Here is a 72,089-nt window from a genome sequence, read left to right on the forward strand (position 1 = left end):
CCCTGTCCTGACCTGCTGGCTCCCTGTTCACCTTGTGAACTCCAGCAGTGTGAGGATAAGAAGGCATGGGAAAGTGCCTTGTTCCTGGGAACTGCTGCGGTTCTCAAGGGACACAATTCATACCCCTCTGCCTCACATAGGTTAATGTTCCCTTTGGACACAAATTGTACCAAATGGTCCCCATTGTCTGTAAAATCATGTGAGGAGGTGGGATGGCTCCCCTGGCTGTCACTTTTCAGCATGGGGAAGTGGGAACAGTTTCATTCTGGTCACACAGTGTACACTACAAGATTTTCAGGGTGCACACACACACACACACATTGGGTATGTTGAAAATCTTCTGTTCTCTTACTGTAAGAATGAGCCAGTGCCTCCCTGCCTAGTTCTTGTACAGTTGCTGTTCAGCATGTCTGGATGTTGCAGCTCAAAACCTACTGTGGGATTAGAACTCAAGCTCCTTCCACACCAGCCTGTGCTCCCTCCTTCTATACCCATCCCCATGTGAGCACCGTAACAAGTATCCAGGCAGAAGAGCATGCTTTATGGTTTTTATTTATTTATTTATTTATTTATTTATTTATTTATTTATATATATATTTATTTATCTATCTATCTATCTATCTATCTATCAATTTGAGAAAGGTTGCACTATATTACACTGATTGTCCTAAAGTTCACTTCACAACCCACATGGCCTGAAACATCACACAGTCCTTCTACATAGGCCCGAGAATAAAAGGGTGTGCAACTGCTCCCTGACCCAGGAAAACAGGTCCCCAGTCCTTTCATTGGTGTTTTAAACCAATAACCCATCATCAGTGGTGATTCCTGCAATGCCCTTTTCAAACACCAGGGGGAAGGAAAGACATGAGGATTTTTAGCCAGGCTCTCTGGCTTGGTAGAGAGAAGAACCCTTCCTATGAGTAAAGATGAGATGTGACTCTTACTTCCAGGGGAGCCTGAAGGCATTACTGAGCTCCTGCTATAAACACACTTCTGTGGAGGTATGCATTTCTGAGGATGAACAGGACACTACACCAAGGAGTTTTTATACTCTGAGCAGCCCTTACCATTGGAGAATGTGTTGTTGTCAGTTAAATATTGTTTTAACATCATAACTTGGTAAATTTGCATAAGGGTAAGAGATAAGCAACAAGCCACTTCAAGGATGAGAATAATTATTTCATTGGAAAATTCAGCTTTTGATCCTGAGTGATCCTGAGTGACCACCTGAGTGATCTAATTTAACTACTCTCAAGTCCTTGTGAACATCTCAAACACAGTTTTTTGAGAGCAGTATTTTCTTTTCAATGGGCTACAGACCTCAGCGCAGAATTGCTGAATCTTTTAACATCTGTGTGTGTAACTTTTAATGCAAATGCCAAACTGTCTTCCATGACTGTATTTTTGCATCTCCTCCAGACAATTGTGAGGGTGCCAGTGTCTTCCTATCTTTTTGACCACTTGGCATTATGGCTCCTAAGGCTGATTGTATTGAATGGGTGTGAAGGATCATCTCATTGCAGATGTTTCAATGAAAATTGAGCCTCTGTTCCCCGCTTCCACTTGCTCCTGTTCACTCCATACTTCCTTCCATAGAAAGGCACCTCGGCATCTTTATTTCACATATCTGCTATGGCCTTGGAAATTACCAGCAGAGGGTCTCTGAATGAAGGTGCAGTGAATGACAAAGCACGTGGGTTCCACCCCTCCCCCAGCTGTCTTACTTATTGTTCTAGTGCTGTGAAGAGACACCATGACTAAGACATCTTGTGGTAGAAATCATTTAATTGGGAGCTTCCTTACAGTTTTCAAAGGATGAGTCCATGGGTCACGATCCTGGTGAGCAGCAAGGCAGCAGGCAGGCATGGTGCTGTGGGCTCTTGCTGCAGCGGAGAGATTGCACCCTGATCCACCACACCAGCAGGAGCCAGAGAGTTAGACTGGGCCTGGCGTGGGTTTTTGAAACCATATACCCCATCCACTTTGAAATACCTTCTCCAATAAGACCATGCCTCCCAAAGAGTCCACCACCTGGGAACCAACACTCAAATATATGAATGAGTCTATAGGGGTCATTGGCATACTAACCAGCACACCAGGTAAACTGTGAAAAAGTCTTCTATCAAGAAGCGGCAACAGGAAGCCCAGGATACATGGAGAAACGACTGAGGGTAGGGAGGGAGAACAGCTGCCCTTAATGGCTGGGACAAGAGACTGGACAGGAATGCATTGGAGCCGCTACAGTGCAACAGTAGGAAGTTTGAATTATTAGAGGAGCCTGGGAAAGGCATGGCTGTGTCATGCTAGGAAGCACATAAAAGAACTAAGGAGGGCGTGCCCGCCACTGAACAGGCTCTGGGTGTACGTGTGTGGAACGAAATCCGTGAGTCTGTGGAGAAAGACCTTGCCTGGAGGGCCCGAGAGCCGCACTCACCATGCCGAAGATTGCCAGGGCTGGCCGATTCCCCACGCTTCCCACCGCTTGCAGCCCAGGCACTCGGGGAGCAGCTGCACAGCACTTGCCCGTCCAAACTAGAACCCTCCGGGGTCCGCCAGCCACACCGTGGACCAACTAACTGGACGGCCAGCAAATGCCTGAGCTGGACTAGAAGTCAGAGGAGAAAACTTTTCTTCCCACGGCCAGCCATGACCCCGCCCACAGCTTGGTTCCGATTGGCGTTCTCAACCGCCTCGCCACGCCCACCGCGGGCTCCTGACATGCTTCCACCATCTCTGAGACCAGTCGTGCTTAGTCCAGGGAGAGGCTTGGGCGCCGCCATTTCCAGTTCCAAGCTGGTGGCCTGCAGGTCTTAGAAGGGTTTCCTCCGCCTCTGCACGTCTGTTTTTTAAAACCCCGAGGTGACCTATTGAAGAAGCCCACGGAAATAGAATCGAAAGCGTTCTAAGATGGCGAACCGTACGGTCAAGGATGCCCACAGCATCCATGGCACCAACCCTCAGTATCTGGTGGAGAAGATCATTCGCACGCGCATCTATGAATCAAAGTACTGGAAAGAAGAGTGCTTTGGCCTTACAGCTGAACTTGTAGTCGACAAAGCCATGGAGTTAAGGTTTGTGGGTGGTGTCTACGGTGGAAACATAAAGCCAACTCCTTTTCTGTGTTTAACCTTGAAGATGCTTCAGATTCAACCTGAGAAGGATATCATTGTTGAGTTCATAAAAAATGAAGATTTCAAGTACGTCCGGATGTTGGGGGCACTTTACATGAGGCTCACAGGAACTGCAATTGATTGCTACAAGTACCTGGAGCCTTTGTACAATGAGTATCGAAAAATCAAGAGCCAGAACCGGAATGGGGAGTTTGAACTGATGCACGTAGATGAGTTCATTGATGAACTTCTCCACAGTGAGAGAGTCTGTGATATCATTTTGCCCCGGCTACAGAAACGCTATGTGCTGGAGGAAGCTGAACAACTGGAGCCCCGAGTTAGTGCTCTGGAGGAGGACATGGATGATGTGGAATCCAGCGAGGAGGAGGAGGAGGAAGAAGAAGAGGAGAAGCTGGAAAAAGTCCCATCACCTGACCATCGCCGAAGAAGCTACCGAGACCTGGACAAGCCACGACGTTCTCCTGCACTGCGCTCCAGGAGGAGTCGGAGTCGGTCTCCCAGGAGGCGAAGTAGATCCCCCAAAAGAAGAAGCCCTTCTCAGCCCTGAGAAAGGCACAGGAGCAAGAGTCTACGACGCCATCGAAGCAGGTCCCGAGACAGACGACACAGATCCCGCTCTAAATCCCCAGGGCACCACCGTAGTCACAGACACAGGAGTCACTCCAAGTCTCCTGAAAGGTCTAATAAGAAAAGCCACAAGAAGAGCCGGAGAGGAAATGAGTAATGGATTCCTTTTGACTTTGGTCCTCCTGTGGATGGCCTCCTGTGGATAGGAGAAGAATATGCTTAGTGAAAGGATCAAGATCTCCTCTTCAGGCAGCTATGCGTATTTTGGTTTTTTTAAAAAATAAAGTCGTTTGGTTGGTTTCTGTTTTGTTTTTATTTTAATATTACAGAGGTGCTAAGGTTTCTATCTCTTTCAGTTATAATCAACATCTTTGAAGGATGTTTATGACCCAATCAAGGTCAGGTTTTGACTTAATCAACTATGGTTATTCATCCTTAAAAAGGGTCAAGAGGATCTGGGAGTTGGGGAGATTCATGAGAATGAAGAGATGTAGGTAGCCACGTGGTGATCCTTTTCTTATTTGGAATTAAACCAGACACAGTTGTCATTTTTCTTTAGTTTCTGCTTTCTCTATGAAAACCTGGGAGTTCTGTGGTTGATACTGCTGCGAGGCAGCTAGGAAAGCATAGTGATTCCTAACTTCTCATTCCCTACACACAGCAGTAGTACATTAAACGTACAAAGTTACCAGTTAGCAGTTTTGTAAGAACAAAATACGTTCAAACGTAAAGGTTTCCCTGGATTTCATTTTAATTCAGTTTCATGAAACAATTCAACATGATTGCACTTAACATGCTTTATACAAGCCAGGTAAGGTGGTTCACACCTGTAAGTAATCTCAACACAGGCTGAAGCCGAATACGGTTTGTAGTTTTGACCTAAGTTGCTAGGTAACATTAGAGACTGCTTTTAGAGGGCATGGGAGTGAGAGTGCTGTGCTAATGAAGTGACAATTCCAGCTTAGCAAGTTGAAGACATCCCAGGGTATTTCTATGGGGATGGAAATAGGGACTAGTGGGGCTCAGCATAGTGATCTAGGCCAGGGCTAAGAAATGTCAAAGATGTTTAGAGGCCCAAGGGAGTGTGAATCAATGTAAGGTCAAACAGAAGCACCACAGGCAATGCCCACCTTTGGGACTAGTAAGACAGTTCACCTAGTCAATACTGGAATGAGCCATTCACAAAGGTAGAAGGATCAGTAAGTCAAGGATCCCGAAGGGTCTGAAGATATCAAAGGAAAGTAAAAGCTTTACTACGTCCGTAGGCTCTGACACTAGAGACTATTACAAACTTAGCTAAAACAGTTCCTTTTGCCTGCACTGGTACCTTTCCTCCTTTCAGCGCATAGAAATGATTTACTTCTTTTAACTCTAATCCTAAGAAGAATTGTAAAGACCAGCTGCCTTATAGGAACCAGCTTCTCAGGAAGTAGTATCTGGTCCTAAAATAAACATTTTTATTGTTTGCTGTTTCCTGGCGGATTGTTGTAGCAATATTAAAAGTAGTTTTTATCAAAAAAAAAAAAAAAAAAAAAAAAAAACAACTAACGAGGACATTCTACAGTGCTAGGCCATGGTCCAGAGATTATTGGGGTCTGGAAAGCCAGAAGGAAGGCAAATATAGGGGTGGATTGAATAGGGGATGTGGCTTAAAAAGTGCTTGAGTTGCGGTGGTTAATGAAATAGGCAGCACCTATAGGGAAGATTCCACATAGAACCTATGGTCACGTTAATGGTCACATTTTTAGCTCTCTCAGAATATGTTTGTGACACCCCATCAAAAAAAGCCACTCCAGTGTAAAGAGATCTGAAGAGTACAGAACCTGCAGATTAGTGGAAAGAGAACAAAAGAAACATTTCCTTCCTCTGGGAGTAAATGTAGCTGCTACAGAACTCTGGATAATAATGAAGATAGTACATTCATGCTGCCAAGTTGCTCTGAGCACATCTCCTTGTGGACCAGAGACATGCACAGACACCACTAAAAAGGGGCATGGATGTAAGCAACATTCCTGGCTTTGGGGAATAAAGAAACTCCAACCCTAGACAAGCAGTGGATGTAAAAACCTTTAATCCCAGCAGTTGGGAGGCAGAGGTAGGAGGATCTCTGTGAGTTCCAGGCCAGCCTGGTCTCGAGAGTGAGTTCCAGGACATCCATGGATACATAAAGAAATCCTGTCTGGAAAAACAAACATGGGGGGGGAGAGATGTAGGGAAAGGGGGCCAGCTAAAGAAACCCTCCATGTCCCTGGAGTCCAGGACCAGTGAAAGAAAGAGCACTTCTCGCACCTCAAGACATAGCCCGACTCGCTAAGCAGTCAGGATACCTTTCCCTCCAGAATCAAACTGTACCATTGCAGCTCAGAGCCACCAGAGCTGTCCTAACACGACAAGGTATAACATGACCAGACTTGCCTTGAACTCACAGAGATCCGCCTGCCTCTGCCTCCCCAGGGCTGGGATTAAAGGCGTGTGCCACCACCACCTCTGTGTCCTCATCCCAATGGCTCTCAGCTGAACTGTGCTTCTCCAAAGCCTGAACGCTTAGCCAGCCAAATGCTTAACCAGCGAAATGCTCCTAGTTTCTAGTCTCCAAGCCTGACATATCTTTCTGTTTTTGCCATCACTCCCTGGGATTAAAGACTCACTTCTTGGGATTAAAGGGGTGTGTCACCATGCCTGGCTGTTACCAATGTGGCCTTCAACTCACAGAGATCCCAGATGGATTTCTCCCTCTGGAATGCTAGGATTAAAGGCGGCGATGAGTGCTACTATTTTCTGGCCTCTGTATCTAGTGGCTGTCTGTTGTCTGACCCCAGATAAATTTAGTAGGGTGCACAATATTTTGGAGAACACAATACCACCACAGCTGTCTAAAGAGTGAATAGCATCCAAGGCAATCCCAGTCTGAGACAGAGAAGAGTTAGCATATTCCTCATGTCCATCATCCACCCTCACTCAAATCAGAAGAACTTGGACAACCTAGGTTTATTACGGTCATTAGATGAAATAGTCGATTCTTGCATGTTCTACCCTGGACACCATGGGGTAGACAGGATACAGCACAGCCCGACTGAGGTGCTGGGACAGGGAAGAGCAATTCCTGTGAGTGCAGGAGAATGGCTGCCTGATGCTTCCACTGCAGTCTGAAGGCATTAGTGAGCTCCTTTTGCAAACACCCCTGTGTGTGCTTAGAGGGCTCATAGGACACTTTAGCATTTCAATAGCCATGTTATTTTTGAAGAGCTTCATTATAAAATGATCCGTAGATGATCAAATCCAGCCATTTATATGAATACCTTTGTCGTTTTGAGCAAATGTATGAGACATTGTAACCATATCCAATTGAAGTGTTTGGATGTTTCTGTCACTCAAAACAGTTCCTTCCCACCCCTTTACACTGGCTAGTGTCCTGAACCATGTTCCCCAACAACCACCTAGCTGCTTTCTGGTTCTGGGGTAAGACAAGGACCACAATTTAGAAATTTCAAATCTCTGTGTATGCTATCACACAAATGGAATTATTTGCCTGTGCCACAAGTGTGCTTGATATGTCACGTCGCCTGTGTCTCCAAGACTCTTCCACTGTGACCTAAGGTAGTTTGGAAAGAATCAGATGCCCGTTCTCATCTCCATCTTCCCTGAAACTGTCTGCACAGTGAGTGCCCTCTCACCCTGTCCTGACCTGCTGGCTCCCTGTTCACCTTGTGAACTCCAGCAGTGTGAGGATAAGAAGGCATGGGAAAGTGCCTTGTTCCTGGGAACTGCTGCGGTTCTCAAGGGACACAATTCATACCCCTCTGCCTCACATAGGTTAATGTTCCCTTTGGACGCAAATTGTGCCAAATGGTCCCCATTGTCTGTAAAATCATGTGAGGAGATGGGATGGCTCCCCTGGCTGTCACTTTTCAGCATGGGGAAATGGGAACAGTTTCATTCTGGTCACACAGTGTACACTAAAGATTGTCAGGGTGCACACACTCATTGAGGATGTTGAAAATCTTCTGTTCTCCTACTGGAAGAATGAGCCAGTGCCTCCCTGCTTAGTTCTTGTACAGTTGCTGTTCAGCATGTCTGGATGTTGCAGCTCAAAACCTACTGTGGGATTAGAACTCAAGCTCCTTCCACACCAGCCTGTGCTCCCTCCATTCTTACCCATCTCCACATGAACCCAATAACAAGTATCCAGGCAGAAGAGCATGCTTTATGTATGTATGTATGTATGTATGTATGTATGTATGTATGTATGTATTTCTCTAATTTGAGAAAGGTTGCACTCACAATATTATACTGATTGTCCTAAAGTTCACTTCACAACGGGAATGGCCTGAAAAATCACACAGTCCTTCTACCTAGGCCTGAGATTAAAAGGGTGTGCAACTACTCCCTGACCCACGAAAACAGGTCCCCAGTCCTTTCACTGGTGTTTTAAACCAATAACCCATCATCAGTGATGATTCCTGCAGTGTTCTTTTCAAACACCAGGGGGCAGGAGAGACATGAGGATTTTTAGCCTGGCTCTCTGGCTTGGTAGACAGATGAGACCCTCTTTCTATAAGTAAAGATGAGATGTGACTCTTACATCCAGGGGAGCCTGAAGGCATTACTGAGCTCCTGCTATAAGCACACTTCTGTGGAGGTATGCATTTCTGAGGATGAACAGGACAGTACACCATGCAGTTTTTACCCTCTGAGTAGCCCTTACCATTGGGAAATTTGTTGTTGTCAGTTAAATATTCTTTTATCCTCTTAACTTGGTAAATTTGCATGAGGGTAAGAGATAAGCAACAAGCCACTTCAAGGGTGAGAATAATTATTTCATTGGAAAATTCGGCTTTTGATCCTTTATGTCTCTGGTCTCTGTTCCCTACAACCACTTTCTGATGGAACAGTTTGGAAACTCCACAGAATTTAAAAACATCAGAGCCCTGGTCCTCCTATCACAGAAAAGGAATCATTTGTATCTCATCCTACTATTAGGTAGGAGCTATTCAAGCCTGTTGTCTCCTGTTTGACAGTGTCATTCCTGATATGCAGGCAACACATTTTACCCACTACCCAGTTCAGGACCACCTGAGTGATCTAATTTAACTACTCTCTCTCTCAAGTCCTTGTGAACATCTCAAACACAGGTTTTTGAGAGCAGTATTTTCTTTTCAATGGGTAAAGACATCAGCGAAGAACTGTTGCTGGAGAGCTTCTCTCCAGGTTCCCCAAGCCCCGCAGTCCCACAATCAACTTATAAAATAATCACTCAGATGCTTATATCACTTATAAACTGTATGGCCGTGGCAGGCTTCTTGCTAACTGTTCTTTTATCTTAAATTAGTCCATTTTTATAAATCTATACCTTGCCACGTGGCTGGTAGCTTACTGGCGTCTTCACATGCTGCTTCTCCTGGCGGTGGCTGCAGTGTCTCCTCAGCCTTCCGCTTCCCAGAATTCTCCTCTCTCCTTGTCCCACCTACTTCCTGCCTGGCAACCTATTTCTTGCCTGGTCACTGGCCATCAGTGTTTTATTTATATAGAGCAATATCCACAGCACTTCCCCTTTTTTTTCTTTTTTTAAAAAGTAAGGTTTTAACTTTTACATGGTAAAATTACATATAACAAAACAATTATCGAGCAAGAATTACAGTTACAATATTAAAGAAGATGTCCTATCTATCTTATATTTGTGAGCTTAAGGTTTTATATCTAACTAATCTTTTATCATAACTGAGGAAATTACAACTATATAGTTTTCAACCACATCAAAGACCTGAGAAGGAACATAATGGTACCTGAAAAATGGTAGATGGATGCAAGCAACTTCCGGGAATCTTGCAAAAGTAGACCAAAACAACTGGCAGCCTGGACAGTCACCTAATGTTTTTCAGCATTGTTGGTGCATTTAAATTGGCTACAGGCCTAGAGTATCTGACAGACCATTTTTAGAAGCAGGAATTCTGAGAGACCATCTTACCCTGTCTTGGCAGAGTACAGTGGTCGCTTTCCTTGTGTCCCGCTTGTCCAGAAAGGACAACAATGCATTTGTACTGTCAGCCATCAAGCCAAGGGCAGTTCTTTGCCCAGTAAGCCATTTTGTGCCAAAAAGACAAACTTCCAAATGGAAATGTCTTAGAAGCCCAACATTCTCTCGGGATCAATTGGTGCATCCAGGAGCCATTGTGTCTCACATCAACAGAATTTTAAGTTATTTAAATACCATATTCTCTAGGTCTATGAAGTGTTTGAAGATTACCTGTCTATCTGAAATATATCTATGTATACCTAGAAGACTTAACTAACATGGCTACAAATATGATTACCATAGATGACTAATTATTAAACTATTTTTAATTATCCATTACAATTTTAAATGAGTTACATAAACAATACCTCAAACAAGAATAGAAATATATATATATACAGTATAACAAAATTAACTTCAAGTTTGTATCAATAAACTAAAATTTATACCAATGTAAAACATTTTAAACATAAACTAAAATCTATATCAATGTAAAACATTTTAAACAAGTTGTTCTTTAAAAGTAGGTTCATTAATCTACCCTTTTATCTTATCATCTCTATATCCTCCTATATATCTATATCATATCCCCCCCTTTTTTTAGAAAGAGATCACATTTATAATCAACCTGTTTTAAATAAAAATATTGGTTTTTCCTTGTCCCATACCAGAGAGCTCTTCTGATTTGGGACACAAGAATCTCTTAACCATTTTTTTTAAAGCAATATGTCTGGGTTTAGAGGGGGAGTGAGCCAATTCCACCTCTAAAGCCAGCTTGGTATATTTGGGAATTTGGATGTAGCATCTCTTACTACTTCCTGCTGGAGGGGGGGGGCGCTGTATCTTATGGGGACGCAAAGAAAATTTTAGGCCTATGGGGTAGTCCGTGAGGCTGTATTGTGTGAACCAGTTGCCTTGAAACCGCTCTGGATGTTGGATCATCTGGGCCAAGGTGTCATCTGAGACCTTTCAGGGGGTCTTGGCTGGTGAAACCTGATGTATCTTAATCTGGAACAAATCCACAGCCTCCGGCTTTCTGTAGAAACAAAAGCAGAATCTCTTTTCCAAAGCAACATATCCTTAAATCAAAATTTTGAAGTGAAGGTACCTTTAAAATATACATTTTGGCACAATTCAACAGCTTTTGTAATCAAATGTTTTTCTTCAGTTACGAATATCAAAGAGAACATAATCCAGATTCCCTGTGTGGTAGCCATCTTTACGTGGCTTATTTTTTATATTACCTCGAGCCTATTGCTTTAAGCTGCACCATTCTAAGACTAAAAGAGCTCTGTGGCTGCTGGCTCCGCCCATTCAGCTTCCCAAAATGGCGGTGGTACATTTTCCGCCAGCTGGAGGAGCCATCAATTCTCAGAAATAGTAGGTCTAAGCTTTTATGAAACTACTACAGCGTGTAGTCCAGAAACCTCTCTTTTTTTGGCCATCAGTGTTTTATTAATATAGAGCAATATCCACAGCAAAGAACGGCTGACTCTTATAACATATGCTTGTTTCACTTTTATTGCAAATGCCAAACTGTCTTCCATGACTGTCCTTTTGCATCTCCTCCAGACAAATGTGAGGGTGCCAGTGTCTTCCTATCTTTTCGACCACTTGGCATTTTGCCTCCTAAGGCTGATTGTATTGAATGGGTGTGAAGGAGCGTCTCATTGCATATGTTTCAATGAAAATTGGGCCTCTGTTCCCCGCTTCCACTTGCTCCTGTTCACTCCATACTTCCTTCCATAGAAAGGCACCTCGGCATCTTTATTTCACATATCTGCTATGGCCTTGGAAATTACCAGCAGAGGGTCTCTGAATGAAGGTGCAGTGAATGACAAAGAACATGGGTTCCACCCCTCTCCCAGCTGCCTTAGTTATTGTTCTAGTGCTGTGAAGAGACACCATGACCAAGACATCTTGTAGTAGAAATCATTTAATTGGGAGCTTCCTTACAGTTTTCAAAGGATGAGTCCATGGGTCACGATCCTGGTGAGCAGCATGGCAGCAGGCAGGCATGGTGCTGTGGGCTCTTGCTGCAGCGGAGAGATTGCGCCCTGATCCACCACACCAGCAGGAGCCAGAGAGTTAGACTGGGCCTGGCGTGGGTTTTTGAAACCTTAAGCCCCATCCACAGGGAAATACCTTCTCCAATAAGACCATGCCTCCTAAAGAGTCCACCACCTGGGAACCAAACACTCAAATATATGAGTCTATAGGGGTCATTCAAATTCTAACCAGCACACCAGCTGAGCTGTGAAAAAGTCTTCTATCCAGAAGCGGCAACAGGAAGCCCAGGATACATGGAGAAACGACTGAGGGTAGGGAGAACAGCTGCCCTTAATGGCTGGGACAAGAGACTGGACAGGAATGCATTGGAGCCGCTACAGTGCAACAGTAGGAAGTTTGAATTATTAGAGGAGGCTGGGAAAGGCATGGCTGTGTCATGCTAGGAAGCACACAAAAGAACTAAGGAGGGCGTGCCCGCCACTGAACAGGCTCTGCTCTGGGTGTAAGTGTGTGGAACGAAAGCCATGAGTCTGTGGAGAAAGACCGCGACCAGCGGGCCGGGAGCCTCACTCACCACACGTGTGCAAACATTGCCAGGGCTGGCCGATTCCCCGTGCTTCCCACGCTTCCAGCCCAGGCCCACATCACAGGGGAGAACTTTTCTTCCCTTCACCAGCCATGACCCCGCCCACAGCTTGGTTCTGATTGGCGTTCTCCACACCCTCGCCACGCCCACCGCTGGCTCCTGAAGTGCTTCCGCCATCTCTGAGACTAGTCTTGCTTAGTCCCGGGAAAGGGTGCGGCGCCGCCATTCCTGTTCCAAGCTGGTGGCCTGCAGGTCTTAGAAGGGTTTCCTCTGCCTCTGCACGTCTGTTTTTTAAAACCCCGAGGTGACCTATTGAAGAAGCCCACGGAAACAGAATCGAAAGCGTTCTAAGATGGCGAACCGTACGGTCAAGGATGCTCACAGCATCCATGGCACCAACCCTCAGTATCTGGTGGAGAAAATCATTCGCACGCGCATCTATGAATCAAGGTACTGGAAAGAAGAGTGCTTTGGCCTTACGGCTGAACTTGTAGTCGACAAAGCCATGGAGTTAAGGTTTGTGGGTGGTGTCTACGGTGGAAACATAAAGCCAACTCCTTTTCTGTGTTTAACCTTGAAGATGCTTCAGATTCAGCCTCAGAAGGATATCATTGTTGAGTTCATAAAAAATGAAGATTTCAAGTTCATAAAAAATGAAGATTTCAAGTTCATAAAAAATGAAGATTTCAAGGATATCATTGTTCATAAAAATGAACATTGTTCATAAAAAATGAAGATTTCAAGTACGTCCGGATGTTGGGGGCACTTTACATGAGGCTCACAGGAACTGCAATTGATTGCTACAAGTACCTGGAGCCTTTGTACAACGACTATCGAAAAATCAAGAGCCAGAACCAGAATGGGGAGTTTGAACTGATGCACGTAGATGAGTTCATTGATGAACTTCTGCACAGTGAGAGAGTCTGTGATATCATTTTGCCCCGGCTACAGAAACGCTATGTGCTGGAGGAAGCTGAACAACTGGAGCCCCGAGTTAGTGCTCTGGAGGAGGACATGGATGATGTGGAATCCAGCGAGGAGGAGGAGGAGGAAGAAGAAGAGGAGAAGCTGGAAAGAGTCCCATCACCTGACCATCGCCGAAGAAGCTACTGAGACCTGGACAAGCCACGACGTTCTCCTGCACTGCGCTCCAGGAGGAGTCGGAGTCCGTCTCCCAGGAGGCGAAGTAGATCCCCCAAAAGAAGAAGCCCTTCTCCGAGCCGAGAAAGGCATAGGAGCAAGAGTCCACAACGCCATCGAAGCAGGTCCCGAGACAGACGACATAGATCCCGCTCTAAATCTCCAGGGCACCACTGTAGTCACTCAGGAGTCACTCCAAATCTCCTGAAAGGTCTAATAAGAAAAGCCACAAGAAGAGCCGGAGAGGAAATGAGTAATGGATTCCTTTTGACTTTGGTCCTCCTGTGGATGGCCTCCTGTGGATAGGAGAAGAATATGTTTAGTGAAAGCATCAAGATCTCCTCTTCAGGCCGATATGCATATTTTGGATTTTTAAAAAATAAAGTCCTGGCCTTGCGTATTTTGGGTTTTTAAAAAATAAAGACGTGGGTGGGCAGTGGTGGCGCACGCCTTTAATCCCAGCACTCGGGAGGCAGAGGCAGGTGGATCCCTGTGAGTTTCGAGGCCAACCTGGGCTACCAAGTGAGTTCCAGGAGAGGCGCAAAACTACACAAGAGAAAACCTGTCTCGAAAAAACAAAATAAAAAAATAAAGTCGTTTGGTTGGTTTCTGTCTTGTTTTTATTTTAATATTACAGAGGTGCTAAGGTTTGTATCTCTTTCAATTATAATCAACATCTTTGAAGTATGTTTTTGACCAAATCAAGGTCAGGTTTTGACCTAACCAGCTATGGTTATTCATCCTTAAAAAGGGTCAAGAGGATCTGGGAGTTGGGGAGATTCATGAGAATGAAGAGATGTAGCCTCGTGGTGATCCTTTTTATATTTGTAACTAAATCGGTCATAGTTGTCATTTTTCTTTAGTTTCTGCTTTCTCTATGAAAACCTGGGAGTTCTGTGGTTGATACTGCTGTGACCCAGCTAGGAAAGCACAGTAATTCCTAACTTTTCATTCACTAAACACAGCAGTAGTACATTAAACATGCAAAGTTACCAGTTATCAGTTTTGTAAGAACAAAATACATTCAAATGTAAAGGTTTCCCTGGATTTCATTTTAATTCAGTTTCATGAAACAATTCAACATGATTGCACATAACATCCTTTATACAAGCCAGGTAAGGTGGTTCACACCTGTAAGTAATCTCAACACAGGCTGAAGCAGAATACGGTTTGTAGTTTTGACCTAAGTTGCTAGGTAACATTAGAGACTGCTTTTAGATGGGATGGGAGTGAGAGGGCTGTGCTAATGAAGGGACACATCCAGTTTAGCAAGCTGAAGACATCCCAGGGTATTTCTATGGGGATGGAAATAGGGACTAGTGGGGCTCAGCCTAGTGATCTGGGCCAGGGCTAAGAATTGTCAAAGATGGTTAGAGGCCCAAGGGAGTGTGAATCGATGTAAGGTCAAACAGAAGCACCACAGGCAATGCTCACCTTTGGGACTAGTAAGACAGGTCACCTAGTAAATACTGGAATGAGCCATTCACAAAGGTAGAAGGATCAGTAAGTCAAGAACACTAAAGGGTCTGAAGATATCAAAGCAAAGTAAAAGTTTTACTATGTCCGAAGGCTCTGACACTAGAGACTATTACAAACTTAGCTAAAACAGTTCCTTTTGCCTGCACTTACCTTTTCTCCTTTGAGGGGGTAGAAATGATTGTCTTCTTGGATCTCTAATCCTAAGAAGAATTGTAAAGACCAGCTGCCTTACAGGAACCATCTTCTCAGGAAGCAATATCTGGTCCTAGAATAAACATTTCTATTGTTTGCTGTTGTTTTAGCAATATTAAAAGCAGTTTTTACCAAAAAAAGAAAAGAATAGAAAAGACCAAAGGAGGAAGTTCTACAGTGCTAGGCCATGGTCCAGAGAATATTGGGGTCTTGAAAATGTCATAATGAAACCCATTATTATGTATCATTAGTATATACTAAGAGAAAACTTTGAGAAAAAAAAGAATTCCAAAACAATAATATCTTTGCAGATTATCTACACCAAGACAACATTACTTTTGTAGCGAGATGTGTTTAAAAAGGAGTATTAAATGATCTTCTATTGTGCTTCAGGCATTGGCATATTCAGCTTTATTCCTACAAGGCTCTAGGAACCTCACTAGGAAGACAGTGAACCTTTTTACATTCCTGGTGGACTTCTATCCAGTGCACATCAGCAACCACACATGATCCCATTCACCAATAGAGAATGGGTTCTGTGCATGTAACACCAGATGCCTCCCAAACCAGATGCATGGCAACTGTAAAGGGAAGACTCCTTGCTTGAGTGTGTCTTGTCCTCTCCTTGGGTGCCTCCCTTTAACACTGTGCTAAAACATCTGTTCTTTCAAATGCCAAATCTGAAAGTGGACTGCTGGAAAGAGGAGACTCTTGGATCTATTGAGCTATGTGAAAACCACACATAGATCTCTTGGCATTCAGCACTTCTGAGTCATTACTCAGGTTGGGGTTGACTTTGGGATTTCCATGCTGATGTAAGCAACATCTGTTACTCTCACAACACACCCCAATAAACTCATTGGTCACCCAAGAAATGAAAAAGATTGCCAGCTCTGCTTCAAAAAAAAAAAAACGAAAAAAAAATCAAAAAGGGGATAAATATGTGCACAAATCTTTGGTTTTCACGTATTGGACACAATCTAACCCCTTCTTGGGCAAGGCTTATCCACTCTCAGACTGAGAGGACACCATTACACTAAATGTCATCTCAGAGACAGCTGCTCTTTGTGAATGAAATGTCATGATTGTGTTATGCCCCAAGTAGGGCCATATCTTCAAGTTTTATCTAAAGCTGTATCAGTGCCAGACATCAATGCTGGATTCAGTGAGCTTCATAGTCTGAGAATCCATGTGGCAAGGTGTGTCATGTAAGCAGTAATTCACTGAGGATAGAGGGTTGAGCTTTTGACCTTGGAAAGATGTAGGCAAAATCCTCTGATGAATGCATATGGCGCTACTCTGGCCTTTTTCACATCAGTTGTCACAAAAGGTGCTTACCCACATGGATCAGATGGGGGAAGAACTCTCAGAAACACCATGCTGATATGAAACTTAGGTCTGTCAAATTCTCCAGTGTCCAAACATGATGCTCTGTGAGGTGAGGTGCCAGGGAGATGGGAGCTTGTGGACATGACAAACCCAGAAGAGCCAGAAGGGCTTAGCTGGACACTTCCCTGCACCTTTGGTCATGGAAAGAATCAGGGCTGTCTGTAACATTAATCTTAAAAGTTCTTATTAATAAAATCAAACCCGAGGCCAGTTATTGGGGTCAGTGCTGGTAGATCAGAGAGACAGAACAAGTCACAGCTATCTCACCTCACCTCACCGGATCCTCAGCTGGTCTTGTCTCCTCAAACTGGAAGCCTCTGTGTCCTCATCCCAATGGCTCTCAGCTGAACTGTGCTTCTCCAAAGCCAGAATTAAAAATATCAGAGCCCTGGTTCTCCTATCACAGAAATGGAATCATTTGTATCTCATCCCACTATTAGATAGGAGCTATTCAAGCCTGTTGTCTCTTGTTTTACAGTGTCATTCCTGATAAGCAGGTAACACATATTACCCACTACCCAGTTCAGGACCACCTGAGTGATCTAATTTAACTACTCTCTTGTGGGAGCCCGTTCTTGGGTTCCTCGTGGCTTTACCCAGCAGGTCCAAATAGAGGGTGATCAGGACCACAGGCCTGAGTGCAGGTGTCTGAGATGGTCTGCACTTGGCTGTGCTGGGGGAGGAGGTCTTTTGCTCCACCCCTTGGCGTCTCTATAAAAACCCTGGGCCACAGACAGTTGGGGCCCTTTGGAATAGGTTCCAGGCCCTCTTGAGGCTATCCTTTATTTTCTATCTGTTTATCTCCACAAGATTCTCTGCTATAAATCCTTCTATCTAATATTTCCTGCTGCTCGCACTCAAGAAAACTCTGGGAAGCTGTGGGGGTGGTGGGTAAACGCCCCACAGATTGGTGCCCGAACAGGGACTAAAGAAAAAAGAAAAAAGGGACTGAAGAAAAAGGGGGAACAAAAAAGGGGGGACTAAAGACAAATGAACAGGGACTTAAGACAAAGTAATAAGGACTAAAGATAAAGGAAAATAATAGTTTTATTACAGAGTTTTTGGTGAAAGTGCTGAGTCAGCCCTGCCAGTGGAAAGGCATGCCGGTATTATGAAAAAATAAGTATTTTTTATATATATTTTTGGGGAAGGCAGGGGTTTTTATCCTCGAGAGAAAAGTAAAGCAGACTGGAAGGATGTCTGATGCTGCAGCGAAATTCTCTTCTGTCAAAATTTTCTATATGCTATCCCTTTCTCAAATTCTATCTGTGAAAAATAAGTAAGGTATAGGGTAGTAATATAGTGTAGGAAAAACTTAGAAGTGTAAGATTGTGTAGGAAAAAATAAGTAAGGCAACTAGACAGAAAAACTCTTCAATTTTCTAACTTTACGGGCTATGAAAGCAAACTGGGGAAAAAAATCTTTCTTTGGGCTTTATGGGAAGTAAAAAAAGCTCTTCTTTGAGCTTATGGGGAAGAAAAAGTTCCTATGGAAGCTTTTGACCTGGGGACAGCTGAAATGCTAAGTCCAAGCAGCAGGAGAAAGTTTTCTCCCTGAAGCAAAAATGGGGGTGTAAGAAGTCAAAGTTTAAAGTTGGGAAGTTTTGGGGAAAGTTGGTCTTTCTCCTGGGGGGGGGTGAATCTTTCTCTTAAGCTATAAAGCTTTTCTTGGAAAATTTGGGGGGAAAAAATCTTTCTAAAAAGCCTTAATCTTTCTCAAAAGCTCTCTTAAACTTAAAAACTAAATTTGTCCTAAGAGGACAAAAATTAGAATCACCTGAAGATATTAGTATGTAGACCACCTGTGATTAGCTCTAAGGGAAAACAACAAACCTCTTAAGACAGAAAAACCTCTAAGTTCTCTTTCAAGCTTTAAAAATCATCCCTGCAATGCAGGAGGCAAGGACAAGTTTCTAAAAACCCCTTCTAAGCTCTGTCTCTTCAAGCTAGTAAAAGACAGTGGGTCAGAGTACCCTGAGGGAAACGCTTGGGGAGAGTGTGGGTGAAGAGCTACAGAGAGCCCAAAAGGGCAGCAAACTTTACCTGAGAAAAGCAAAAAAGCCAAGCTTTTCAGTTACAGAGGAGCTGAGGCAGCAAAGGTTTTGAGTGAGCATTTCAGAATGAAAAGGTGCTCCTAATAGTCCTATGTAAAGATTCCCTGAAACTGTTAGCATTGTATCCTTGCTTCTGACCAAAAACCCAGAGGCCACTGGCCAGCGTCTCTGAGTTGGAGTACATTCCGGGGGTACTAGGGTTCCTGCCTTTGTAAACTTCCTGGAGCACAGAGCTGAGGCAGGAAGGTGCAGGACCCAGGGGAAAATTGCTACTGAACAAATGAAGCTAAAGCCGGTGGGAACAGCACAGTTGCACGCTTTCCTACAAGTCCCGGGTTGATAGGTCCACAGCTGCAAAAAGAAATCTGAGAAAAAGCTTTCCTGTCAGAGAAAGGACCTTTCTGGGAAAACAGTAAAACTGAACTGTGTCTGAAGCAGTTGCGCTGCCGAGTCAGAACGCTGTCTGGGGAAAGAGCCCAGCCAGGGCAGAACAGAACTATCCAGGAGTAAAGCTTTCTTTTCTGTCAGAGAAAGCACCTCTTTGAGAAAAGCTTTGTCTCAACTGACTCCCGATGAGATGAGGGAGTGTAGCCCTGAGGGGTGATTGCCTCTGACATAAGCTCTGTCCTTGAGCACCCAGACAAGCAAATGCAACCCATTGGGGGACTGGGCCAGGTGAAGGCCTGATGAGGCAAAACACCCGTCCTAATGGGAGTTTAGAAATGGCAAAAACCTCCCTTGTTAGATTATTAGTCTGTTCGCAAACCATGGAGACCCCGAAAACAGAAACGGACTAAAGCCCCTACCTTCAGTAGCAGGGAAAGCCGCCACTGTAGTGTCGGAAACTGTTTCTGGGGTAGAGGGGATAAACTGAGACCAAACTGGATACTGTCTGGGAGAAAGACTCTGAAGAAACAGAGGGGACAGATTCCTCCCCAGAAAATGCATGACCTGACAAAGCTGCTAGAGTTTGAGGCAGATTCGGGGGGTGGGGGGGAGTCCCTACCTCCAAAGGCAGCTAGCAGAGGTACAGAGCCACAGACAGATACCTGAAGCTCTGCATCTGGGGGAGGGGGACGAACAAGCAAAATGAGAATAAGATCAGTGGGAGAAAATCTCTGAAGGAGCTATGGAAAAGCTCTGTTGCAAATGATTTTGTTTTTCACTGGCTGGCTAAGGCAAGCACAAGCCCCAAGCAAAGTTGTTATCCGAAATGCCAGCCTCAATGCCAGCTAACAAGGCAGGTGTGGTTCTGATTCGGGGGCCAGTGTCTGATGAAGTTGAAACACCTGTTAAAGCCAGCTGAGAATAGAAACCTCCCAATGTGCCATAGCTGAAAATGTAAAATGCTTGTTCAAATCTCCCATTGCAAAAGCAAAAATCATTGCTCAAACCTCCCGGGCAAGAATTTGTAAGCAAGTCTAGTAAGACAACCAGTTGACTCTCAAACCCGATAAGAAATATGGGAAATGATATAAGGGACTGATATAAGGGACTGATATAAGGGACTGATATAAGGGACTGATATAAGGGACTGATATAAGGGACTGATATAAGGGACTGATATAAGGGACTGATATAAGGGACTGATATAAGGGACTGATATAAGGGACTGATATAAGGGACTGATATAAGGGACTGATATTATGGACTGATATTATGGACTGATATGGGACTGATATGGGACTGATATTATGGACTGATATGGGACTGATATTATGGACTGATATAAAGGAAATGCATTCTGGGAAAGATAGTTTTTCTGCTAAAGATGGTGACATTGCCCTGAAACACTTTTGTCAGCTCGAAAATACGTTCATGGTAAACTTAAAGTACAGCCTTTAAAAAGAATAAGGAGGGAAATCGTCTAAGGGTTTAAGTGTCAGTTCCACTGAAAAATTGAAAGGATACGGAACTAGGTGCTTCGCGGTTTGGGGCTCCATTGGTAAAATGCCTTATTTATCCTAATAGCTGTGCAAATTTTTACGGTATTTGGACAAGAAAGCTACCTATAAGAGCAAACAAGCCACTTTAAAATCCTTAAAACAAGGGAAAACAGTTTATACAATGAACATTGTCTTAGATATGAAGAAACTTATGTTGAAATTAAAAAAGTTTTTGCCTTTTGAACGAACAGCCTGCAATGAGTAATTCCTTTGCAAATCTAATAAGGAGACAAGGAAACGGGCATTCAAAAAAGAAATGACTGCTTTATAGATGGGAAACAAACTTCAGAAAATCTAGCTGTCTCAAAAAATAGTTGCTTCACCTGAAAGTTCCTTATAAGAAACCAATGCTAAATATCACCGCTGCTAATAACATCAGGAGTTAAAGCTAATGAAGTGAAAATACTAAATCCTGAAACTCAAACGAAATGGAAAGATCCCTGCTCGGAATTATGGAAGGGTCCCGATCCTGTGTTAATATGGGGTGGAGGACATGTTGGTGTTTTTTCACAAGAGGAGAATGAAGCTTGGTGGTTACCAGAGCGTTTGATGTAAGGAGTGTGGAACTAAGAAAAGTCAGCTCCAATGACGTTCCTATAAAGGAACCAGAATGAAAGTGGCTCGATTAGTGCTTCTGAGGTTTTGTCACTGGTTTAATGCAAACAGTGAGGAATAAGAGTTCGGAGCTGTGCTGCTTTTGGCTTTACAAACTTCTTTAGAAAAATACCTTATATCACCTAATAGCTGTGCAGTATTGGCGAAGAGCTTTACAGCAGCTAAATATGATAATTTCACCCTCAGCTTAAAGTTTTTCAGTAGAACAAATCAAAAGTACTGCTGTGATAGAAACATTTGTTTGAGTTGAAGTTCGTAGGGGAGCTATTATGAATTTGGGTGAAGGGACAGCCTCTAGTTAAAAACCGTTTACCGCTGACAGTGCATCTCTGCCGGTTCAAAAAGGCCCACTCACAACTTTGGGGTGTGGCTTTGTCCTGAGAATGTTACAATCCCCTAGCAACAAGTATCACAAGTCTATAATGACAACACTCACTAAATCCCAGTGCTTTATAACAAAGCTAACTATAAACTGTAAACTTTAGAAATGATGTACGCACTTCCTGTCTAGTTAAGAGAATCTTTCTGATAGATGGTGATAATAATTAAGAGTAAGAAGTAGAAAGACGAATATAAGATATGTGGGTTTGTAAAAATTCTGTCTTGTTAGATCTGTTAAGAAATCTTTAGGTGTTTGCTAAGTTAGATATATGCTAATGGTAGCCTATATAAGTTTGTAAAATAGATCTATAGAGTTCCTTTAAGAATATAAGCTTGTAAGAAGTATCTAAGGTAGTCTTAAGACATGTAGTAATAAGCTTGTAAGATGCTAGTTGTAAATGTAAGTTTAAATAAGAAATAAGATGGCATGAATATAAGTATATGAGAATTAATAAGAAATATATTTGCTAAAGTAGTTCTATAGTTTCCTTAAAATATAAATAAGTAGATGTTAATGTGAGTTTGTAAAAATGTGTAATGTTGAGTGAGTTTATGCTTAAGCACATGTTATGTGAGTTTGTGAAAAAGTGTAAATGTTAAGTGTGAGTCTATTAATGTATATGGTGAAAACACCTGAGACACAGGAGATAGTGTCCTAGTAGACTGCAAGGTAGGCAGTCTGAATGGTTTCAAAAGCTCCAGAAGCAGCTAAGAAGCTAAGAATTTCGGAGGCCAGAACCAGCACAAGGCATCCACGACTGAGATCCATGGAATATCAACACAGCACAGAAAAACCTGACCTAACAGCAAAAATGGTGCGGTTTAAAATATTACTATACTAAAAAGGTCTGTCTTTGAGAACAAAATTTGCAGAGACGCTTGTTTGAACAAAATTTAACTGCAAAAAGTTTTGGTTGAAAAACGTCTCGTCATATTTGGAAGTGAAAGCCTGATACCAGAATTTATTTCTTGTTTGAACTTTTTGAACTTAAAATGAGATAAAATTACAAAAACATTTTGGTTATGGATTTCTTCAAATTTGGAAGGCTAGTACCAATATTTATCATTTGAATTTTGGTACTTAAGTGAAATGAACAATAGAGATTTCATTGCAATGGGACAATATTGAGCTTACTTATAGTAATGACCTAGGAACAGTTTTCTGGAATTGGGTTAAAAATGGAACTGTTTAAATGAAGAAATGTATTTCTACTTAGAATCAAGATGCAATTTTGTGTATGCATATATGCTTTATTAATTGGAAATTTATGAATTGTTTTGTGGAACTGTTTATGTAAAAATGGAATTACTTATGGAACTGGTTTTGTGTTACAAATGGAACTGTTTAAACAGAAAAGTTTGGGTTTTCTAACTAGGCTTTGAGGTTTTGCTTAAAAATTATAAAGAAAAGGAGGAGATATGAGATTGAATTATGTTCGCAGAAACGTATTGATATTAATGCACCCTGGCTTTGTGGAATTGAGGAAATGTTTAAGTTTGATGTGAATACATCGAAGTTTTTCCTATGTTCTGTTAACAAGAAAATTCAAATGACTGAGTTAAAGTTGTAAGACGGAGAAAATTGTTAATTATATATAGCACCATATATGCTAATTCTAATGGTTCTGTTAAGAGTTTGTTTTGAGTTGTAAGATGGAGAGAATTGTGACTATGTATAGCGATATTTATGTTAACATGTTAATGGTAATGATGAAGCTAAGGGATTCTTTAAGTTTGTAGTCGCCTTAAGAGTTTTGGTTTAGAAAGGGCTTGAGGCAGCTAAGACTGCTGTGGTCACCTTGGACTTAATTCAAAAGAGAAATGCCATTTATATCATCCTCTACTCCCATACTGGGAAGTGTAACAGCTATGGAGATTGCTGTAAGCCATTAATAGTTATTTTTTTATATATTAAGAAGGGGGGGGGCCTGTGGGAGCCCGTTCTGGGGTTCCTCGTGGCTTTACCCAGCAGGTCCGAATAGAGGATGATCAGGACCACGGGCCTGAGTGCAGGTGTCTGAGATGGTCTGCACTTGGCTGTGCTGGGGGAGGAGGTCTTTTGCTCCACCCCTTGGCGTCTCTATAAAAACCCTGTCAAGAGACAGTCGGGGCCCGTTGGAATAGGTTCCAGACCCTCTCGAGGCTATCCTTTATTTTCTATCTGTTTATCTCCGCAAGACTCTCCGCTATAAATCCTTCTATCTAATATTTCCTGCTGCTCGCACTCAAGAAAACTCTGGGAAGCTGTGGGGGTGGTGGGTAAACGGCCCACAGGGAAACGCTTGGGAGAGTGTGGGTGAAGAGCTACAGAGAGCCCAAAAGGGCAGCAAACTTTACCTGAGAAAAGCAAAAAGGCCAAGCTTTTCAGTTACAGCTGAGCTGAGGCAGCAAAGGTTGAGTGAGCGTTTCAGAATGAAAAGGTGCTCCTAATGTCCTATGCAAAGATTCCCTGAAACTGTTAGCATTGTATCCTCGCTTCTGACCAAAAACCCAGGGGCGACTGGCCAGCGTCTCTGAGTTGGAGTGCATTTCGGGGATACTGGGGTTCCTGCAGTTGTAAACTTCCTGGAGCACAGAGCTGAGGCAGGAAGGTGCAGGACCCAGGGGAAGATTGCTAATGAACAAACAAAGCTAAAGCCAGTGGGAACGGCACAGTTGTCCACTTTCCTACAAGTCCCGGGTTGATAGGTCCACAACTGCAAAAAGAAATCTAAGAAAACCTTTCCTATCAGAGAAAGGACCTTTCTGGGAAAACAGTAAAGCTGAACTGTGTCTGAAGCAGTTGTGCTGCTGAGTCAGAATGCTGTCTGGGGAAAGAGCCCAGCCAGGGCAGAACAGAACTATCCAGGAGTAAAGCTTTCTTTTCTGTCAGAGAAAGCACCTCTTTGAGAAAAGCTTTGTTTCAACTGACTCCCTGAGATGAGGGAGTGTGGCCCTGAGAGGTGATTGCCTCTGACATAAGCTCTGTCCTTGAGCACCCAGACAAGCAAACCCAACCTACTGAGGGACTGGGCCAGGTGAAGGCCTGATGAGGCAAAACACCTGTCCTAATGGGAGTTTAGAGATGGCGAAAACCTCCCTTGCTAAGCTTGATTTATGAAACAAACCTCAGACCCCGAAAAATAGAAACAGACAAAAAAGTCCCTACCTTCAGTAGCAGGAAAAGCCGACATTGTGTTGTCGGAAACAGTTTCTGGGGTAGAGGGGATAAACTGAGACCAAACTGGGAACTGTCATGGAGAAAGTCTCTGAAGAAACAGAGGGGACAGATTCCTCCCCAGAAAATGCATGACCTGACAAAGCTGCTAGAGTTTTAGGCAGATTCAGGGGGGAAAAAAAAGCCCCTACCTCCAAAGGCAGCTAGCAGAGGTACAGAGCTACAGATACCTGAAGCTCTGCATCTGCGGGGGAAGTAACAAGCAAAATGAGATCAGTGGGAGAAAATCTCTCTGAAAGAGCTATGGAAAAGTGGTTGTACATGATCTTGTTTTTCACTGACTGGTTAAAACAAACACAAGCCCCGAGGAAAGTTGCTATCAGAAATGACAGCCTCAATGCGCGCTAACGAGGCAGGTGCAGTTCTGATTTGGGGGCCAGTGTCTGATGAAGGAGAAATACCTGTTAAAGCCAGTTGAGAGAATAGGAATCTCCCAATGTGCCATAGCTGAAAATGTAAAGTGCTTGTTCAAATCTCCCATTGCAAAGGCAAGAGACTTTGTTCAAACCTCCCAGGCAAGTCTAGTAAAAGAGTACCAGTTGACTCTCAGACCTGAAAAGAACTATGGGAAATCAATGATATAAGGGACTGATATAAGGGAAATGCATTCTGGGAAAGGTAGTTTTTCCACTAAAGATGGCGACATTGCCCTGAAACACTTTTGTCAGCTCTAAAATTAAAATACAGCTTTTAAAAGAATAAGAAGGAAAATCGTCTGTTTAAGTGTCAGTTCCAATGAAAAATTGAAAGGATATGGAACTAGGTGCTTCGTGGTTTGGGGCTCCATTGGTAAAATGCCTTATTTACCCTAATAGCTGTACAAAGTTTTTACGGTAGTTGGATGACAAAAAGCTACCTTTAAGAGCAAACAAGCCACTTTAAAATCCTTAAAACAAGGGAAAACAGTTTATACACTGAACGTTGTCTTAGATATGAAGAAACTTATGTTGAAATTTAAAAAGTTCTTTGCCTTTTGAACGAACAGCCTGCAATGAGTAATTCCTTTGCAAATCTAATAAGGAGACAAGGAAATAGGCATTCAAAAAAGAAATGACCGCTTTATAGATGGGAAACAAACTTCAGAAAATCTAGCTGTCTTACAAAAGACTTGCTTCACCTGAAAGTTCCTTATAAGAAATCAATGTTAAATATCACAGCTGCTAATAACATCAGGAGTTAAAGCTAATGAAGTGAAAATACTAAATCCTGAAAATGCTTTTTCTCAAAGTAAGCTAATGAAGGATATGTTTCATGAAAGAACATCTACGTTCTTGGCTCCTTTTGAATAGTAACAGTTTTGGTGAAAATATTGGAACTAACAACAATCAAGTCAAAATGTTTCAACAAATTCAAGATGCTATTCCACAAAAGAAAGCTGACATGCTTTGTGGACCATAATAGAGCTCAGTCCAATCTTACTGGTCCTTTAGCTGAGGGTAATGCAATGGCTGATAAGTTAACAAAGATAGTAGCATTATCCCAAGTGGAAATGGCTCAACAGTCATATGCTCTTCATCAAAATAGCAAAAGCTTAAGAAATCAATTCAATCTTACCAAAGAAGTAGTTCATCAAATAGTTAAATGATGTGGGGTATGTCCAAACATTTTCCTATCCATCACTTAGGGGAAAACCCTCGTGGTCTTCTTCCAATCATATATGGCAAATGGATGTTACACATATTGCAGAATTTGGCAAATTAAGATATGTACATGTGACCATTGACACTTATTCAGGGTTTTTAACGGCCAGTATACAACCTGGGGAAGCTACAAAACATGTCATTATGCACTGCTTGAAGTGTTTTTCATATATGGGTTTACCAAAAATTAAAACTGATAATGGTTCTGGATATAGTAGTAAGGCATTTCTACAATTTTGTACCCAATGGGAAATCGTACATAAAAGAGGTATTCCTTATAATCCTCAGGGACAAGGTATTGTGGAAAGCGCTCATAGCAGTCTTAAAATACAACTTCAAATAATAAAAGGAAGAAATTTACCCTCAATCGCCACATAATGCATTAAATCATGCTTTTTATTCTGAACTTTTTGAATATGGATGTCTATGAACAGTCTGCCGCAGATAGATTTTGGCGCAGTGGCACCCAAGCGACTTTTGCTCAAGTGAAATGGAAAGATCCCTGCTCGGGATTATGAAAGGGTCTTGATCCCATTTTAATATGGAGTCAAGGACATGTTTGTGTTTTTTCACAAGAGGAGAATGAAGCTCGGTGGTTACTGGAGCATTTGTAAGGAGCGTTGAACTAAGAAAAGTCAGCTCCAATGACGTTCCTATAAAGGAACCAGAATGAAAGTGGCTCGATTAGTGTTTCTGAGGTTTTGTCACTGGTTAATGCAAATAGTGAGGAAATCGAGTTTGGAGCTGTGCCGCTTTTGGCTTTACTAGCTCTTTTAGAAAAATACTTTATATCACCTAATAGCTGTGTAGTATTTGGCGAAGAGCTTTACAGCAGCTAAATATGGCAATTTCACCCTGAGCGTGAAGTGAAGTTTTTCAGTAGAACAAACCAAAAGTACTGCTGTAATAGAAACGTTTGTCTAATTGAAGCACTTAAGGGAACTATTAAGAATTTGGGTGAAGGGACAGCCTCTAGTTAAAAACTGTCTACGGCTGACAGTACATCTCTGCCAGTTCGGAAAGGCCGAGAGAACTCGGCAACTTTGGGGTGTGGCTTTGTCCAGAGAATATTTACAGTCCCCTAGCAACAAGTATCACAACTCTATAATGACAACACTCACTAAATCCCAGTGTTGTATAGAAAAGCTGACTATAAACTCTAAACTTTAGAAATGATGTACGTACTTCCTGTCTAGTTAAGAGAATCTTTCTAATAGAGATAGTGATAATAATTAAGAGTAAGAAGTAGAAAAAGATGAAAATATGATATGAGTTTGTAGTAATTATTCTGTCTTGTTAGATCTGTGTTAAGAAATCTTTAGGTGTTTGCTAAGTTAGATATATGCTAATGGTAGCCTATATAAGTTTGTAAAATAGATCTATAGAGTTCCTTTAAGAATATAAGCTTGTAAGAAGTATCTAAGGTAGTCTTAAGACATGTAGTAATAAGCTTGTAAGATGCTAGTTGTAAATGTAAGTTTAAATAAGAAATAAAATGGAATGAATATTAGTATATAAGAATTAATAAGAAATATATTTGCTAAAGTAGTTCTATAGTTCCCTTAAAGTATAAATAAGTAGATGTTTATGTTATATATGAGTTTGTAAAAATGTGTAAATGTTGAGTGAGTTTATGCTTAAACACATGTTATGTGAGTTTGTAAAAAAAAAGTGTAAATGTTAAGTGTGTCTATTCTTGATGTATATGGTGAAAAACCACGAGACACAGAAGGTTAGTGTCCCAGTAGACTGCAATATAGGCAGTCTGAATGGCTTCAAAAGCTCCAGAAGCAGCTAAGAAGCTAAGAATGGCGGTCGCCAGAACCAGCATAACAAGGCATCCACAGCTGAGATCCATGGAAAATCGACACAACACAGAAAAACCTGAGCTAACATCAAAAACAGTGCAGTTTAGAATACTACTGTACCTAAAAAGGTCTTTGGCTTGAGAATAAAAGTTCAGAGACACTTGTTTGAACAAAAATTGTTAAAAAAAAAAGTCTCTTCATATTTGGAAGTGAAAGCCTGATACCAGAATTTATTTCTTGTTTGAACTTTTTGAACTTAAAATGAGATAAAACTACAAAAAGATTTTGGTTATGGATTTCTCCAAATTTGAAAGGCTTTATTATTTGAATTTTAAGACTTAAATGAAATAAACAATAGAGATTTCATTGCAATGGGACAATTTTGAGTTTATTCATAGTAATGACCTAGGAACTGTTTGCTGGAATTGCGTTAAAAATGGAACTGTTTAAATGAAGAAATATATTTCTACCTACAATCAAGATGCAGTTTTGTGTATGCATATATGCTTTATTAACTGGTGATTCATGAATTGTTTTGTGGAATTGTTTATGTAAAAAATGGAATTACTTATGGAACTGTTTTTTGTGTTACAAATGGAACTGTTAAACAGAAAAGTTTGGGTTTTCAACTCGGCTTGAGATTTTGTTCGCAGAAACCTATTGATATTAATGCACCCTGGTTTTGTGGAGTTGAGGAAATATTTAAGTTTGATGAGAATACATCGAAGTTTTTCCTATGTTAACAAGAAAATTCAAATGATTGAGTTAAATTTGTAAGATGGAGAAAATTGTTAGTTATATATAGCACCATATGTGCTAATTCAAATGGTTCTATTAAGAGTTTGCTTTGTGTTGTAAGACTGGGAGAATTGTGACTATGTATAGTGATATTTATGTTAACATGTTAATGGTAATGATGAAGCTAAGGGATTGTTTAAGTTTGTAGTCGCCTTAAGAGTTTTTAGTTTAAAAAGGGCTTGAGGCAGCTAAGACTGCTGTAGTCACCTTGGACCTAATTCAAAGAGAAATGCCATCTATATCATCCTCTACTCCCATACTGGTAGGTGTAACAGCTATGGAGATTGCTATAAGCCACTAATAGTTATTTTTATATATATTAAGAAGGGGGGACCTGTGGGAGCCCGTTCTTGGAATTTTTGTGGCTTTACCCAGCAGGTCCGAATAGAGGATGATCAGGACCACGGGCCTGAGTGCAGGTGTCTGAGATGGTCTGCACTTGGCTGTGCTGGGGGAGGAGGTCTTTTGCTCCACCCCTCCGCGTCTCTATAAAAACCCTGGGGCAGAGACAGTCAGGGCCCATTGGAAGAGGTTCCAGGCCCTCTCAAGGCTATCCTTTATTTTCTATCTGTTTATCTCCGCGATATTCTCCACAATACATCCTTCTACCTAATATTTCCTGCTGCTCACACTCAAGAAAACTCTGGGGAGCTGTGGGTTTGGTGGGTAAACGACCCACAACTCACCACACCAAAGATTGCCAGGGCTGGGCAATTCCCCGCACTTCCCACTGCTTCTAGCCAAAGTACTCAAAGAGCAGCTGCACAGCCCTCCCATGTCCCAGTTAGACCCCTCCCGGGTACGCCTGCCAACAGCAAACAAGAAGGGTGGCAAAAACCCTGGCAAGCAGGACTAGAAGTCAGAGGAGAAAACTTTTCTTCCGGCCACCAGCGGTGACCCCGCCCACAGTGTGTTTTGCAGTCAGGATTTCTTTATGTACCCACGGATGTCCTGGAACTCACTCTCGAGACCAGGCTGGCCCGGAACTCACAGAGATCCTCCTACCTCTGCCTCCCAACTGCTGGGAAAAAAGGTATATACACACACTGCCTGTCTAGTTTTGGAGTTTCTTTATTCCCCGAAGCCAGGAATGTTGCTTACATACCCACCCCTTTTGAGTGGTGCCTGTGCTTTTCTCTGGCCCACAAGAAGATATGCTCAGAGCCACTTGGCAGCATGAATGTACTATCTTCATTTTTATCCAGAGTTCTGTAGTAGCTACAGTCACACCCAGAGGAAGGAAATATCCCCTTTGTTCTCTTTCCTCTAATCTGCAGGTTCTGTACTCTTCAGACCTCTTTACACTGGAGTGGCCCTTTTGTTTATGGGGTGTCACAAACATATTCTGAGAGAGCTAAAAATGTGACCATTAAGGTGACCATAGGATCTACGTGGACCCTTCCCGATAGGTGCTGCCTATTTCATTTAAACACCCCAACTCAAGCACTTCTTAAGCCACGTCCCCTATTCATTCTCTGGACCATGACTTGCACTGTAGAACTTCCTCCTTAGTTTTTTTTTTTTTTGATGAAAATTGCTTTTAATATTGCTACAACAGTCCCCCAGGCAACAGCAAACAATAGAAATGTTTATTCTAGGACCACATACTACTTTCTGAGAAGCTGGTTCCTATATGGCAGCTGGTCTTTACAATTGTTCTTAGTATTAGAGTTACAAGAAGTCAATCATTTCTACCCTCTGAAAGGAGGAAAGGTAAGTGCAGGCAAAAGGAACTGTTTTAGCTAAGTTTGTAATACTCTCTAGTGTCAGAGCCTACGGACATAGTAAAGCTTTTGCTTTGCTTTGATATCTTCAGACCCTTCGGTGTGGTGGTATTGTGTTCCCCAAAATATTGTGTACCTTAATAAACTTATCTGGGGTCAGAGAGACAGAACAAGCCACAGCTATCTCACCTCGCCGGATCCTCGGCTGGTCTTGTCTCCTCAGACTGGAGGCCTCTGAGTCCTCATCCGGAATGGGTCTCAGCTGAACTGCTGCTCGAAAGCCTGAAGCTTAGCCAGCCACATGCTTAACCAGCCAAATGCTTCTAGTTTCTGGTCCTCACGCCTTATATATCATTCTGCTTTCTACCACCACTCTCTAGGATTAAAGGCTGGCCTTCTGGGATTAAAGGTGTGTGTCACCATGCTTGGCTTTTTCCAATGTGGCCTTGAACTCACAGATTTCCAGAGGGATTTCTATCTCTGGAATGCTAGGATTAAAGGTGTGTGCTATCACTGCCTAACTAGTGGCTTTTCTGTTCTCTGACCACAGATAAATTTATTAGAGTACACAATATTTTGGGGAAAACAATACCACCACATTTCCTCTCTTTTTGTCTAAAATTTAAAAAGCTTATAACTAATATAAGAAAATCTATCTTCAATAAGTCTATGCAATATACAGTCAAGATTACATTAACAATGTCCCCCAGATAAGTTTATTAAGGTACACAATATTTTGGGGAACACAATACCACCACACTTTGGTATCCTTGACTTACTGATCCTTCTGCCTTTGTGAACGGCTCATTCCAGTATTTACTAGGTGACCTGTCTTACTAGTTCCAAAGGTGGGCATTGCCTGTGGTGCTTCTGTTTGACCTTACATCGATTCACACTCCCTTGGGCCTCTAAACATCTTTGACATTTCTTAGCCCTGGCCTAGATCACTATGCTGAGCCCCACTAGTCCCTATTTCCATCCCCATAGAAATACCCTGGGATGTCTTCAACTTGCTAAGCTGGAATTGTCACTTCATTAGCACAGCACTCTCACTCCCATGCCCTCTAAAAGCAGTCTCTAATGTTACCTAGCAACTTAGGTCAAAACTACAAACCATATTCGGCTTCAGCCTGTGTTGAGATTACTTACAGGTGTGAACCACCTTACCTGGCTTGTATAAAGCATGTTAAGTGCAATCATGTTGAATTGTTTCATGAAACTGAATTAAAATGAAATCCAGGTAAACCTTTACGTTTGAACATATTTTGTTCTTACAAAACTGCTAACTGGTAATTTTGCACGTTTAATGTACTACTGCTGTGTGTAGGGAATGAGAAGTTAGGAATCACTATGCTTTCCTAGCTGCCTCGCAGCAGTATCAACCACAGAACTCCCAGGTTTTCATAGAGAAAGCAGAAACTAAAGAAAAATGACAACTGTGTCTGGTTTAATTCCAAATAAGAAAAGGATCACCACGTGGCTACCTACATCTCTTCATTCTCATGAATCTCCCCAACTCCCAGATCCTCTTGACCCTTTTTAAGGATGAATAACCATAGTTGATTAAGTCAAAACCTGACCTTGATTGGGTCATAAACATCCTTCAAAGATGTTGATTATAACTGAAAGAGATAGAAACCTTAGCACCTCTGTAATATTAAAATAAAAACAAAACAGAAACCAACCAAACGACTTTATTTTTTAAAAAAACCCAAAATACGCATAGCTGCCTGAAGAGGAGATCTTGATCCTTTCACTAAGCATATTCTTCTCCTATCCACAGGAGGCCATCCACAGGAGGACCAAAGTCAAAAGGAATCCATTACTCATTTCCTCTCCGGCTCTTCTTGTGGCTTTTCTTATTAGACCTTTCAGGAGACTTGGAGTGACTCCTGTGTCTGTGACTACGGTGGTGCCCTGGGGATTTAGAGCGGGATCTGTGTCGTCTGTCTCGGGACCTGCTTCGATGGCGTCGTAGACTCTTGCTCCTGTGCCTTTCTCAGGGCTGAGAAGGGCTTCTTCTTTTGGGGGATCTACTTCGCCTCCTGGGAGACCGACTCCGACTCCTCCTGGAGCGCAGTGCAGGAGAACGTCGTGGCTTGTCCAGGTCTCGGTAGCTTCTTCGGCGATGGTCAGGTGATGGGACTCTTTCCAGCTTCTCCTCTTCTTCTTCCTCCTCCTCCTCCTCGCTGGATTCCACATCATCCATGTCCTCCTCCAGAGCACTAACTCGGGGCTCCAGTTGTTCAGCTTCCTCCAGCACATAGCGTTTCTGTAGCCGGGGCAAAATGATATCACAGACTCTCTCACTGTGCAGAAGTTCATCAATGAACTCATCTACGTGCATCAGTTCAAACTCCCCATTCCGGTTCTGGCTCTTGATTTTTCGATAGTCGTTGTACAAAGGCTCCAGGTACTTGTAGCAATCAATTGCAGTTCCTGTGAGCCTCATGTAAAGTGCCCCCAACATCCGGACGTACTTGAAATCTTCATTTTTTATGAACTCAACAATGATATCCTTCTCAGGCTGAATCTGAAGCATCTTCAAGGTCAAACACAGAAAAGGAGTTGGCTTTATGTTTCCACCGTAGACACCACCCACAAACCTTAACTCCATGGCTTTGTCGACTACAAGTTCAGCGGTAAGGCCAAAGCACTCTTCTTTCCAGTACTTTGATTCATAGATGCGCGTGCGAATGATCTTCTCCACCAGATACTGAGGGTTGGTGCCATGGATGCTGTGGGCATCCTTGACCGTACGGTTCGCCATCTTAGAACGCTTTCGATTCTATTTCCGTGGGCTTCTTCAATAGGTCACCTCGGGGTTTTAAAAAACAGACGTGCAGAGGCGGAGGAAACCCTTCTAAGACCTGCAGGCCACCAGCTTGGAACTGGAAATGGCGGCGCCGCACCCTTTCCCGGGACTAAGCAAGACTGGTCTCAGAGATGGCAGAAGCACGTCAGGAGCCCGCGGTGGGCGTGGCGAGGCGGTTGAGAACGCCAATCGGAACCAAGCTGTGGGCGGGGTCACGGCTGGCCGTGGGAAGAAAAGTTTTCTCCTCTGACTTCTAGTCCAGCTCAGGCATTTGCTGGCCGTCCAGTTAGTTGGTCCGCAGTGTGGCTGGCGGACCCCGGAGGGTTCTAGTTTGGACGGGCAAGTGCTGTGCAGCTGCTCCCCGAGTGCCTGGGCTGCAAGCGGTGGGAAGCGTGGGGAATCGGCCAGCCCTGGCAATCTTCGGCGTGGTGAGTGCGGCTCCCGGCCCCTCCAGGCAAGGTCTTTCTCCACAGACTCACGGATTTCGTTCCACACACGTACACCCAGAGCCTGTTCAGTGGCGGGCACGCCCTCCTTAGTTCTTTTGTGTGCTTCCTAGCATGACACAGCCATGCCTTTCCCAGGCTCCTCTAATAATTCAAACTTCCTACTGTTGCACTGTAGCGGCTCCAATGCATTCCTGTCCAGTCTCTTGTCCCAGCCATTAAGGGCAGCTGTTCTCCCTCCCTACCCTCAGTCGTTTCTCCATGTATCCTGGGCTCCCTGTTGCCGCTTCTGGATAGAAGACTTTTTCACAGCTCAGCTGGTGTGCTGGTTAGAATTTGAATGACCCCTATAGACTCATATATTTGAGTGTTCGGTTCCCAGGTGGTGGACTCTTTAGGAGGCATGGTCTTGTTGGAGTAGGTATTTCCATGTGGATGGGGTTTATGGTTTCAAAAACCCACGCCAGGCCCAGTCTAACTCTCTGGCTCCTGCTGGTGTGGTGGATCAGGGCGCAATCTCTCCGCTGCAGCAAGAGCCCACAGCACCATGCCTGCCTGCTGCCATGCTGCTCACCAGGATCGTGACCCATGGACTCATCCTTTGAAAACTGTAAGGAAGCTCCCAATTAAATGATTTCTACCACAAGATGTCTTAGTCATGGTGTCTCTTCACAGCACTAGAACAATGAGTAAGACAGCTGGGGGAGGGGTGGAATCCACGTGCTTTGTCATTCACTGCACCTTCATTCAGAGACCCTCTGCTGGTAATTACCAAGGCCAGAGCAGATATGTGAAATAAAGATGCCGAGGTGCATTTCTATGGAAGGAAGTATGAAGTGAACAGGAGCAAGTGGAAGCGGGGAACAGAGGCTCAATTTTCATTGAAACATCTGCAATGAGACGCTCCTTCACACCCATTCAATACAATCAGCCTTAGGAGCTGGTCGAAAAGATAGGAAGACACTGGCACCCTCACATTTGTCTGGAGGAGATGCAAAATGACAGTCATGGAAGACAGTTTGGCATTTGCATTAAAAGTTAAACACGCATATGTTGAAAGATTCAGCAGTTCTCCCCTGAAGTCTGTAGCCCATTGAAAAGAAAATACTGCTCTCAAAAAACTGTGTGTGAGATGTTCACAAGGACTTGAGAGAGAGAGTAGTTAAATTAGATCACTCAGGTGGTCCTGAACTGGGTAGTGGGTAAAATGTGTTGCCTGCATATCAGGAATGACACTGTCAAACAGGAGACAACAGGCTTGAATAGCTCCTACCTAACAGTAGGATGAGATACAAATGATTCCTTTTCTGTGATAGGAGGACCAGGGCTCTGATGTTTTTAAATTCTGTGGAGTTTCCAAACTCTTCCATCAGAAAGTAGTCATGTGGTTGTAGGGAGCAGAGACCAGAGACATAAAGGATCAAAAGCTGAATTTTCCAATGAAATAATTATTCTCATCCTTGAAGAGGCTTGTTGCTTATCTCTTACCCTCATGCAAATTTACCAAGTTATGAGGTTAAAAGAATTTTTAACTGACAACAACAAATTTTCCAATGGTAAGGGCTAATCAGAGTATAAAAACTCCTTGGTGAAGTGTCCTGTCCGTCCTCAGAAATGCATACCTCCACAGAAGTGTGTTTAAAGCAGGATCTCAGTAGTGCCTTCAGGCTCCCCTGGAAGTAACAGTCACATTCATCTTTACTCATAGAAAGAAGTTCTCTTCTCTCTACCAAGCCAGAGAGCCTGGCTAAAAATCCTCATGTCTCTCCTGCCTCCTGGTGTTTGAAAAGGGCACTGCAGGAGTCTCCACTGATGATGGGTTATTGGTTTCAAACACCAATGAAAGGACTGGGGACCTGTTTTCCTGGGTCAGGGAGTACTTGCAACCCTTTTAATCTCAGGCCTAGGTAGAAGGACTGTGTGATGTATCAGGCCATGCGGGTTGTGAAGTGAACTTTAGGACAATCAGTATAATATAGTGCAACCTTTATCAAATTAGATAAATAAATAAATAAATAAATAAATAAATAAATAAATAAATAAATAAAAGTAAATAAAGAATGAATAAATAAACAAACATAAAGCATGCTCTTCTGCCTGGATGCTTTTTACTGTGCTCACATGAGGATGGGTATAGAAGGAGGGAGCACAGGCTGGTGTGGAAGGAGCTTGAGTTCTAATCCTACAGTAGGTTTTGAGCTGCAACATCCAGACATGCTGAACAGCAACTGTACAAGAACTAGGCAGGGAGGCACTGGCTCATTCTTACAGTAAGAGAACAAAAGATTTTCAACATCCCCAATGTGTGTGTGTGTGTGTGTGTGTGTGCACCCTGAAAATCTTGTAGTGTACACTGTGTGACCAGAATGAAACTGTTCCCACTTCCCCATGCTGAAAAGTGACAGCCAGAGGAGCCATCCCACCTCCTCACATGATTTTACAGACAATGGGGACCACGAGGTACAATTTGTGTCCAAAAGGAACATTAACCTATGTGAGGCAGAGGGGTATGAATTGTGTCCCCTGAGAACCTCAGCAGTTCCCAGGAACAAGGCACTTACCCATGCCTTCTTATCCTCACACTGCTGGAGTTCACAAGGTGAACAGGGAGCCAGCAGGTCAGGACAGGGTGAGAGGGCACTCACTGTGCAGACAGTTTCAGGGAAGATGGAGATGAGAACGGGCATCTGATTCTTCCCACACTACCTTAGGTCACAGTGGAAGAGTCTTGGAGACACAGGCGACGTGACATGTCAAGCACACTTGTGGCACAGGCAAATAATTCCATTTGTGTGATAGCATACACAGAGATTTGAAATTTCTAAATTGTGGTCCTTTTCTTACCCCAGAACCAGAAAGAGGCTAGGTGTTTGCCGGGAAACATGGTTCAGGACACTAGCCAGTGTAAAGGGGTGGGAAGGAACTGTTTTGAGTGACAGAAACATCCTCACACTTCAATTGGACATGGTGACAATGTCTCTTACATTTGCTCAAAACTACAAAGGTATTCATGTAAATGGCTGGATTTGATCATCTATGGATCATTTTATAATAAAGCTCTGCAAAAATAATATGGCTATTGAAATTCTAAAGTGTCCTGTGAGCCCCCTAAGCACACACGGGGGTGTTTGCAAAGGGAGCTCACTAATGCCTTCAGACTGCAGTGGAAGCATCAGGCAGCCATCCTCCTGCACTCACAGGAAGTGCTCTTCCCTCTCCCAGCACCTCAGTCGGGCTGTGCTGTATCCCGTCTACCCCATGGTGTCCAGGGTAGAACATGCAAGAATCAACTATTTCATCTAATGACCCTAATAAACCTAGGTTGTGCAAGTTCTTCTGATTTGAGTGAGGTTGGATGATGGACATGAGGAATATGCTAACTCTTCTCTGTCTCAAACTGGGATTGCCTTGGATGTAATTCACTCTTTGGACAGCTGTGGGGGTATTGTATTCTCCAAAATATTGTGCACCCTAACAAATTCATCTGGGGTCAGAGAACAGACAGCCAAGAAATACAGAGGCCAGAAAATAGTAGCACTCGCCGCCTTTAATCCTAGCATTCCAGAGGGAGAAATCCATCTGGGATCTCTGTGAGTTCAAGGCCACACTGGAAACAGCCAGACATGGTGACACACCCTTTTAATCCCAAGAAGTGAGTCTTTAATCCCAGGGAGTGATGGCAAAAACAGAAAGATATGTCAGGCTTGGAGACCAGAAATTAGGAGCATTTGGCTGGTTAAGCATTTGGCCGGTTAAGCGTTCAGGCTTTGGAGAAGCACAGTTCAGCTGAGAGCCATTGGGATGAGGACACAGAGGAGGTGGTGTTGCCCGCCTTAATCCCAGCCCTGGGGAGGCAGAGGCAGGCGGATCTCTGTGAGTTCAAGGCAAGTCTGGTCATGTTATACCTTGACATGGTAGGACAGCTCTGGTGGCTTGAGCTGCAATGGTACAGTTTGGTTCTGGAGGGAAAGGTATCCTGACTGCTTAGCGAGTTGGGCTATATCTTGAGGTGCTAGAAAGAACTCTGGCTTGGGTTCCAGATCTAGGCTCGCTCTTTCACTGGTTCTGGACTCCAGGGTCATGGTGGGTCTCTTTAGCTGACCCCCTTTCCCTACATCCCAACCCCCATGTGTGTTTTTGCAGTCAGGATTTCTTTATGTACCCACGGATGTCCTGGAACTCACTCTCGAGACCAGGCTGGCCCGGAACTCACAGAGATCCTCCTACCTCTGCCTCCCAACTGCTGGGATTAAAGGCATATACACGCACTGCCTGTCTTGTGTTGGAGTTTCTTTATTCCCCGAAGCCAGGAATGTTGCTTACATGTCCGCCCCTTTTGAGTGGTGCCTGTGCTTGTCTCTGGCCCACAAGAAGATATGCTCAGAGCCACTTGGCAGCATGAATGTACTCTCTTCATTATTATCCAGGGTTCTGTAGTAGCTACAGTCACACCCAGAGGAAGGAAATGTCCCTTTTGTTCTCTTTCCTCTAATCTGCAGGTTCTGTACTCTTCAGACCTCTTTACACTGGAGTGGCCCTTTTTTTATGGGGTGTCACAAACATATTCTGAGAGAGCTAAAAATGTGACCATTAAGGTGACCATAGGATCTACGTGGACCCTTCCCGATAGGTGCTGCCTATTTCATTTAAACACCCCAACTCAAGCACTTCTTAAGCCACGTCCCCTATTCATTCTCTGGACCATGCCTTGCACTGTAGAACTTCCTCCTTAGTTTTTTTTTTTTTTGATGAAAATTGCTTTTAATATTGCTACAACAGTCCCCCAGGCAACAGCAAACAATAGAAATGTTTATTCTAGGACCACATACTACTTCCTGAGAAGCTGGTTCCTATATGGCAGCTGGTCTTTACAATTGTTCTTAGTATTAGAGTTACAAGAAGTCAATCATTTCTACCCTCTGAAAGGAGGAAAGGTAAGTGCAGGCAAAAGGAACTGTTTTAGCTAAGTTTGTAATACTCTCTAGTGTCAGAGCCTACGGACATAGTAAAGCTTTTACTTTGCTTTGATATCTTCAGACCCTTCGGTGTGGTGGTATTGTGTTCCCCAAAATATTGTGTACCTTAATAAACTTATCTGGGGTCAGAGAGACAGAACAAGCCACAGCTATCTCACCTCGCCGGATCCTCGGCTGGTCTTGTCTCCTCAGACTGGAGGCCTCTGAGTCCTCATCCGGAATGGGTCTCAGCTGAACTGCTGCTCGAAAGCCTGAAGCTTAGCCAGCCACATGCTTAACCAGCCAAATGCTTCTAGTTTCTGGTCCTCACGCCTTATATATCATTCTGCTTTCTACCACCACTCTCTGGGATTAAAGGCTGGCCTTCTGGGATTAAAGGTGTGTGTCACCATGCTTGGCTTTTTCCAATGTGACCTTGAACTCACAGAGATCCAGAGGGATTTCTATCTCTGGAATGCTAGGATTAAAGGTGTGTGCTATCACTGCCTAACTAGTGGCTTTTCTGTTCTCTGACCACAGATAAATTTATTAGAGTACACAATATTTTGGGGAACACAATACCACCACATTTCCTCTCTTTTTGTCTAAAATTAAAAAAGCTTATAACTAATATAAAAAAACCTATCTTCAATAAGTCTATGCAATATACAGTCAAGATTACATTAACAATGTCCCCCAGATAAGTTTATTAAGGTACACAATATTTTGGGGAACACAATACCACCACACTACGGTATCCTTGACTTACTGATCCTTCTGCCTTTGTGAACGGCTCATTCCAGTATTTACTAGGTGACCTGTCTTACTAGTCCCAAAGGTGGGCATTGCCTGTGGTGCTTCTGTTTGACCTTACATCGATTCACACTCCCTTGGGCCTCTAAACATCTTTGACAATTCTTAGCCCTGGCCTAGATCACTATGCTGAGCCCCACTAGTCCCTATTTCCATCCCCATAGAAATACCCTGGGATGTCTTCAACTTGCTAAGCTGGAATTGTCACTTCATTAGCACAGCACTCTCACTCCCATGCCCTCTAAAAGCAGTCTCTAATGTTACCTAGCAACTTAGGTCAAAACTACAAACCGTATTCTGCTTCAGCCTGTGTTGAGATTACTTACAGGTGTGAACCAACTTACCTGGCTTGTATAAAGCATGTTAAGTGCAATCATGTTGAATTGTTTCATGAAACTGAATTAAAATGAAATCCAGGTAAAAATTTACGTTTGAACGTATTTTGTTCTTACAAAACTGCTAACTGGTAACTTTGCACGTTTAATGTACTACTGCTGTGTGTAGGGAATGAGAAGTTAGGAATCACTATGCTTTCCTAGCTGGCTCGCAGCAGTATCAACCACAGAACTCCCAGGTTTTCATAGAGAAAGCAGAAACTAAAGAAAAATGACAACTGTGTCCGGTTCAATTCCAAATAAGAAAAGGATCACCACGTGGCTACCTACATCTCTTCATTCTCATGAATCTCCCCAACTCCCAGATCCTCTTGACCCTTTTTAAGGATGAATAACCATAGTTGGTTAGGTCAAAACCTGACCTTGATTGGGTCATAAACATCCTTCAAAGATGTTGATTATAACTGAAAGAGATAGAAACCTTAGCACCTCTGTAATATTAAAATAAAAACAAAACAGAAACCAACCAAACGACTTTATTTTTAAAAAAACCCAAAATACGCATAGCTGCCTGAAGAGGAGATCTTGATCCTTTCACTAAGCATATTCTTCTCCTATCCACAGGAGGCCATCCACAGGAGGACCAAAGTCAAAAGGAATCCATTACTCATTTCCTCTCCGGCTCTTCTTGTGGCTTTTCTTATTAGACCTTTCAGGAGACTTGGAGTGACTCCTGTGTCTGTGACTACGGTGGTGCCCTGGGGATTTAGAGCGGGATCTGTGTCGTCTGTCTCGGGACCTGCTTCGATGGCGTCGTGGACTCTTGCTCCTATGCCTTTCTCGGCGCGGAGAAGGGCTTCTTCTTTTGGGGGATCTACTTCGCCTCCTGGGAGACCGACTCCGACTCCTCCTGGAGCGCAGTGCAGGAGAACGTCGTGGCTTGTCCAGGTCTCGGTAGCTTCTTCGGCGATGGTCAGGTGATGGGACTCTTTCCAGCTTCTCCTCTTCTTCTTCCTCCTCCTCCTCCTCGCTGGATTCCACATCATCCATGTCCTCCTCCAGAGCACTAACTCGGGGCTCCAGTTGTTCAGCTTCCTCCAGCACATAGCGTTTCTGTAGCCGGGGCAAAATGATATCACAGACTCTCTCACTGTGCAGAAGTTCATCAATGAACTCATCTACGTGCATCAGTTCAAACTCCCCATTCCGGTTCTGGCTCTTGATTTTTCGATAGTCGTTGTACAAAGGCTCCAGGTACTTGTAGCAATCAATTGCAGTTCCTGTGAGCCTCATGTAAAGTGCCCCCAACATCCGGACGTACTTGAAATCTTCATTTTTTATGAACTCAACAATGATATCCTTCTCAGGCTGAATCTGAAGCATCTTCAAGGTCAAACACAGAAAAGGAGTTGGCTTTATGTTTCCACCATAGACACCACCCACAAACCTTAACTCCATGGCTTTGTCGACTACAAGTTCAGCCGTAAGGCCAAAGCACTCTTCTTTCCAGTACTTTGATTCATAGATGCGCGTGCGAATGATCTTCTCCACCAGATACTGAGGGTTGGTGCCATGGATGCTGTGGGCATCCTTGACCGTACGGTTCGCCATCTTAGAACGCTTTCGATTCTATTTCCGTGGGCTTCTTCAATAGGTCACCTCGGGGTTTTAAAAAACAGACGTGCAGAGGCGGAGGAAACCCTTCTAAGACCTGCAGGCCACCAGCTTGGAACTGGAAATGGCGGCGCCGCACCCTTTCCCGGGACTAAGCAAGACTGGTCTCAGAGATGGCGGAAGCACGTCAGGAGCCCGCGGTGGGCGTGGCGAGGCGGTTGAGAACGCCAATCGGAACCAAGCTGTGGGCGGGGTCATGGCTGGCCGTGGGAAGAAAAGTTTTCTCCTCTGACTTCTAGTCCAGCTCAGGCATTTGCTGGCCGTCCAGTTAGATGGTCCGCAGTGTGGCTGGCGGACCCCGGACGGACAAGTGCTGTGCAGCTGCTCCCCGAGTGCCTGGGCTGCAAGCGGTGGGAAGCGTGGGGAATCGGCCAGCCCTGGCAATCTTCGGCGTGGTGAGTGCGGCTCCCGGCCCCTCCAGGCAAGGTCTTTCTCCACAGACTCACGGATTTCGTTCCACACACGTACACCCAGAGCCCGTTCAGTGGCGGGCACGCCCTCCTTAGTTCTTTTGTGTGCTTCCTAGCATGACACAGCCATGCCTTTCCCAGGCTCCTCTAATAATTCAAACTTCCTACTGTTGCACTGTAGCGGCTCCAATGCATTCCTGTCCAGTCTCTTGTCCCAGCCATTAAGGGCAGCTGTTCTCCCTCCCTACCCTCAGTCGTTTCTCCATGTATCCTGGGCTCCCTGTTGCCGCTTCTGGATAGAAGACTTTTTCACAGCTCAGCTGGTGTGCTGGTTAGAATTTGAATGACCCCTATAGACTCATATATTTGAGTGTTCGGTTCCCAGGTGGTGGACTCTTTAGGAGGCATGGTCTTGTTGGAGTAGGTATTTCCATGTGGTTGGGGTTTATGGTTTCAAAAACCCACGCCAGGCCCAGTCTAACTCTCTGGCTCCTGCTGGTGTGGTGGATCACGGCGCAATCTCTCCGCTGCAGCAAGAGCCCACAGCACCATGCCTGCCTGCTGCCATGCTGCTCACCAGGATCGTGACCCATGGACTCATCCTTTGAAAACTGTAAGGAAGCTCCCAATTAAATGATTTCTACCACAAGATGTCTTAGTCATGGTGTCTCTTCACAGCACTAGAACAATGAGTAAGACAGCTGGGGGAGGGGTGGAATCCACGTGCTTTGTCATTCACTGCACCTTCATTCAGAGACCCTCTGCTGGTAATTACCAAGGCCAGAGCAGATATGTGAAATAAAGATGCCGAGGTGCATTTCTATGGAAGGAAGTATGAAGTGAACAGGAGCAAGTGGAAGCGGGGAACAGAGGCTCAATTTTCATTGAAACATCTGCAATGAGACGCTCCTTCACACCCATTCAATACAATCAGCCTTAGGAGCTGGTCGAAAAGATAGGAAGACACTGGCACCCTCACATTTGTCTGGAGGAGATGCAAAATGACAGTCATGGAAGACAGTTTGGCATTTGCATTAAAAGTTAAACACGCATATGTTGAAAGATTCAGCAGTTCTTCCCTGAAGTCTGTAGCCCATTGAAAAGAAAATACTGCTCTCAAAAAACTGTGTGTGAGATGTTCACAAGGACTTGAGAGAGAGAGTAGTTAAATTAGATCACTCAGGTGGTCCTGAACTGGGTAGTGGGTAAAATGTGTTGCCTGCATATCAGGAATGACACTGTCAAACAGGAGACAACAGGCTTGAATAGCTCCTACCTAATAGTAGGATGAGATACAAATGATTCCTTTTCTGTGATAGGAGGACCAGGGCTCTGATGTTTTTAAATTCTGTGGAGTTTCCAAACTCTTCCATCAGAAAGTAGTCATGTGGTTGTAGGGAGCAGAGACCAGAGACATAAAGGATCAAAAGCTGAATTTTCCAATGAAATAACTATTCTCATCCTTGAAGGGGCTTGTTGCTTATCTCTTACCCTCATGCAAATTTACCAAGTTATGAGGTTAAAAGAATATTTAACTGACAACAACAAATTTTCCAATGGTAAGGGCTAATCAGAGTATAAAAACTCCTTGGTGAAGTGTCCTGTCCGTCCTCAGAAATGCATACCTCCACAGAAGTGTGTTTAAAGCAGGATCTCAGTAGTGCCTTCAGGCTCCCCTGGAAGTAACAGTCACATTCATCTTGACTCATAGAAAGAAGTTCTCTTCTCTCTACTAAGCCAGAGAGCCTGGCTAAAAATCCTCATGTCTCTCCTGCCTCCTGGTGTTTGAAAAGGGCACTGCAGGAGTCTCCACTGATGATGGGTTATTGGTTTCAAACACCAATGAAAGGACTGGGGACCTGTTTTCCTGGGTCAGGGAGTACTTGCAACCCTTTTAATCTCAGGCCTAGGTAGAAGGACTATGTGATGTATCAGGCCATGCGGGTTGTGAAGTGAACTTTAGGACAATCAGTATAATATAGTGCAACCTTTATCAAATTAGATAAATAAATAAATAAAAAGTAAATAAAGAATGAATAAATAAACAAACATAAAGCATGCTCTTCTGCCTGGATGCTTTTTACTGTGCTCACATGAGGATGGGTATAGAAGGAGGGAGCACAGGCTGGTGTGGAAGGAGCTTGAGTTCTAATCCTACAGTAGGTTTTGAGCTGCAACATCCAGACATGCAGTACAAGAACTAGGCAGGGAGGCACTGGCTCATTATTCCAGTAAGAGAACAGAAGATTTCCAACATACCCAATGTGTGTGTGTGTGTGTGTGTGTGTGTGTGTGTGTGTGTGTGTGTGTGTACCCTGAAAATCTTGTAGTGTACACTGTGTGACCAGAATGAAACTGTTCCCACTTCCCCATGCTGAAAAGTGACAGCCAGAGGAGCCATCCCACCTCCTCACATGATTTTACAGACAATGGGGACCACTAGGTACAATTTGTGTCCAAAGGGAACATTAACCTATGTGAGGCAGAGGGGTATGAATTGTGTCCCCTGAGAACCTCAGCAGTTCCCAGGAACAAGGCACTTACCCATGCCTTCCTATCCTCACACTGCTGGAGTTCACAAGGTGAAAAGGGAGCCAGCAGGTCAGGACAGGGTGAGAGGGCACTCACTGTGCAGACAGTTTCAGGGAAGATGGAGATGAGAACGTGCATCTGATTCTTCCCACACTACCTTAGGTCACAGTGGAAGAGTCTTGGAGACACAGGCGACGTGACATGTCAAGCACACTTGTGGCACAGGCAAATAATTCCATTTGTGTGATAGCATACACAGAGATTTGGAATTTCTAAATTGTGGTCCTTTTCTTACCCCAGAACCAGAAAGAGGCTAGGTGTTTGCCGGGAAACATGGTTCAGGACACTAGCCAGTGTAAAGGGGTGGGAAGGAACTGTTTTGAGTGACAGAAACATCCTCACACTTCAATTGGACATGGTGACAATGTGTCTTACATTTGCTCAAAACTACAAAGGTATTCATGTAAATGGCTGGATTTGATCATCTATGGATCATTTTATAATAAAGCTCTGCAAAAATAATATGGCTATTGAAATTCTAAAGTGTCCTGTGAGCCCCCTAAGCACACACGGGGGTGTTTGCAAAGGGAGCTCACTAATGCCTTCAGACTGCAGTGGAAGCATCAGGCAGCCATCCTCCTGCACTCACAGGAAGTGCTCTTCCCTCTCCCAGCACCTCAGTCGGGCTGTGCTGTATCCCGTCTACCCCATGGTGTCCAGGGTAGAACATGCAAGAATCAACTATTTCATCTAATGACCCTAATAAACCTAGGTTGTGCAAGTTCTTCTGATTTGAGTGAGGGTGGATGATGGACATGAGGAATATGCTAACTCTTCTCTGTCTCAAACTGGGATTGCCTTTGATGCTATTCACTCTTTGGACAGCTGTGGGGGTATTGTATTCTGCAAAATATTGTGCACCCTAACAAATTCATCTGGGGTGAGAGAACAGACAGCCATGAAATACAGTGGCCAGAAAATAGTAGCACTCGCCGCCTTTAATCCTAGCATTCCAGAGGGAGAAATCCACCTGGGATCTCTGTGAGTTCAAGGCCACACTGGAAACAGCCAGACATGGTGACACACCCTTTTAATCCCAAGAAGTGAGTCTTTAATCCCAGGGAGTGATGGCAAAAACAGAAAGATATGTCAGGCTTGGAGACCAGAAATTAGGAGCATTTGGCTGGTTAAGCATTTGGCCGGTTAAGCGTTCAGGCTTTGGAGAAGCACAGTTCAGCTGAGAGCCATTGGGATGAGGACACAGAGGAGGTGGTGTTGCCCGCCTTAATCCCAGCCCTGGGGAGGCAGAGGCAGGCAGATCTCTGTGAGTACAAGGCAAGTCTGGTCATGTTATACCTTGACATGGTAGGACAGCTCTGGTGGCTTGAGCTGCAATGGTACAGTTTGGTTCTGGAGGGAAAGGTATCCTGACTGCTTAGCGAGTCGGGCTATATCTTGAGGTGCTAGAAAGAGCTCTGGCTTGGCTTCCAGATCTAGGCTCGCTCTTTCACTGGTTCTGGACTCCAGGGTCATGGTGCGTCTCTTTAGCTGACCCCCTTTCCCTACATCCCAACCCCCATGTGTGTTTTTGCAGTCAGGATTTCTTTATGTACCCACGGATGTCCTGGAACTCACTCTCGAGACCAGGCTGGCCCGGAACTCACAGAGATCCTCCTACCTCTAACTCCCAACTGCTGGGATTAAAGGCATATACACGCACTGCCTGTCTTGTGTTGGAGTTTCTTTATTCCCCGAAGCCAGGAATGTTGCTTACATGCCCGCCCCTTTTGAGTGGTGCCTGTGCTTGTCTCTGGCCCACAAGAAGATATGATCAGAGCCACTTGGCAGCATGAATGTACTATCTTCATTATTATCCAGAGTACTGTAGTAGCTACATTCACACCCAGAGGAAGGAAATGTCCCTTTTGTTCTCTTTCCTCTAATCTGCAGGTTCTGTACTCTTCAGACCTCTTTACACTGGAGTGGCCCTTTTTTTATGGGGTGTCACAAACATATTCTGAGAGAGCTAAAAATGTGACCATTAAGGTGACCATAGGATCTACGTGGACCCTTCCCGATAGGTGCTGCCTATTTCATTTAAACACCCCAAATCAAGCACTTCTTAAGCCACGTCCCCTATTCATTCTCTGGACCATGCCTTGCACTGTAGAACTTCCTCCTTAGTTTTTTTTTTTGATGAAAATTGCTTTTAATATTGCTACAACAGTCCCCCAGGCAACAGCAAACAATAGAAATGTTTATTCTAGGACCACATACTACTTCCTGAGAAGCTGGTTCCTATATGGCAGCTGGTCTTTACAATTGTTCTTAGTATTAGAGTTACAAGAAGTCAATCATTTCTACCCTCTGAAAGGAGGAAAGGTAAGTGCAGGCAAAAGGAACTGTTTTAGCTAAGTTTGTAATACTCTCTAGTGTCAGAGCCTACGGACATAGTAAAGCTTTTACTTTGCTTTGATATCTTCAGACCCTTCGGTGTGGTGGTATTGTGTTCCCCAAAATATTGTGTACCTTAATAAACTTATCTGGGGTCAGAGAGACAGAACAAGCCACAGCTATCTCACCTCGCCGGATCCTCGGCTGGTCTTGTCTCCTCAGACTGGAGGCCTCTGAGTCCTCATCCGGAATGGGTCTCAGCTGAACTGCTGCTCGAAAGCCTGAAGCTTAGCCAGCCACATGCTTAACCAGCCAAATGCTTCTAGTTTCTGGTCCTCACGCCTTATATATCATTCTGCTTTCTACCACCACTCTCTGGGATTAAAGGCTGGCCTTCTGGGATTAAAGGTGTGTGTCACCATGCTTGGCTTTTTCCAATGTGACCTTGAACTCACAGAGATCCAGAGGGATTTCTATCTCTGGAATGCTAGGATTAAAGGTGTGTGCTATCACTGCCTAACTAGTGGCTTTTCTGTTCTCTGACCACAGATAAATTTATTAGAGTACACAATATTTTGGGGAACACAATACCACCACATTTCCTCTCTTTTTGTCTAAAATTAAAAAAGCTTATAACTAATATAAAAAAACCTATCTTCAATAAGTCTATGCAATATACAGTCAAGATTACATTAACAATGTCCCCCAGATAAGTTTATTAAGGTACACAATATTTTGGGGAACACAATACCACCACACTACGGTATCCTTGACTTACTGATCCTTCTGCCTTTGTGAACGGCTCATTCCAGTATTTACTAGGTGACCTGTCTTACTAGTCCCAAAGGTGGGCATTGCCTGTGGTGCTTCTGTTTGACCTTACATCGATTCACACTCCCTTGGGCCTCTAAACATCTTTGACAATTCTTAGCCCTGGCCTAGATCACTATGCTGAGCCCCACTAGTCCCTATTTCCATCCCCATAGAAATACCCTGGGATGTCTTCAACTTGCTAAGCTGGAATTGTCACTTCATTAGCACAGCACTCTCACTCCCATGCCCTCTAAAAGCAGTCTCTAATGTTACCTAGCAACTTAGGTCAAAACTACAAACCATATTCGGCTTCAGCCTGTGTTGAGATTACTTACAGGTGTGAACCACCTTACCTGGCTTGTATAAAGCATGTTAAGTGCAATCATGTTGAATTGTTTCATGAAACTGAATTAAAATGAAATCCAGGTAAACCTTTACGTTTGAACGTATTTTGTTCTTACAAAACCGCTAACTGGTAACTTTGCACGTTTAATGTACTACTGCTGTGTGTAGGGAATGAGAAGTTAGGAATCACTATGCTTTCCTAGCTGGCTCGCAGCAGTATCAACCACAGAACTCCCAGGTTTTCATAGAGAAAGCAGAAACTAAAGAAAAATGACAACTGTGTCTGGTTTAATTCCAAATAAGAAAAGGATCACCACGTGGCTACCTACATCTCTTCATTCTCATGAATCTCCCCAACTCCCAGATCCTCTTGACCCTTTTTAAGGATGAATAACCATAGTTGATTAAGTCAAAACCTGACCTTGATTGGGTCATAAACATCCTTCAAAGATGTTGATTATAACTGAAAGAGATAGAAACCTTAGCACCTCTGTAATATTAAAATAAAAACAAAACAGAAACCAACCAAACGACTTTATTTTTTAAAAAAACCCAAAATACGCATAGCTGCCTGAAGAGGAGATCTTGATCCTTTCACTAAGCATATTCTTCTCCTATCCACAGGAGGCCATCCACAGGAGGACCAAAGTCAAAAGGAATCCATTACTCATTTCCTCTCCGGCTCTTCTTGTGGCTTTTCTTATTAGACCTTTCAGGAGACTTGGAGTGACTCCTGTGTCTGTGACTACGGTGGTGCCCTGGGGATTTAGAGCGGGATCTGTGTCGTCTGTCTCGGGACCTGCTTCGATGGCGTCGTGGACTCTTGCTCCTATGCCTTTCTCGGCGCGGAGAAGGGCTTCTTCTTTTGGGGGATCTACTTCGCCTCCTGGGAGACCGACTCCGACTCCTCCTGGAGCGCAGTGCAGGAGAACGTCGTGGCTTGTCCAGGTCTCGGTAGCTTCTTCGGCGATGGTCAGGTGATGGGACTCTTTCCAGCTTCTCCTCTTCTTCTTCCTCCTCCTCCTCCTCGCTGGATTCCACATCATCCATGTCCTCCTCCAGAGCACTAACTCGGGGCTCCAGTTGTTCAGCTTCCTCCAGCACATAGCGTTTCTGTAGCCGGGGCAAAATGATATCACAGACTCTCTCACTGTGCAGAAGTTCATCAATGAACTCATCTACGTGCATCAGTTCAAACTCCCCATTCCGGTTCTGGCTCTTGATTTTTCGATAGTCGTTGTACAAAGGCTCCAGGTACTTGTAGCAATCAATTGCAGTTCCTGTGAGCCTCATGTAAAGTGCCCCCAACATCCGGACGTACTTGAAATCTTCATTTTTTATGAACTCAACAATGATATCCTTCTCAGGCTGAATCTGAAGCATCTTCAAGGTCAAACACAGAAAAGGAGTTGGCTTTATGTTTCCACCATAGACACCACCCACAAACCTTAACTCCATGGCTTTGTCGACTACAAGTTCAGCCGTAAGGCCAAAGCACTCTTCTTTCCAGTACTTTGATTCATAGATGCGCGTGCGAATGATCTTCTCCACCAGATACTGAGGGTTGGTGCCATGGATGCTGTGGGCATCCTTGACCGTACGGTTCGCCATCTTAGAACGCTTTCGATTCTATTTCCGTGGGCTTCTTCAATAGGTCACCTCGGGGTTTTAAAAAACAGACGTGCAGAGGCGGAGGAAACCCTTCTAAGACCTGCAGGCCACCAGCTTGGAACTGGAAATGGCGGCGCCGCACCCTTTCCCGGGACTAAGCAAGACTGGTCTCAGAGATGGCGGAAGCACGTCAGGAGCCCGCGGTGGGCGTGGCGAGGCGGTTGAGAACGCCAATCGGAACCAAGCTGTGGGCGGGGTCATGGCTGGCCGTGGGAAGAAAAGTTTTCTCCTCTGACTTCTAGTCCAGCTCAGGCATTTGCTGGCCGTCCAGTTAGATGGTCCGCAGTGTGGCTGGCGGACCCCGGACGGACAAGTGCTGTGCAGCTGCTCCCCGAGTGCCTGGGCTGCAAGCGGTGGGAAGCGTGGGGAATCGGCCAGCCCTGGCAATCTTCGGCGTGGTGAGTGCGGCTCCCGGCCCCTCCAGGCAAGGTCTTTCTCCACAGACTCACGGATTTCGTTCCACACACGTACACCCAGAGCCCGTTCAGTGGCGGGCACGCCCTCCTTAGTTCTTTTGTGTGCTTCCTAGCATGACACAGCCATGCCTTTCCCAGGCTCCTCTAATAATTCAAACTTCCTACTGTTGCACTGTAGCGGCTCCAATGCATTCCTGTCCAGTCTCTTGTCCCAGCCATTAAGGGCAGCTGTTCTCCCTCCCTACCCTCAGTCGTTTCTCCATGTATCCTGGGCTCCCTGTTGCCGCTTCTGGATAGAAGACTTTTTCACAGCTCAGCTGGTGTGCTGGTTAGAATTTGAATGACCCCTATAGACTCATATATTTGAGTGTTCGGTTCCCAGGTGGTGGACTCTTTAGGAGGCATGGTCTTGTTGGAGTAGGTATTTCCATGTGGTTGGGGTTTATGGTTTCAAAAACCCACGCCAGGCCCAGTCTAACTCTCTGGCTCCTGCTGGTGTGGTGGATCACGGCGCAATCTCTCCGCTGCAGCAAGAGCCCACAGCACCATGCCTGCCTGCTGCCATGCTGCTCACCAGGATCGTGACCCATGGACTCATCCTTTGAAAACTGTAAGGAAGCTCCCAATTAAATGATTTCTACCACAAGATGTCTTAGTCATGGTGTCTCTTCACAGCACTAGAACAATGAGTAAGACAGCTGGGGGAGGGGTGGAATCCACGTGCTTTGTCATTCACTGCACCTTCATTCAGAGACCCTCTGCTGGTAATTACCAAGGCCAGAGCAGATATGTGAAATAAAGATGCCGAGGTGCATTTCTATGGAAGGAAGTATGAAGTGAACAGGAGCAAGTGGAAGCGGGGAACAGAGGCTCAATTTTCATTGAAACATCTGCAATGAGACGCTCCTTCACACCCATTCAATACAATCAGCCTTAGGAGCTGGTCGAAAAGATAGGAAGACACTGGCACCCTCACATTTGTCTGGAGGAGATGCAAAATGACAGTCATGGAAGACAGTTTGGCATTTGCATTAAAAGTTAAACACGCATATGTTGAAAGATTCAGCAGTTCTTCCCTGAAGTCTGTAGCCCATTGAAAAGAAAATACTGCTCTCAAAAAACTGTGTGTGAGATGTTCACAAGGACTTGAGAGAGAGAGTAGTTAAATTAGATCACTCAGGTGGTCCTGAACTGGGTAGTGGGTAAAATGTGTTGCCTGCATATCAGGAATGACACTGTCAAACAGGAGACAACAGGCTTGAATAGCTCCTACCTAATAGTAGGATGAGATACAAATGATTCCTTTTCTGTGATAGGAGGACCAGGGCTCTGATGTTTTTAAATTCTGTGGAGTTTCCAAACTCTTCCATCAGAAAGTAGTCATGTGGTTGTAGGGAGCAGAGACCAGAGACATAAAGGATCAAAAGCTGAATTTTCCAATGAAATAACTATTCTCATCCTTGAAGGGGCTTGTTGCTTATCTCTTACCCTCATGCAAATTTACCAAGTTATGAGGTTAAAAGAATATTTAACTGACAACAACAAATTTTCCAATGGTAAGGGCTAATCAGAGTATAAAAACTCCTTGGTGAAGTGTCCTGTCCGTCCTCAGAAATGCATACCTCCACAGAAGTGTGTTTAAAGCAGGATCTCAGTAGTGCCTTCAGGCTCCCCTGGAAGTAACAGTCACATTCATCTTGACTCATAGAAAGAAGTTCTCTTCTCTCTACCAAGCCAGAGAGCCTGGCTAAAAATCCTCATGTCTCTCCTGCCTCCTGGTGTTTGAAAAGGGCACTGCAGGAGTCTCCACTGATGATGGGTTATTGGTTTCAAACACCAATGAAAGGACTGGGGACCTGTTTTCCTGGGTCAGGGAGTACTTGCAACCCTTTTAATCTCAGGCCTAGGTAGAAGGACTATGTGATGTATCAGGCCATGCGGGTTGTGAAGTGAACTTTAGGACAATCAGTATAATATAGTGCAACCTTTATCAAATTAGATAAATAAATAAATAAAAAGTAAATAAAGAATGAATAAATAAACAAACATAAAGCATGCTCTTCTGCCTGGATGCTTTTTACTGTGCTCACATGAGGATGGGTATAGAAGGAGGGAGCACAGGCTGGTGTGGAAGGAGCTTGAGTTCTAATCCTACAGTAGGTTTTGAGCTGCAACATCCAGACATGCAGTACAAGAACTAGGCAGGGAGGCACTGGCTCATTATTCCAGTAAGAGAACAGAAGATTTCCAACATACCCAATGTGTGTGTGTGTGTGTGTGTGTGTGTGTGTGTGTGTGTGTGTACCCTGAAAATCTTGTAGTGTACACTGTGTGACCAGAATGAAACTGTTCCCACTTCCCCATGCTGAAAAGTGACAGCCAGAGGAGCCATCCCACCTCCTCACATGATTTTACAGACAATGGGGACCACTAGGTACAATTTGTGTCCAAAGGGAACATTAACCTATGTGAGGCAGAGGGGTATGAATTGTGTCCCCTGAGAACCTCAGCAGTTCCCAGGAACAAGGCACTTACCCATGCCTTCCTATCCTCACACTGCTGGAGTTCACAAGGTGAAAAGGGAGCCAGCAGGTCAGGACAGGGTGAGAGGGCACTCACTGTGCAGACAGTTTCAGGGAAGATGGAGATGAGAACGTGCATCTGATTCTTCCCACACTACCTTAGGTCACAGTGGAAGAGTCTTGGAGACACAGGCGACGTGACATGTCAAGCACACTTGTGGCACAGGCAAATAATTCCATTTGTGTGATAGCATACACAGAGATTTGGAATTTCTAAATTGTGGTCCTTTTCTTACCCCAGAACCAGAAAGAGGCTAGGTGTTTGCCGGGAAACATGGTTCAGGACACTAGCCAGTGTAAAGGGGTGGGAAGGAACTGTTTTGAGTGACAGAAACATCCTCACACTTCAATTGGACATGGTGACAATGTGTCTTACATTTGCTCAAAACTACAAAGGTATTCATGTAAATGGCTGGATTTGATCATCTATGGATCATTTTATAATAAAGCTCTGCAAAAATAATATGGCTATTGAAATTCTAAAGTGTCCTGTGAGCCCCCTAAGCACACACGGGGGTGTTTGCAAAGGGAGCTCACTAATGCCTTCAGACTGCAGTGGAAGCATCAGGCAGCCATCCTCCTGCACTCACAGGAAGTGCTCTTCCCTCTCCCAGCACCTCAGTCGGGCTGTGCTGTATCCCGTCTACCCCATGGTGTCCAGGGTAGAACATGCAAGAATCAACTATTTCATCTAATGACCCTAATAAACCTAGGTTGTGCAAGTTCTTCTGATTTGAGTGAGGGTGGATGATGGACATGAGGAATATGCTAACTCTTCTCTGTCTCAAACTGGGATTGCCTTTGATGCTATTCACTCTTTGGACAGCTGTGGGGGTATTGTATTCTGCAAAATATTGTGCACCCTAACAAATTCATCTGGGGTGAGAGAACAGACAGCCATGAAATACAGTGGCCAGAAAATAGTAGCACTCGCCGCCTTTAATCCTAGCATTCCAGAGGGAGAAATCCACCTGGGATCTCTGTGAGTTCAAGGCCACACTGGAAACAGCCAGACATGGTGACACACCCTTTTAATCCCAAGAAGTGAGTCTTTAATCCCAGGGAGTGATGGCAAAAACAGAAAGATATGTCAGGCTTGGAGACCAGAAATTAGGAGCATTTGGCTGGTTAAGCATTTGGCCGGTTAAGCGTTCAGGCTTTGGAGAAGCACAGTTCAGCTGAGAGCCATTGGGATGAGGACACAGAGGAGGTGGTGTTGCCCGCCTTAATCCCAGCCCTGGGGAGGCAGAGGCAGGCAGATCTCTGTGAGTACAAGGCAAGTCTGGTCATGTTATACCTTGACATGGTAGGACAGCTCTGGTGGCTTGAGCTGCAATGGTACAGTTTGGTTCTGGAGGGAAAGGTATCCTGACTGCTTAGCGAGTCGGGCTATATCTTGAGGTGCTAGAAAGAGCTCTGGCTTGGCTTCCAGATCTAGGCTCGCTCTTTCACTGGTTCTGGACTCCAGGGTCATGGTGCGTCTCTTTAGCTGACCCCCTTTCCCTACATCCCAACCCCCATGTGTGTTTTTGCAGTCAGGATTTCTTTATGTACCCACGGATGTCCTGGAACTCACTCTTGAGACCAGGCTGGCCTGGAACTCACAGAGATCCTCCTACCTCTGCCTCCCAACTGCTGGGATTAAAGGTATATACACGCACTGCCTGTCTAGTGTTGGAGTTTCTTTATTCCCCCGAAGCCAGGAATGTTGCTTACATCCCCGAGCCTTTTGAGTGGTGCCTGTGCTTGTCTCTGGCCCACAAGAAGATATGCTCAGAGCCACTTGGCAGCATGAATGTACTATCTTCATTATTATCCAGAGTTCTGTAGTAGCTACAGTCACACCCAGAGGAAGGAAATGTCCCTTTTGTTCTCTTTCCTCTAATCTGCAGGTTCTGTACTCTTCAGACCTCTTTACACTGGAGTGGCCCTTTTTTTAATGGGGTGTCACAAACATATTCTGAGAGAGCTAAAAATGTGACCATTAAGGTGACCATAGGATCTACGTGGACCCTTCCCGATAGGTGCTGCCTATTTCATTTAAACACCCCAACTCAAGCACTTCTTAAGCCACATCCCCTATTCATTCTCTGGACCATGCCTAGCACTGTAGAACTTCCTCCTTAGTTTTTTTTTGATGAAAATTGCGTTTAATATTGCTACAACAGTCCCCCAGGCAACAGCAAACAATAGAAATGTTCATTCTAGGACCACATACTACTTCCTGAGAAGCTGGTTCCTATATGGCAGCTGGTCTTTACAATTGTTCTTAGTATTAGAGTTACAAGAAGTCAATCATTTCTACCCTCTGAAAGGAGGAAAGGTAAGTGCAGGCAAAAGGAACTGTTTTAGCTAAGTTTGTAATACTCTCTAGTGTCAGAGCCTACGGACATAGTAAAGCTTTTACTTTGCTTTGATATCTTCAGACCCTTCGGTGTGGTGGTATTGTGTTCCCCAAAATATTGTGTACCTTAATAAACTTATCTGGGGTCAGAGAGACAGAACAAGCCACAGCTATCTCACCTCGCCGGATCCTCGGCTGGTCTTGTCTCCTCAGACTGGAGGCCTCTGAGTCCTCATCCGGAATTGGTCTCAGCTGAACTGCTGCTCGAAAGCCTGAAGCTTAACCAGCCACATGCTTAACCAGCCAAATGCTTCTAGTTTCTGGTCCTCACGCCTTATATATCATTCTGCTTTCTACCACCACTCTCTGGGATTAAAGGCTGGCCTTCTGGGATTAAAGGTGTGTGTCACCATGCTTGGCTTTTTCCAATGTGGCCTTGAACTCACAGAGATCCAGAGGGATTTCTATCTCTGGAATGCTAGGATTAAAGGTGTGTGCTATCACTGCCTAACTAGTGGCTTTTCTGTTCTCTGACCACAGATAAATTTATTAGAGTACACAATATTTTGGGGAACACAATACCACCACATTTCCTCTCTTTTTGTCTAAAATTAAAAAAGCTTATAACTAATATAAGAAAAACTATCTTCAATAAGTCTATGCAATATACAGTCAAGATTACATTAACAATGTCCCCCAGATAAGTTTATTAAGGTACACAATATTTTGGGGAACACAATACCACCACACTTCGGTATCCTTGACGTACTGATTCTTCTGCCTTTGTGAACGGCTCATTCCAGTATTTACTACGTGACTGAGGGTTGGTGCCATGGATGCTGTGGGCATCCTTGACCGTATGGTTCGCCATCTTAGAACACTTTCGATTCTATTTTCGTGGGCTTCTTCAATATGTCACCTCGGGGTTTTAAAAAACAGATGTGCATAGGCGGAGGAAACCCTTCTAAGACCTGCAGGCCACCAGCTTGTAACAGGAAATGGCAGTGCCGCACCCTTTCCTGGGACTAAGCAATACTAGTCTCAGAGGTGGTGGAAGCAGGTCAGTAGCCCGCGGTGGGCGTGTCGAGGCGGTTGAGAACGCCATATAGAACCAAGCTGTGGGCAGGGTCATGGCTGGTGGTGGTAAGAAAAGTTTTCTCCTGTGACTTCTAGTGCTGCTTGTGCGGGTGCTTCATGGCCCTCCTGTCTTCCTTGTGGCAGGCGTACCGGGAGGGGCCTAGCTGGGACAGGGAAGGGCTATGCAGCTGCTCCTGAGTTCCTTGGCTGGAAGCAGTGGGAATTGGGGTAATTGCCCAGCCCTGGCAATCTTTGGTGTGATGAGTTGTGGGGCGTTTACCCACCAACCCCACAGCTCCCCAGAGTTTTCTTGAGTGTGAGCAGCAGGAAATATTAGATAGAAGGAAGTATTGCGAAGAATATCACGGAGATAAACAGATACAAAATAAAGGATAGCCTTGAGAGGGCCTGGAACCTCTTCCAATGGGCCCTGACTGTCTCTGCCCCAGGGTTTTTATAGAGACACCAAGGGGTGGCGCAAAAGACCTCCTCCCCCAGCACAGCCAAGTACAGACCATCTCAGACACATGCACTCAGGCCCGTGGTCCTGATCATCCTCTATGTGGACCTGCTGGGTAAAGACACAAGGAACCTAAGATAGGGTCCCACAGGTCCCCCCTTCTTAATCTATATAGAAAATAACTATTAGTGGCTTATAGCAATCTCCATATCTGTTACACCTACCAGTATGGGAGTAGAGGATGATATAGATGGCATTTCTCTTTTGAATTAGGTCCAAGGTGACTACAGCAGTCTTAGCTGCCTCAAGCCCTTTCTAAACCAAAAACTCTTATGGTGACTACAAACTTAAAGAATCCCTTAGCTTCATCATTACCATTAACATAAATATCACTATACATAGTCACAATTCTCCCAATCTTAGAACACAAAGCAAGCTCTTAACAGAACCATTTGAATTAGCACATATGGTGCTATATATAGTTAACAATTTTCTCCGTCTTACAACTTTAACTCAATCATTTGAATTTTCTTGTTAACATAGGAAAAACTTCGATGTATTCTCATCAAACTTAAATATTTCCTTAACTCCACAAAACCAGGGTGCATTAATATCAATAGGTTTCTGCGAACATAATGCAATCTCATAACTCCTCCTTTCCTTCATAATTTTAAGCAAAATCTCAAGCCTAGTTGAAAACCCAAACTTTTCTGTTTAAACAGTTCCATTTGTAATGCAAAAACCAGTTCCATAAGTAATTCCATTTTTACATAAACAGTTCCACAAAACAATTCATGAATCACCAGTTAATAAAGCATATATGCATATACAAAACTGCATCTTGATTCTAGGTAGAAATAAATTTCTTCATTTAAACAGTTCCATTTTTAACCCAATTCCAGCAAACATTTCCTAGGTCATTACTATGAATAAACTCAAAATTGTCCCATTGCAATGAAATCTCTATTGTTTATTTCATTTAAGTCTTAAAATTCAAATAATAAAGCCTTTCAAATTTGGAGAAATCCATAACCAAAATCTTTTTGTAGTTTTATCTCATTTTAAGTTTTAAAAAGTTCAAACAAGAAATAAATTCTGGCCAGGCAGTGGTGGCACACGTCTTTAATCCCAGCACTTGGGAGGTAGAGGCAGGCGGATCTCTGTGAATTCGAGGCCAGCCTGGGCTACCAAGTGAGTTCCAGGAAAGGCGCAAAGTTTCATAGAGAAACCCTGTCTCGAAAAACCAAAAAAAAAAAAAAAAAAAAAAAAAGAAAGAAAGAAATTCTGGTATCAGGCTTTCACTTCCAAATATGAAGAGACTTTTTTTAACAATTTTTGTTCAGACAAGCGTCTCTGAACTTTTATTCTCAAGCCAAAGACCTTTTTAGGTACAGTAGTATTCTAAACTGCACTGTTTTGGATGTTAGCTCAGGTTTTTCTGGGTTGTGTCGATTTTCCATGGATCTCAGCTGCGAATGCCTTGTTGTGCTGGTTCTGGCGACCACCATTCTTAGCTTCTTAGTGGCTTCTGGAGCTTTTGAAACCATTCAGACTGCCTACTTTGTAGTCTACTGGGACACTAACCTTCTGTGTCTCGGGTTTTTTCACCATATACATTAAGAATAGACACACTTAACATTTACACTTTTTTTTACAAACTCACATAACATGTGTTTAAGCATAAACTCACTCAACATTTACACATTTTTACAAACTCACATATAACATAAACATCTATTTATTTATACTTTATGGAAACTATAGAACTACTTTAGCAAATATATTTCTTATTAATTCTTATATACTAATATTCATTCCATCTTATTTCTTATTTAAACTTACATTTACAACTAGCATCTTACAAGCTTATTACTACATGTCTTAAGACTACCTTAGATACTTCTTGCAAGCTTATATTCTTAAAGGAACTCTATAGATCTATTTTACAAACTTATATAGGGCCACCATTAGCATATATCTAACTTAGCAAACACCTAAAGATTTCTTTTTTTTTTTTTTTTTTTTTTTTTTTTTTTTTTTTTTTTTTTTTCGAGACAGGGTTTCTCTGTGTAGCTTTGCGCCTTTCCTGGGACTCACTTGGTAGCCCAGGCTGGCCTCGAACTCACAGAGATCCGCCTGCCTTTGCCTCCCGAGTGCTGGGATTAAAGGCGTGCGCCACCACCGCCCGGCCCTAAAGATTTCTTAACACAGATCTAACAAGACAGAATAATTACTACAAACTCACATATCATATTTTCATCTTTTTCTACTTCTTACTCTTAATTATTATCACTATCTCTATTAGAAAGATTCTCTTAACTAGACAGGAAGTACATACATCATTTCTAAAGTTTAGAGTTTATAGTCAGCATTGTTATAAAGCACTGGGATTTAGTGAGTGTTGTCATTATAGCGTTGTGATACTTGTTGCTAGGGGACTGTAAACATTCTCTGGACAAAGCCACACCCGAAAGTTGCCGAGTTCTCTCGGCCTTTCCGAACTGGCAGAGATGTACTGTCAGCCGTAGACAGTTTTTAACTAGAGGCTGTCCCTTCACCCAAATTCTTAATAGTTCACTTAAGTGCTTCAATTCAGACAAACGTTTCTAATTACAGCAGTACTTTTGGTTTGTTCTCCCGAAAAAATTCACTTCACACTGAGGGTGATATTACCGTATTTAGCTGCTGTAAAGCTCTTCGCCAAATACTGCACAGCTATTAGGTGATATAAAGTATTTCTAAAAGAGCTGGTAAAGCCAAAAGCGGCACAACTCCAAACTCTATTTCCTCACTGTTTGCATTAACCAGTAACAAAACCTCAGAAACACTAATCGAGCCACTTTCATTCTGGTTCCTTTATAGGAACGTCATTGGAGCTGACTTTTCTTAGTTCCACGCTCCTTACAAATGCTCCAGTAACCACCGAGCTTCATTCTCCTCTTGTGAAAAAACACAAACATGTCCTTGACCCCATATTAAAACGGGATCAATACCCTTCCATAATCCCGAGCAGGGATCTTTCCATTTCACTTGAGCAAAAGTCGCTTGGGTGCCACTGTGCCAAAATCTATCTGCAGCATACTGTTCATAGACATCCATATTCAAAAAGTTCAGAACAAAAAGCATGATTTAATGTATTATGTGGTGATTGAGAGTAAATTTCTTCCTTTTATTATTTGAAGTTGTATTTTAAGACTGCTATGAGCCCTTTCCACAATACCTTGTCCCTGAGGATTATAAGGAATACCTCTTTTATGTATGATTTCCCATTGGGTACAAAATTGTAGAAATGCCTTACTACTATATCCAGAACCATTATCAGTTTTAATTTTTGGTAAACCCATATGCGAAAAACACTTCAAGCAGTGCATAATGACATGTTTGTAGCTTCCCCAGGTTGTGTACTAGCCATTAAAAACCCTGAATAAGTGTCAATGGTCACATGTAATTATCTTAATTTGCCAAATTCTGCAATATGCGTAACATCCATTTGCCATATATGATTGGGAACAAGACCTCGAGGGTTTACCCCTAAGTGAGGGATAGGAAAATGTTTGGACATAACCCACATCATTTAACTATTTGACGAACTGCTTCTTTGGTAAGATTGAATTGCTTTCTTAAGCTTTTGCTATTTTGATGAAGAGCATATGACTGTTGAGCCATTTCCACTTGGGATAATGCTACTATCTTTGTTAACTTATCAGCCATTGCATTACCCTCAGCTAAAGGACCAGGAAGATTGGACTGAGCTCTATTATGGCCCACAAAGCATGGCAGCTTTGTTTTGTGGAATAGCGTCTTGAATTTGTTGAAACATTTTGACTTGATTGTTGTTAGTTCCAATATTTTCACCAAAACTGTTACTATTCAAAGGAGTCAAGAACATAGATGTTCTTTCATGAAACATATCCTTCATTAGCTTACTTTGAGAAAAAGCATTTTCAGGATTTAGTATTTTCACTTCATTAGCTTTAACTCCTGATGTTATTATCAGCTGTGATATTTAACATTAATTTCTTATAAGGAACTTTCAGGTGAAGCAACTCTTTTGTAAGACAGCTAGATTTTCTGAAGTTTGTAGATTTTCTGAAGTTTGTTTCCCATCTATAAAGCGGTCATTTCTTTTTTGAATGCCTATTTCCTTGTCTCCTTATTAGATTTGCAAAGGAATTACTCATTACAGACAGTTTGTTCAAAAGGCAAAGAACTTTTTTTTTTTTTTTTTTTTTTGGTTTTTTCAAGACAGGGTTTCTCTGTGTAGCTTTGCGCCTTTCCTGGAGCTCACTTGGTAGCCCAGGCTGGCCTCGAACTCACAGAGATCCACCTGGCTCTGCCTCCCGAGTGCTGGGATTAAAGGCGTGCGCCACCAACGCCCGGCTGGCAAAGAACTTTTTTAATTTCAACATAAGTTTCTTCATATCTAAGACAACGTTCAGTGTATAAACTGTTTTCCCTTATTTTAAGGATTTTAAAGTGGCTTGTTTGCTCTTAAAGGTAGCTTTTTGTCATCCAACTACCGTAAAAACTTTGCACAGCTATTAGGGTAAATAAGGCATTTTACCAATGGAGCCCCAAACCTCAAAGCACCTAGTTCCATATCCTTTCAATTTTTCATTGGAACTGACACTTAAACAGACGATTTTTCTTCTTATTCTTTTAAAAGCTGTATTTTAATTTTAGAGCTGACAAAAGTGTTTCAGGGCAATGTCGCCATCTTTAGCGGAAAAACTACCTTTCCCAGAATGCATTTCCCTTATATCATTGATTTCCCATAGTTCTTTTCAGGTCTGAGAGTCAACTAGTACTCTTTTACTAGACTTGCCCGGGAGGTTTGAACAAAGCCTTTGCAACGGGAGATTTGAACAAACATTTTACATTTTCAGCTATCGGACATTGGGAGATTTCTGTTCTCTCCTCAGCTGGCTTCAACAGGTGTGTCTCCTTCATTTGACACTGGCCCCCGGATCAGAACTGCACCTGCCTCGTTAGCGCGCATTGAGGCTGTCATTTCTGATAGCAACTTTCCTCGGGGCTTGTGTTTGTTTTAACCAGTCAGTAAAAAACAAGATCATGTACAACAGCTTTTCCATAGCTCTTTCAGAGAGATTTTCTCCCACTGATTTTATTCTCATTTTGCTTGTTCATTTCCCCCCAGATGCAGAGCTTCAGGTATCTGTCTGTGGCTCTGTATCTCTGCTAGCTGCCTTTGGAGGAACCCCCCCTCCCCCCCCCCCCCCCCCCCCGCAATCTGCCTCAAACTCTTAACAACTTTCCCAGGTCACGCATTTTTGGGGGAGGAATCTGTCCCCTCTGTTTCTTCAGAGTCTTTCTCCCTGACAGTACCTAGTTTGGTCTCAGTTTATCCTCTCTACCCCAGAAACAGTTTCTGACACTACAGTAGCGGGTTTTTTGTCTTTAGTCTGTTTCTGTTTTCGGGGTCTTTGGTTTGTGTTCATAAATCAAGCTTAGCGAGAGAGGTTTTTGCCATTTCTAAACTCACATTAGGACAGGTGTTTTGCCTCATCAGGCCTTCACCTGGCCCAGTCCCCCAATGGGTTGTGTTTGCTTTTCTGGGTGCTCAAGGACAGAGCTTATACCAGAGGCAATCACCCCTTAGGGCTCCACTCCCTCATCTCACGGGAGTCAGTTGAAACAAAGCTTTTCTCAAAGAGGTGCTTTCTCTGACAGAAAAGAAAGCCTTACTCCTGGATAGTTCTGTTCTGCCCTGGGTGGGCTCTTTCCCCAGACAGCGTTCTGACTCAGCAGCACAACTGCTTCAGACACAGTTCAGCTTTACTGTTTTCCCAGAAAGGTCCTTACACTGACAGGAAAACTTTTTCTCAGATTTCTTTTTGCAGCTGTGGACCTATCAACCCGGGACTTGTAGGAAAGTGGACAACTGTGCTGTTTCCACTGGCTTTAGCCTTGGCTGTTCATTAGCAATCTTCCCCTGGGTCCTGCACCTTCCTGCCTCAGCTCTGCGCTCTGGGAAGTTTACAACTTCAGGAAACCTAGTATCCCCAAAATGCACTCCAACTCAGAGACACTGGCCAGTTGCCTCTGGGTTTTTGCTCAGAAGGGAGGATACAATGCTAACAGTTTGCATTGCTTCAGGGGACCTTTGCTTTAGGACTGTTAGGATCACCTTTTCATTCTGAAATGCTCACTCAGAAACAAAACCCTTGATGCCTCAGCTTGGCTGTAACTGAAAAGCTTGGTTTTTCTGCTTTTCTCAGGCAAAGTTTCCTGCCCTTTGGGGCTCTCTATAGCTCTTCTCCCTTACTCTCCCCAAGTGTTTCCCTTAGGGTACTCTGACCCATTATCTTTTACTAGCTTGAAGAGAGAGCTTAGAAGGGGTTTTTTAGAAACTTGTTCCTGCCTCCTGAATTGCAGGGAGGATTTTTAAAGCTTGAAAGAACTTAGAGAGTTTTAAGTTTGTTGTTTTCCCTTAGAGCTAATCACAGGTGGTCCCCATACTAATATCTTCAGGTGATTCTAATTTTTGTCCTTCTGAGAGAGAAAGTTAAAGGCTTTAGTTTTTAAGTTTCTTAAGAGAGAAAGATTAAGGCTTTTTAGAGAGATTCCCCCCCCCCCAAATTTTCCAAGAAAAGCTTTATAGTTTAAGAGAACGATTTTTTCCCCCAGGAGAAAGAAAGACCAACTTTCCCCTAAACTTCAACTTTAAACTTTGACTTCTTACACCCCCATTTTTGACTCAGGGAGAAAACACTTTCTCCTGCCGCTTGGACTTAGCATTTCAGGTGTCCCCAGGTCAAAAGCTTCCATAGGAAACTTTTTCTTCCCTATAAGCTCAAAGAAGAGCTTTTTTTTTTTTTTTTTTTTTTTGGTTTTTCGAGACAGGGTTTCTCTGTGTAGCTTTGCGCCTTTCCTAGAACTCACTTGGTAGCCCAGGCTGGCCTCGAACTCACAGAGATCCGCCTGCCTCTGCCTCCCAAGTGCTGGGAATAAAGACGTGCACCACCACCGCCCGGCTAAAGAAGGCTCACAACCAAAAATAAAAGAAGAGCTTTTTTACTACCTGTAAAGTCCAAAGAAAGATCCCCCAGTTTGCTTTCATAGCCCCCAAAGTTAGAAAATGGAAGAGTTTTTCTGTCTAGTCGCCTTATTTTTTCCTACACAATCTTACACTTCTAAGTTTTTCCTACGCTATATTGTGATACCTCAGTAAAACCCCCCACTCTATCCCCTACAGACAAAGAGAAGCTTAAACCAGGATTCGTAAGTGTAGATAAGAATTTAGACCACTTTTCCCCAGGTGGCTGTATCTGCTACAGGGACTTTGGAAAAACACAGTCAGGATATTCGACCAAAAGACTAAAAAGGGAGGCAGGTTAAAATAAATTATGTGGTCTGTGCCTTTAAGAACTAGCCTCACAAAGAAAGGGGAGCACTCCTTCCAACCTCCCTGCTGTGAGTGAGAGATTTAGAAGAGCCTCCCTGGAGGCTTGTATACTTAGACAACATCTTACATTTGCATTCTGTACCTAAAGTCTCCAGTGGTGGTTTTGGGGATGTGATCTAGGCACAACAAGACCCTCACTCTATTGTCTCAAAAAGGGGGCCTAAGACAAAGATATCTCAATATAGATAGACCAAGGCCAGTTTCAAGTCCCCAGAACTGATGGCGCCAGCCCCAGGAACAAAAGAACAGAGTCAGGATGTCTGATGGTAACCAATTAACCATGAGATGCCCCTCTCCAGAGATAACATGACCTGACCCTGGAGAGAAGTTGTAAAACTCCTGACAAGGCAAACAGATAAGCTAGAATAAGATAAAGTCCAGGCCCAGGAAAAACTGGACCAATCAAGGATGGACCTGTACTAATCCCCTCCCCTCTAAGAAATTTTATGGGTTTTGCCTATAAAAACTAACTTCCCCAAGAAAGAGGGACTCCTCCTTGCCTCACTGTATTGGGTGTAGGAATGAGTCCCTGTCTAGACTTGTATCTGCAGAATAAACCTTGCTGTTGCATTCTGGACATCCAAGGTCTTCGATGGTCTCTTTGGGGGGTCACAATCTGGGCACAACAATATTACTACTGTATACCTTATACTTATTTTTCACAGATAGAAACTGAGAAAGGGATAGAAGATAGAAATTTTTGACAGAAGAGAATTTCGCTGCAGCATCGGACATCCTTCCAGTCCGCTTTCCTTTTCTCTTGAGGATAAAAGCCCTGCCTCTCAATAATATATATAAAAAATATACTTTTCCCATAACACCGGCATGCCTTCCCACTGGCAGGGCTGACTCAGCACTTTCACCAAAAACTCTGTAATAAAACTATTATTTTCCTTTATCTTTAGTCCCTTTTACTTTATCTTTAGTCCCTGTTCATTTGTCTTTAGTCAACCCTTTTTTGTCCCCCACTTTTTTTCTTTAGTCCCATTTTTTCCTTAGTCCCTGTTCATGGCGCCATTCTGTGGGGCGTTTACCCACCAACCCCACAGCTCCCCAGAGTTTTCTTGAGTGTGATGAGCAGGAAATATTAGATAGAAGGATGTATTGCGGAGAATATCACGGAGATAAACAGATAGAAAATAAAGGATAGCCTCGAGAGGGCCTGGAACCTATTCCAACCAGCCCTGACTGTCTCTGCCCAGGGTTTTTATAGAACACCAAGGGGTGGAGCAAAAGACCTCCTCCCCCAGCACAGCCAAGTGCAGACCATCTCAGACACCTGCACTCAGGCCTGTGGTACTGATCATCCTCTATGTGGACCTGCTGGGTAAAGCCACAAGGAACCCAAGAACGGGCTCCCACAGTGAGTGGGGCTCCCGGCCCACCTGGCACAGTCTTTCTCCACAGACTCATGGATTTCGTTCCACACACATACACCCGGAGCCTGTTCAGTGGCGGGCACGCCCTCCTTGGTTCTTTTGTGTTTTTCCTAAAATGACACAGACATGCATTTCCCAGCCTCCTCTAATAATTCAAACTTCCTACTGTTGCACTGTAGCGGCTCCAGTGCATGTCCAGTCTCTTGTCCCAGCCATGAAGGGCAGCTGTTCTCCCTACCCTCAGTCGTTTCTCCAAGTATCCTTGGCTTCCTGTTGCTTCTTCTTGATAGAAGACTTTTTCATAGCTCAGCTGGTGTGCTGGTTAGAATGCCAATGACCCCTATAGACTCATATATTTGAGTGTTTGGTTCCCAGGTGGTGGACTCTTTAGGAGGCATGGTCTTATTGGAGAATGCATTTCAATGGGGATGGGTTTAAGGTTTCAAAAACCCACGCCAGGCCCAGTCTAACTCTCTGGCTCCTGCTGGTGTGGTGGATCATGGCGCAATCTCTCCGCTGCAGCAAGAGCCCACGGCACCATGCCTGCCTGCTGCCATGCTGCTCACCAGGATCGTGGCCCATGGACTCATCCTTTGAAAACTGTAAGGAAGCTCCCAATTAAATGATTTCTACCACAAGATGTCTTAGTCATGGTGTCTCTTCACAGCACTAGAACAATGAGTAAGACAGCTGGGGGAGGGGTGGAACCCACGTGCTTTGTCATTCACTGCACCTTCATTCAGAGACCCTCTGCTGGTAATTACCAAGGCCATAGCAGATATGTGAAATAAAGATGCTGAGGTGCCTTTCTATGGAAGGAAGTATGGAGTGAACAGGAGCAAGTGGAAGCAGGGAACAGAGGCTCAATTTTCATTGAAACATCTGCAATGAGAGGCTCCTTCACACCCATTCAATACAGTCAGGCTTAGGAGCCATAATGCCAAGTGGTCGAAAAGATAGGAAGACACTGGCACCCTCAGATTTGTCTGGAGGAGATGCAAAAGGACAGTCATGGAAGACAGTTTGGCATTTGCATTAAAAGTTAAACACGCATATGTTAAAAGATTCAGCAGTTCTTCGCTGATGTCTTTAGCCCATTGAAAAGAAAATACTGCTCTCAAAAACCTGTGTTTGAGATGTTCACAAGGACTTGAGAGAGAGTAGTTAAATTAGATCACTTGGGTGGTCCTGAACTTGGTAGTGGGTAAAATGTGTTGCCTGCATATAAGGAATGACACTGTCAAACAGGAGACTACAGGCTTGAATAGCTCCTACATGATTCCTTATCTGTGATAGGAGGACCAGGGCTCTGAATTTTTTAAAGTCTATGGAGTTTCCAAACTGTTCCATCAGAAAGTAGTCAAGTGGTTGTAGGGAGCAGAGAGCAGAGACATAAAGGATCAAAAGCTGGATTTTCCAATGAAATAATTATTCTCACCCTTGAAGGGGCTTGTTGCTTATCTCTTACCCTTATGCAAATTTACCAAGTTATGATGTTAAAAGAATATTTAACTGACAACAACAAATTTTCCAATGGTAAGGGCTACTCAGAGTGTAAAAACTGCTTGGTGAAGTGTCCTGTTCATCCTCAGAAATGCATAGCTCCACAGAAGTGTGTTTATAGCAGGAGCTCAGTAATGCCTTCAGGCTGCCCTGGATGTAAGAGTCACATCTCATCTTTACTCATAGGAAGAAGGTCTCATCTCTCTACCAAGCCAGAGAGCCAGGCTAAAACTCCTCATGTCTCTCCTGCCCCCTGGTGTTTGAAAAGAGCACTGCAGGAATCACCACTGATGATGGGTTATTGGTTTAAAACAGCAATGAAAGGACTGGGGACCTGTTTTCCTGGGTCAGGGAGCAGTTGCACACCCTTTTAATCTCAGGCCTAGGTAGAAGGACTGTGTGATGTATCAGGCCATGCGGGTTGTGAAGTGAACTTTAGGACAATCAGTATAATATTGTGAGTGCAACCTTTCTCAAATTAGATAAATAAATAAATAAATAAATAAATAAATAAATAAATAAATAAATAAATAAATAAAAACATAAAGCATGCTCTTCTGCCTGGATGCTTTTTACTGTGCTCACATGAGGATGGGTATAGAAGGAGGGAGCACAGGCTGGTGTGGAAGGAGCTTGAGTTCTAATCCCAGTAGGTTTTGAGCTGCAACATCCAGACAAGCTGAACAGCAACTGTAGAAGAACTAGGCAGGAAGGCACTGGCTCATTCTTCCAGTAGGAGAACAGAAGATTTCCAACATCCCCAATGTGTGTGTGCACCCTGAAAATCTTGTAGTGTACACTGTGTGACCAGAAAGAAACTGTTCCCACTTCCCCATGCTGAAAAGTGACAGCCAGGGGAGCCATCCCACGTCCTCACATGATTTTACAGACAATGGGGACCATTTGCTACAATTTGTGTCCAAAGGGAACATTAACCTATGTGAGGCAGAGGGGTATGAATTGTGTCCCTTGAGAACCTCAGCAGTTCCCAGGAACAAGGCACTTTCCCATGCCTTCTTATCCTCACACTGCTGGAGTTCACAAGGTGAACAGGGAGCCAGCAGGTCAGGACAGGGTGAGAGGGCACTCACTGTGCAGACTGTTTCAGGGAACATGGAGATGAGAACGGGCATCTGATTCTTCCCACACTACCTTAGGTCACAGTGGAAGAGTCTTGGAGACACAGGCGACGTGACATGTCAAGCACACTTGTGGCACAGGCAAATAATTCCATTTCTGTGATAGCATACACAGAGATTTAAAGTTTCTAAATTGTGGTCCTTTTCTTACCCCAGAACCAGAAAGCAGCTAGTGGTTGCTGGGAAACATGGTTCAGGACTATAGCCAGTGTAAAGGGGTGGGAAGGAACTGTTTTGAGTGACAGAACTATCCTCACACTTCAATTGGACATGGTTACAATGTCTCATACATTTGCTCAAAACGACAAAGGTATTCATATAAATGGCTGGATTTTATCATCTATGGATCATTTTATAATGAAGCTCTTCAAAAATAATATGGCTATTGAAATTCTAAAGTGTCCTGTGAGCCCCCTAAGCACACACGGGGGTGTTTGCAAAGGGAGCTCACTAATGCCTTCAGACTGCAGTGGAAGCATCAGGCAGCTATTCTCCTGCACTCAGAGGAATTGCTCTTCCCTCTCCCAGCACCTCAGTCGGGCTATGCTGTATCCTGTCTACCCCATGGTGCCCACGGTAGAACATGCAAGAATCACCTGACAGAGGAATCAAGCTGAGTATGCTTAGGCCTGCAGCACAATAGATCTTTTAATACTCCCTTTTAAAAACATCTCTCTACAAAAGTAATGTTGTCTTGATGTAGATAATCTGCAAGGACATTATTGTGTTGGAATTCTTTTTTTCCCTAACTTTCCTCTTAGTATATACTAATGATACATAATAATGGTTTCATTATGACATTTTCAAACATGTTAATGAGGTTTTAATTCCTTTTCATTCCTCTACTACTCTTACTGTTCATCTTCCCCTTTTTGCTGTCAACTGGTCACTCTTGTACTTTATTGTCTTTTAAACAGTTGTTGATCATCCAATCAGTTTTATTAGAGTAACTAATTGGATGAGGGTTTATTTACAGGAGTATGGGTGGTTTGCCAGTAGCAACATCACTAAAGGAAATGTCTCTTTCCTCCCCAGTATCCATCACCCACCCAGAGATGCTGAGGAAGGGATGGACTTCCTGAGCTTGTTGCCCCAGCAACCCTTCATTGCCTGAACATCCTCAGGATTTTGTTGTATGAACAGATTCTTGCCGGATTGCCAGACTTCAGTTGGAGAGTCTCCTATTTCTTCTGCCTCAACATGAGTGCTGGATTTTCAGACTTGTTCCACTACACCCTGCTCACACCTATCTTTTAAGGTAATCCTAGGGAGCATGTGTAAGACACTGTCATCTTGATGTCCCTGTGGATGAGCCAGATCTGAGTGTGATAGAAGAGGATGTGATACAACTCTGTGTCTTCTTACAGTTGTCTGTGGTTCAGAGTCCAGTTACGTGAACCAAAACTGTACGGAAGAACAATCATGGAATGATTGCACTAGATCTTGTTGACTATAATGCCAAGTGACTATTAGAACCCAGGAATCTACAGGTAAGTGTCTCAGGCTGAGGGAAGTATGGCTTCCTTAGAGTGTCTCTGACTAGGCAGGGCATGTGGCAGGAATTTGTGAGTTCACAGTAGAATATCTAGGAAGAAGAGGCATCAAGGTTTGCTTACACACTCTGCCCTGGTCCTCTCTTGGCTCAGTTTCTGGAAAGGCCTGAAGACTTTGCTGCAGGACCAGACCACATTCTTTTTGCCTTAGAAGCCAAGTTGCATCTTTGCCCAAGGTCAGACACATTGACGGAACTCTGGGCCTCTCGTTTCAGCACTGTGCTGTAAGGCTGCACAGCTCTAGTTCTGTTTTGGGACAGGAAATTTTCCAGAATCCTTTTGAGGGCACCTGGGTAATTTTCTGACCAATGTGATAAGTCATAAGATCCTAATGATGTCTCAAAGGTGTTAATAATTTCATTGTTATCCAAGGGTTCTCAGCACCAACAACCACAGTCTAACCACAGCCACACATAGAGAAGGGAAATGACCCATTTGTCCCTCTGTTCCTGACCATCTGCCTTGTCTATCTGACCTCCAGGCCCAACATTCATCAGAGTCCCTCACACTGTTCTACTCCTGGATGCTGAGTGTCCTTGGGCATCACTGACCTGTGTGTGCTGCAGGACCACCTGTGGGCTTTAGTTGAGGCATTATCCCGCACAGCTGTCTGTCATTACTCATATGCTCCTCCCTCCCGGATCCATTGCCTCCTGCCCTCCCAGTCTCTGACTCTGCGAAGGTTTGCAGCTCTGACCCTGTTCCCATCTTCCCCTTTCAGAGTCTCACACTGAACACACAGGAGGAGAAGCAGAAACCCACAGGCTACATCCTTCAGAAAGTCAGGAAGTTAATCCAGTGGCATGATCAGTTAGCTCAGTGGTTCTCACCCTTCCTAATGCTGTGACCCTTTAAGGTAGTTGTGGTGACCCCCAACCATAAAATTATTGTATTGCTAACAACCAGAGAGCTTTCATGGGACTGACCTAGGCTCTCTACATATATGTTACAGTTGTGTGAATTGATCTTCCTGTGGGACTCCTAGCAGTGAGAGCAGGGGGTGTCTGACTCTGTTGCCTGCATTTAAGGCCCATTCCTCCTGCAGGACTGCTTTATCTAAGATTGGGGGAGGAGGGGCTTCCTGGTCTCACTGCAGAGTGATATACCAGGGCTGACTGAAATCCATGGGATGCCAGCTGGTGTTTGAAGGTGGAGGAGTGCATGGAGTGGTGGGTAGAGTAGGTGCGGAGGAACAGTGAAGAGGGGAGGGGGGGAGTTTTGGTTTGGATTGAAAAAACAAAATTTATTGTAGTGCTACTTTATAAATGTAATTTTTATACTGACATGAGTTGTAATGTACATATCTGATGTGTGGGATATGAGATACGGGACCCACGTGCAGGGATCATGTGACCTTCCCCACCACAAAGTGATCAGATTGAGAACGGCTCAGCTAGCTCCTTAGCCTGAGTTTGTGCTGCTGTGGGATGCACTGTGTTTCCCAACAGGAAGCAGTTGTGAACCTGGTCCAGGTAGGAATTTGTACCCAAAAGGTGTAGGTGGGAGCTCTATGGGGCCATGGAAGATAATGTCACAGGAGATCTGCAGTGACCAGACAGAGGTGAGCAGAGCCTGTGCTTATCAGGCTGATAAAGCCACCTATCATTTTGCTTTTTTATTGCTCCCACACACACAAGGCACAGCATGGACTCTGAAGTCATTCTGAATATCAGTAACCCTCACCCCAAACCTCACCCCAAATCATGGTAACTCCCTTGTCACAGATCCAGCATGGATGAAGGAGTGGGGAGCAGGAAGCAGAGGGCTACACTGGAGATTCTGGATCTCTAAGCAGGTGTGTGCAGAGGATCCCACAGATGGAGAAAACACAGATGGAGAAGGGCATCCACATTTGAAATTTATACCCTGGGACTTAGGCCTGCAAATGCCCACCCCATGGCCTGTCATATCTCTCTTTGGATTTTGAGTGCTCTTTTGCTTTTCATTTGTTTCCTTTTCAGTTTCATTTCATTCTTAAAATTTTTTATTTGGATCTGAGGATCGAACCCAGGGCTTTGTGCTTGCTAGGCAAGCACTCTACCACTGAGCTAAATCCCCAGCCACTCATTCTTATCATTTTAACTGTCCTTTTTACTTCTTCAATGACACATTCATCATTAAAAAGTTTATTGTTCAATCTCCATGAGACTGTGTGTATTCTATACTTTCTTTTGCTTTGGGTAGGAAATTTTATTCCATTGTAATAAAATAGGACAAATTATTTCAGTTTTCTATATTTGTCAAAAAGAGCTTTGTATCCTAATATATGACCTATTTTGTAGAAATTCCCAGGAGCTGCTGAAAAGAATGTGTAT

The 72,089-nt window shown here is 43.7% G+C and overlaps 5 pseudogenes across 2 annotated transcripts; 2 read left to right on the plus strand and 3 right to left on the minus strand.

Annotated features, from left to right (window-relative positions):
- The first annotated feature begins 2,770 nt into the window (after positions 1–2,770).
- On the plus strand, positions 2,771–4,001 carry LOC102919874 (pre-mRNA-splicing factor 38A pseudogene; annotated as a pseudogene).
- Positions 4,002–12,662: 8,661 nt separating this feature from the next.
- LOC102910858 (pre-mRNA-splicing factor 38A-like) lies at positions 12,663–13,961 on the plus strand (annotated as a pseudogene).
- Positions 13,962–32,380: 18,419 nt separating this feature from the next.
- On the minus strand, positions 32,381–33,733 carry LOC143273302 (pre-mRNA-splicing factor 38A pseudogene; annotated as a pseudogene).
- A 6,843-nt stretch (positions 33,734–40,576) lies between these two features.
- Positions 40,577–42,555, minus strand: LOC143273303 (pre-mRNA-splicing factor 38A pseudogene; annotated as a pseudogene). Its single transcript, XR_013051272.1, has one exon. The product of XR_013051272.1 is annotated as a pre-mRNA-splicing factor 38A pseudogene (transcript).
- A 6,198-nt stretch (positions 42,556–48,753) lies between these two features.
- Positions 48,754–50,723, minus strand: LOC143273304 (pre-mRNA-splicing factor 38A pseudogene; annotated as a pseudogene). The gene has a single exon (XR_013051273.1). The product of XR_013051273.1 is annotated as a pre-mRNA-splicing factor 38A pseudogene (transcript).
- Between the last annotated feature and the right edge of the window lie 21,366 nt (positions 50,724–72,089).

This window comes from Peromyscus maniculatus, chromosome 5 (assembly GCF_049852395.1).
Source record: "Peromyscus maniculatus bairdii isolate BWxNUB_F1_BW_parent chromosome 5, HU_Pman_BW_mat_3.1, whole genome shotgun sequence".
NCBI lineage: Eukaryota > Metazoa > Chordata > Mammalia > Rodentia > Cricetidae > Peromyscus > Peromyscus maniculatus.